Raw genomic sequence first — 70,887 nt, 5'->3', positions numbered from 1 at the left:
TGTTACCTTGAATTGTATTGATATGGATCCAATAACAAGAATTTGATATTCTTCTTTAGGCTCATATATAGGACAATCGATGGTTCCCACTTTGATAGTTCTCACATGAGAGATAGTATTAACTCCGCACGCTTTTTCAATCCTCTTGGGGAAATAGACGGTGTGTTCCTTATCATCAACATTGAAAGTAACCTTTCCTTTATTGCAATCAATAACAGCCCCTGCGGTGTTAAGAAAAGGTCTCCCAAGAATAATAGACATATTATCATCTTCAGGCATTTCCAACACAACAAAATCAGTTAATATCAAGCAGTTGGTAGTAACTTGAACAGGAACATTCTCACATATACCAACAGGAATAGCAGTAGATTTATCAGCCATTTGCAAAGATATATCAGTAGGTATCAACTTATCTAAGTAAAGTCTCTTATAAAGAGAAAAAGGCATAACACTAACACCGGCTCCCAAGTCACATAGAGCAGTTTTGACATAATTATCCTTAATAGAACAAGGAATAGTAGGTATACCGGGTCGCCCAACTTCTTTGGAATTTTGCCATTGAAAGAGTAATTAGCAAGCATAGTAGAAATTTCCTCATTGGGGATTTTCCTTTTGTTAGTAACAATATCTTTCATATACTTTGAATAAGGAGGCAATTTAATAGCATCGGTTAAAGGGATTTGCAAGAATAAAGGTTTCATCCAATCACAAAATTTATTATAGTGTTCCTCTTCCTTTGATTTTAGTTTCTTAGCAGGAAAAGGCATTGGCTTTTGCACCCAAGGTTCTCTTTCATTACCATGTTTCTCAGCAATAAAATCTTCTTTAGTATACTTTTTATTTTTAGCATGCTTTTCGGGTTCTTTTTCAACCTCTTCTTTATCGGGAGTATCATTCTTATCATTATCTTCACTATTATCATGTTCATTACCACTTTCAGTTTCAGCATCAGAAATAGAAATACTATTAGGATCATTAGCGGGTTCGAGAGGATTCTACAACATTTTTATGTTTCTTTTTCTTTTTCTTAGAATGAGCTCTAGGTTCAATGCGTTGAGAATCTTGTTCAATTCTTTTGGGATGCCCTTCGGGATATAGAGGATCCTGGGTAGAGACACCACCTCTAGTTGTTACTTCATAAGCATGTTTCTCTTTAGAATTATTCCCTAACAAGTCATTTTGCACTTTAGTGAGTTGATCAATTTGAGTCTGAATCATTTGAAAATGTTTGACAAGCATCTTAACATCATTGGAGGTTCTCTCCACAATATCATGCAATTGACTAATAGCTTGAGAATTTTCCATTAAATGATTCTCTACTCTCATATTAAAATTTTCTTGCTTAACAATATAATTATCAAACTCATCTAAGCATTGCGCGGGAGGTTTTGAATACGGAATATCTTCCCTAGTAAAGCGTTGAAGGGAGTTTACCTCAATCATGGATGAAGGGGGAATTATCTCACATATATCTTCTATAGGAGGTAGATTCTTCACATCTTCAGATTTAATACCTTTCTCCTTGAGAGACTTCTTGGCTTCCCTCATATCTTCATCATTCAATTTAATTAAACCCCTCTTCTTCACTATTGGCGTTGGAGTTGGTTCGGGCGTATTCCAATCATCATAATTCCGGCCTATTTTAGCCAATAATTCTTCGAGCGTCGTGCGGAGTTCTTTTCCTGAAAACACAACCAGCACAACTATCCGGGTATGCCCTAGACTCAATGGTTAGTCCACTATAAAATATATCAAGTAAATCATGCTTTTCTAAATCATGGTCAGGCAAAGCTCTAATAAGAGAGCAAAATCTCGCCCAAGCCTCAGGCAATTTCTCCTCATCTCCCTGATCAAAATTATAAACGCTCTGCAAAGCAGCATGTTGAGCACTAGCAGGGAAAGTATTTGCGGAAGAAAACATCAAGCAATTCTTTCGGACTTTTAATAGAACTAGGTGGCAAATTATTATACCAAGTTTTAGCGTCATCCTTCAATGAGAATGGAAATATTTTAGCAACAAAGTAAGTACGCTTCTTAACATCATCAGAAAACAAGCTACTCAAAGTAGATAACTCGGTCATGTGTTCAACGAGCACTTTCTTTTTCAGTACCACAAAATGGTGTTTTCTCAACAATAGCTATATGAGATAGATCAAGAGAAAAATCATAATCTTTATCCCTAATGTTTATAGGAGATGTGGCAAATTTAGGATCGGGAGACAGTTTATATCTAACGAGTATGTTACGCAAGCAACTTTTTAATTTTTCTTGCATCAGTAGTAGCATTGCATTTTTCAATAAAATCATCATCAAGTTCCACATAATCTTCCTCAAGATCATCACTAAAATAATCAAGTTCAGGTGAATTAACAGGTGTAGTAGCATCAGGAATTTCAGCATTTTCAGTTTGTCTAGACCTAGCAATGGAAGCATCTAGAAAAGTTCCCAATGAACCACTATCATCAAGCACAGCAGAAATATTATCAGTATTATGAGAGTGTTCAGATTCAGCGAGATGTACCCGCATGCGAAGCATGTGGCGGTGAAACAAGTTTATCAATCACAGATGGTGAATCAAGTGTAGCGGAGGTACTCAAAATTGTACCTTTTCTTGTAGTGGATGGTAATATGGCGATCTTAGTATCGCGAGGTTTACCCATGATGGAGAATTTGCAGCGAACAATATTAATCCAAGTGAACTTCCAAATAAAGCTATGCTCCCCGGCAACGGCGCCGGAAAATAGTCTTGATGACCCACAAGTATAGGGGATCGCAACGGTCTTCGAGGGAAGTATTACCCAATTTATTGATTCGAAACAAGGGGAGACAAAGAATACTTGAAAGCCTTAACAGCGGAGTTGTCAATTCAGCTGCACTGGAAACGAGACTTGCTCGCAAGAGTTTATCGATAGTAACAGTTTTATAGCAATAGCGGTAGTAAAATAACGACGAGCGAGTAACAAAGATAGCAGTAGTGATTTTAGTAAACAGCAGGATTAAAATACTGTAGGCACGGGGACGGATAACGGGCGTTGCATGGATGAGAGAAACTCATGTAACAATCATAGCAGGGCATTTGCGGATAATAATAAAACGGTGTCCAAGTACTAATCAATCAATAGGCATGTGTTCCAATTATAGTCGTACGTGCTCGCAATGAGAAACTTGCACAACATCTTTTGTCCTACCGGCCGGTGGCAGCCGGGCCTCAAGGGAAACTACTTGGATATTAAGGTACTCCTTTTAATAGAGTACCGGAGCAAAGCATTAACACTCCGTGAACACATGTGATCCTCACATCACTACCATTCCCTCCGGTTGTCCCGATTTACGTCACTTCGGGGCCATTGGTTCCGGACAGCGACATGTGTATACAACTTGCGGGTAAGATCATAAACAACGAATATCATGATGAAATAATAACATGTTCAGATCTGAGATCATGGCACTCGGGCCCTAGTGACAAGCATTAAGCATAACAAGTTGCAACAATATCATAAAAGTACCATCTACGGACACTAGGCACTATGCCCTAACAATCTTATGCTATTACATGACCAATCTCATCCAATCCCTACCATCCCCTTCGGCCTACAGCGGGGGAATTACTCACACATGGATGGGGGAAACATTGCTGGTTGATGGAGAGGCGTTGGCGGTGATGGCGGTGATGATCTCCTCCAATTCCCCGTCCGGCGGAGTGCCGAACGGAGACTTCGGCTCCCGCGACGGAGTTTCGCGATGTGGCGGCGTTCGGAGGGTTTACGGCGACTTCCACTTCCCTCCGGGCGTTTTTAGGTCGAGGCGAATAAGTAGTCCGAAGGGGGCGTCGGAGGCCGGCCGAGGGGGCCACACCACCTGGCCGCGCGGGCCCCCCCTGGGCCGCGCCGCCAGGTGGTGTGGGGCCCTCGGGCCTCCACTTCAATTGCCCTTCTAGCTCCGTTAGTTTCCTGGGAAAATAGGGCCTTCTGCATAAATTCCGAGGTTTTTCCCGAAAGTTGGATTTACGCACAAAAACGAGACACCGAGCAGGTTCTGCTGAAAACAGCGTTAGTCCGTGTTAGTTGCATCCAAAATACACAAATTAGAGGCCAAACAATAGCAAAAGTGTTCGGGAAAGTAGATACGTTTTGGACGTATCAGGAAGGCAAGTTGTCATGATGAAAAAATACTGCGACGGTTCTGCTCTGCCACGACATGACCCCTTGAAGAAAAAACAGAGTGGTTTTGAAATTATCATTACCAAAACCAGGGGGGCATGTGTTATCACCAGATTTTGGCTAAATCAGGAGATGGGCCGTAGGTGAGATGGGCTTAAAGGTTAAACGCGTGGAGGATCTCTGAAGCGGTCTGACACGAAGAAGTTGGGCTAAATTGCCCATGTATCTGTATTATAGTAGATCACACCTTAATTTAGAAGTTAGAGTTTTACCCGTGCACGGTTAGGTGCACGCCTGAATTAGAAAGTCCCCTGGACTATAAAAATGTATCTAGGGTTTATGGAAAAGACAACAACCAACGTTCAACACAATCAATCTCGGCGCATCGCCAACTCCTTCGTCTCGAGGGTTTCTCCTGGTAAGCACCATGCTGCCTAGATCGCATCTTGCGATCTAGGCAGCCAAGCTTATTACGTTGTTCATGCGTTGCTCGTGCTTGAAGCCTTTTTGATGGCGAGCAACGTAGTTATCTTAGATGTGTTAGGGTTAGCATTGTTCTTCGTATCATATGTTGTCGTAGTGCAACCCTTATACATCTAGCCGCCCTTACACCTATTTTAGGTGTAGGGGCGGCACCCCGCTTGATCATTGTTTAGTAGATCCGATCCGTTACGGTTGCTCCTTGTTCTTCAAGGATTAGTTTAATATCCGCAATAGTTAGGCCTTACAAAGGGTTGGAGGATCCAGCGGCGTGTAGGGTGTAGTTTGCTAGCCCTAGACAGGATGTTCCGGGGATCAACCTCGTGTTGGTTTTTAGGCCCTGTCTAGGATCGGCTTACGATCACCGTACGCGAGCGCGAGGCCCAATCGTGAGTAGGATGATCCGATTATGCGGTGAAAACCCTAAATCGTCGTAGATCGCTTTAGCTTTATCTTGATCAAGCGGGACCACCATATATTCGTGCACCTCGTACGAATCATGGGTGGATCGGCTCTTCGAGCCGATTCACGGGACAACCCGAGAGCCGATCGAGGCTCGAATTTAACGTTTACGTGTATGCCATGCAGGAAACTAAGCGAGGCATCATCCAACACCTTCCCGACCGGGTATAGGTCAGGTGGCACGCCCTTGCGACAGCATCGGACGTGTGACCAGAAGGCTTTGCGGGCCGTCGCTCTGAGGGACTGGGGCCAGCCGCAGCCCTAGTTGTTCCCGGCTCTACGGTGTTGCCAGTCGCTGCCCGCCGGTGGGTTTCTGACCGCAACAGATTGTAGCTTATGCTCCTTCACCTGTCGAAGGCGGAGAACCAGGTCACCTACCCTAAACGAGCGATTCCGAACTCGACGACTGTGGTAGCGTCGGAGTTTCTGCTGGTATATGGTGGAACGCTGGTCAGCTAAGTTCCGAGCTTCTTCAATCAGGTCCATAGAAAGCTGACTGGCCTCGTCAGCTGTATCGTCGTGGTAGGCGGAAACTCTCGGGGAATCGTGAATGATGTCGGAGGGGAGCACAGCTTCAGATCCGTATACTAGGAAGAAGGGGGTAAATCCTGTTGATCTGTTAGGGGTAGTTTGTAAACTCCACAGAACAACATCTAACTCCTCTGCCCAAGCTCCGGCTACACGACACAACGGTTCTTCAAGGCGAGGTTTAACTCTGGCTAGTATGAGGCCATTGGCTCGCTCGACCTACCCATTGGACTGTGGATGTGCCATAGATGCTAGGTCAACCCGGATCCCTACATCATTACAATAATCCTTCAATTCTCCCTGAGCAAAGTTCGTGCCATTGTCTGTGATTATGCCGTGCGGGATGCCATATTTCAATACGAGGCTCAAGCTCTTTGGCTTTGGATCCTCTCGACTCATCCTGCCAAAGCACTTTGGGCCAATGTAGTCAGATCTGTACTCGTTGAGGCGTTCCCTTGCGTCGTGTGAGCCATTGCGCGGGGATTTTGAGCGGGAGCGAGATCTCCGGCCTCCGCCTCCGCCACTGGGTGGTGGGGAGGGAGATCTGCGAGGGGGTCGATGCGATCTTTTGCTTCCACCTTCAGATTCCCCGCGTCCATCGCGTTGCTGACTCCGGCTTCGGAGGCTACCTTCACCTTGGTGACGATCGCCTCCGTCGTTACGGCTTCTGCGGGGTTCCGGCTCGCGCTCCTCGTTCCGGCTCCGACGAGGTTCCGGCGTGCGCTCCATGTTCCTGTTCCTCTGAGGTGCCATGTTGTCGCGGATGTTGATTCCACCAGGCCCGTGGGGCCTAGTGTTTCCGGCTGGACTACGACGTCGAGGTTGGGGAGGACGCGGGCACCCGTTGGGCGGAGGTGACGGGTTTCGGTACTTGTCTCTTCCAGTATACATCGGATCCTTTCCCTTCTTGGGGTCCGTCAGAGGTGTTTTCGAGGGAACCGGGATTGGATTTGGATGTTCTCTAGTTCTTCTTCTACGCTCTGACGATCTGGTGCGTGATTCGTCATCACGGTGAGGCCTTCCGGAGGCGTCCTTCTGCGTAGTGGACACACAGTGTTCCGGGTTGGATTCCAACCGGCGCGAAGTGTCTGCCTTGCTCTGTTGATTCATTACTGAAGCTACCAGTGTGCGGAGGTGTGTGGTGTCGATTTCATCGTCTTTTTTCGCCAAGATTTCCGCCGCCTTCTTCATATTGTCCTTGCGAGTGGCAAGCGGCAGCTGGTTTGAGGGGGTTGCGAAGTTGATCTTTCGGGGGCCGATGGCTTCCCTACGGATTATATCTGCCTCTTTATCATCGTCCTCCATCATGGTTTCCCATTTAGCTCGGAGTTTCTTAGCCTCTGCCAGACATGTTGTGGTTTCGCGTTCTCTCTTGAGGAAACTTTCCATTACTTCGGCAGATTCTTGCCTTTCCTCCAGCATTGCTGCTGTAGTGCTGGCAATGACGTTGGCGATGCTCAGCATCTCCTTTCTGGTTGTTTCTAAATCTTCAGGATCTGCCGCATCGTCCGGAGTTATTGGCTTGTTGAGGATTTCCTAGTGTGCTATAGCACCCCGGCCAGCCTTTTCGACGAGATCCTCCGCGGATAGGTACTCCTGGCTCCCGGAGACGTGTCCTTCTCTGGAATTCGGCACGGCGCGCCGGTGATGGCGCGTGGGAGGAGTCTCCGAGGTGGATGGTCCTAGGAACCCGACGTCAGTCGGTGTTTCTTCGTCCTCAGCGTCCTGGTCCATCCCAACTATGGTTGCTAAGACCTCTTTAGGCGGAGCGGATTCCGCTTCAGCTACCTCCTCATCTTCCAATTCCTTCAAGGCCTTGTTGTACTCTTCCGTGTTCATGGTTGAAACATCGTCTGAGGTCGGGCTAAGGTTGCCCAGGATTGACTCCTCTTTTTCTCCGGCATCCTCTTGTTGATCCGGGGCTTCGCTGTCTCCGGCAGCCTCTTGCTGATCCGGGGTGTTGCTGTCTCCGGTAGCTTCAACCTGCATGGGTCCAGCTCCTTCCTAAGGAAGTGCGGTTCCTGTGGTATGCGCGAGGAAGTGCACGAAGTGACACCTTTGCTTCTCTAACACCTGGGAGACCCAGGCGGATCTGCATTGGTCTTCCACCATAGTTTCCTGCTCAGGGACGGATTGGGTGGGTTTTGAATTTTCCAGATCTAAGGCGGAATCTTCTTTAGGAAGCACCTGCATCTCAGATTGGATCTTCGCGAATGCGTCCTGCTCAGCGGCGGTCGCGTCAGCGTTACTTACCAGGGCATTTCCGTCGGAATCTACGGTCTCGCCGATGAAGATGTGAATGCCGCCAATTGGGACGATGGAGAGCTTGCCGGAGTCGATCCTAGCCGGAATCCAACACTCGTCTCGTGGGACGATCGGAAAGTTCCTGGCGTAAAGAACACGCCCCACAACGATGGATTCGTCGTAGCTTCCTGATGACCCACAAGTATAGGGGATCGCAACAGTCTTCGAGGGAAGTATTACCCAATTTATTGATTCGACACAAGGGGAGACAAAGAATACTTGAAAGCCTTAACAGCGGAGTTGTCAATTCAGCTGCACTTGGAAACGAGACTTGCTCGCAAGAGTTTATCGGTAGTAACGGTTTTATAGCGATAGCGGTAGTAAAATAACGACAGCGAGTAACAAAGGCAGCAGTAGTGATTTTAGTAAACGGCGGGATTAAAATACGTAGGCACGGGGACGGATAACGGGCGTTGCATGGATGAGAGAAACTCATGTAACAATCATAGCAGGGCATTTGCGAGATAATAATAAAACGGTATCCAAGTACTAATCAATCAATAGGCATGTGCTCCAATTATAGTCGTACGTGCTCGCAATGAGAAACTTGCACAACATCTTTACGTCCTACCGGCCGGTGGCGGCCGGGCCTCAAGGAAACTCTCTGGATATTAAGGTACTCCTTTTAATAGAGTACCGGAGCAAAGCATTAACACTCCGTGAACACATGTGATCCTCACATCGCTACCATCCCCTCCGGTTGTCCCGATTTCTGTCACTTCGGGGCCATTGGTTCCGGACAGCGACATGTGTATACAACTTGCGGGTAAGATCATAAACAACGAATATCTTCATGAATCAATAACATGTTCAGATCTGAGATCATGGCACTCGGGCCCTAGTGACAAGCATTAAGCATAACAAGTTGCAACAATATCATAAAAGTACCATCTACGGACACTAGGCACTATGCCCTAACAATCTTATGCTATTACATGACCAATCTCATCCAATCCCTACCATCCCCTTCGGCCTACAGCGGGGGAATTACTCACACATGGATGGGGGAAACATTGCTGGTTGATGGAGAGGCGTTGGCGGTGATGGCGGTGATGATCTCCTCCAATTCCCCGTCCGGCGAGTGCCGGAACGGAGACTTCGGCTCCCGCGACGGAGTTTCGCGATGTGGCGGCGTTCCGGAGGGTTTACGGCGACTTCGACTTCTCCCGTGCGTTTTTAGGTCGAGGCGAATAAGTAGTCCGAAGGGGGCGTCGGAGGCCGGCCGAGGGGCCACACTACATGGCCGCGCGGGCCCCCACGGGCCGCGCCGCCATGTAGTGTGGGGCCCGCGGGCCTCCACTTCAATTGCCCTTCTGGCTCCGTCATTATTCTGGGAAAATAGGCCCTTTCGTCAAAATCCCGAGGGTTTTCCTGAAAGTTGGATTTCTGCACAAAAACGAGACACCAGAACAGTTCTGCTGAAAACAGCGTTAGTCCGTGTTAGTTGCATCCAAAATACACAAATTAGAGGCAAAACAATAGCAAAAGTGTTCGGGAAAGTAGATACGTTTTGGACGTATCAACTCCCCCAAGCTTAGCTTATTGCTTGTCCTCAAGCAATTCGATTAACAATCGAGCGATAAAAGGACTTTCACGAACACATTTGCTCATATGATGTATATATTCTCATGATATGGCTAATACTTGAGCGAGTTCATAATAAGGTACATGCAAATAAGATCATCTAACAGCTATGTCAATCATGAAGAGGTACCAACAATTAATAATAAGCATTATGAATCATGTATATAAGCAGGATTGTAATGTTCATAAGAGAGTATGATAAAGTGGTATCTCGCTTGCCTGTATTTGATTGGCAAAACATAAATGCCCGGGCACCTTTGAAGTTCATAGAAAGACTAGAAGTAGTGATTGTCAAAGATAAAAGCATCAAAGTTATACCACAATCAATCATATTTTGAGACAAGCATATTATACTAAGAATGACAGTTGTGCTCTCAAGAAAGTGCTCAAAGAAAGGATGGAGACACAACATAAAAGTAAAAGATTGACCCTTCGCGAGAGGAAGCGAGGGGATTAACATGCGCTAGAGCTTTTCATTTGTAAAGCGGGAGTAAAATTATTTTGAGAGGTGTTTGTTGTTGTCAACGAATGGTAATGGGTACACCAACTACCTCGCCAACCGGACTTTCAAGAGCGGCTCCCATGAATTATTTGCATTTTTATGTGGCACTCCTTCCAACCTTTCTTACACAAACCATGGCTAACCGAATCCTCGGGTGCACACCAATAGATCACATTCCATGAAGGAGTGCCTTTTTAATTTAGTTTTATAATGATGATGACACTCCCCCCAACCTTTGCTTACACAAGCCATGGCTAACCGAATCCTTCGGGTGCCGTCCAACAATCACAAACCATGGAGGAGTGTCTATTTAAGTTAATTAATTCGGGACTGGGAATCCCATTGCCGACTCTTTTTGCAAAATTATTGGATAAGCGGATGTGCCACTATTCCATATGAGAGTCCAGTCAAAAGTAAATGACAAGGTTGAAAGCTAAACACCACATACTTCCTCATGAGCTATGAAACATTAACACAAATTAAGAAACATTTTGAAGGTTTTAAAGGTAGCGCATGAGAATTTACTTGGAATGGTTTGAAATGCCATGCATAGGTATTTATGGTGGACACTCTGGAATAACTTGGTTTTCATGTGTTTGGAGGCACGAGCAGCGTTCCCGCTCAGTACAAGTGAAAGCTAGCAAAAAGACTAGGGAGCGACAAATCAAGAGAGCGATAAGCTTGTCATAATCATGCTTGCGGCAAAATAAATTAAGCTGAGGCATAAAAGTGATACAAGAACTGCGAAGCAATGTAAATCATTGAGGCTTAATTGACTCTTGTTCAGTCATATGCATGCGTGAGCATGTGCCAAGTCGATATAAATGAATTATTCAGAGGAGGATACCACAATGCCATACTTACTTATGAATAAAACAATGCAAGCAAACATCCACGACATGCTACTCATATTAATAGATTGGAGCTAATCATGAGAGATCATGAACTACTAGACTTTCTCAAATAACATATACCTCACATGAACCACTAAGAATGCTCACATGGATGAGTATATGTACAAAAATGAAAACAAATAGAGTTCATACCAGCCTCTCACCACAATCAGATTGTCGTAGATCGTCATTATTGCCTTTTCACTTGTGTAGCTTGGATAATATGAAATGAAAACCACGCTCCAGCCACCGAAGACCATTGAACTCATGATGAACTTTACAAACCAAAGAAGAACAGCAAATATTTTTGGTGTTTTCGAATTTGAGAACAAGAACAAAAGGAAACAAGCAAACAAAGCAAAATCTTTTTGGGTTTTCTTATAGCAAACTAGCAATAGCAAATAAAGCAAAACAAATGCAAAAACCAAGATAAACAAATGATGAAGAGAAACAACAGAAATATTTTTGGTCTTTTTGTGTTTTGGGAAAGAAACAAAGTGAAAACAAGAAATAGCAAACTAAAAGAGACACAGAAAAGCGAGATGGCGGAAATCTGCCAAAACCTGACAGCAGTACAAAAATCGATTTTTACAAAAATCTTACGTTGCTCAGTTCGAAAAGTGTTCAACTAATGAAAGTTAGATAACAACCTGGGGAACATGCACAAAAATTTGCAACTCAAAATAACGTTCTGGCTGTGCACACGAATTTTTACGGTAACAGCCCAGAATCTGTTTTCAGGCAGCACTTCCCCAAATATCATCTTCCTCTCATTAGAAAACCACTCAAACAAACTAAACAAGTATATACAAGTATCCAGCAATCATAATATGCAAAGAATGAGTGATGCCGGTATACCTCCCCCCAAGCTTAGGCTTTTGGCCTAAGTGGAGTTCAATCCCATCGAGGGCCTGGGTTCCACGCCGGTGGATCATATGTGGAGTAGTCATAATAAGGTACCGATGCAGAAGAAAAGCGTGGGGGTTCCTCATACCCAGCTTGTGGATGCGAAGAGCTTGCTGCATCGGATGACGAGTCGAGGTGTTCCTCGACCTCATCCGTGTTGTCTCGTGCACGATGGCTTCCTCCCTCAATGTATGCATTAACTGCACTTTCCGTGACTGACCAATCCCCCCGAAATCAAGGTTAAACGAGAGAAGGTGCGAGGCAATCCTACTAATTTTTCAACTTTCTTAGTCCTTGTCCAAGATTTCTTGTAAAATGTTATTCTATAAGATAGGTTCTCTAAATTAGACGAATTAGAAAGAAATTCATGCTTAATCATGGAAGCTATGTCAAGTTTCTCCATAGGGAGCGGAATATCAAGACTGTGAGGTCTCACATTATGCATAGCTAATAAACGAGAGGCGATGAGACCTCCACAAATTCCTCCCTTCTCACGATTAGTGGCAAGTCCGTTGGCTATCAAAGCTCCCAAGTTATAAGTCCTATTACCTTGTAATGTAGCGGCTAGAAAGGCTAGATCCGGGATAGTTATTTTACCTCCAATCTTTCTCGCTAGAACGCACTTGGTAATGAAATAGGCGAAATAACGAATAAGCTGGGAAATGAATACTACTGATTTTACCATCATCCCCTGAGAAACTCCTTCCATGACAAATCATCTCGAAGAGGTCCAAGAGCTCTTGCGGCGATCCTTTTATCTTCTCGCATGATCCCCATTGCGGCACTTTGATTGCTGCACAAAAATCACTGAATGGCAAGTTGACAGTTTTATTATAAATTTTGTACTGAACCATAGGGTTAGATCGTGACCAATTGAATTTAAAATCTTGCACTACTGACATAGTCAGCTTCACATATTGGCATGGTTCCCCATCAACAAAATCATCCAATCTCTGCACGAGAGATTAAATTTTGGACGTCCTGCAAAATCCCTGCACTTCTCATGAAATCCACACACGGATAATAAGTGGGATATACTCCTTCTTCCCGGTGAACTCTCATGACCTGTGGCACTTCCAACTCATGTTGGTTGAGTTGGTACCTACCTCCTTCCATTTTCTGAAATTTTTAACAAACAATATAAAACCTGATTTGGTGACATATAATTGAGGGAAACTACCATAGGAACTTGCTAGAGTACTAATCATGCATCAAAACTAATTTCTACCAATTAGAACAAGCATGCAAGCTCACCAAACATGTTACCTATAGCAGCAAAATATTCAAGATATACTCAACCAAACAAAATTCTACTTGGATGGGTGGAGGAGTCACATACCAAGGAGCAAATGTGCCAAATTTCAGCAGGAAATCTGAGCTGAGCAAAGAGATCGAGAAATCTGGAGTTCTTGAGCAAAAACACGAGTGAGAGGAAATGTGTTCGAGTTTTTTCGGGAGAGAGAAGGTGCTGGGAGGAAGAGATGGCAAAGTGGGGCAAGGAGGGGCCCACACCACATGGTGGCGCGGCCACCTCCTTGGCCGCGCCGGCTCGTGGTTTGGCGCCCTCCGGTGCCCCACGGGTCATCCTACGGGTGCTCCCAGTGCCTCGTCGAAAAATAGGACCAACGGTGTAATTTTCGCAAATTTTTGAAAACTTTGAAAAATGCACATTTTCTGGGTATTAAGTTTATTATTACTGGCCAGGAAATTTTTTGAAATCTCTAATCAACTAAGAAGCTTTGCAAATTAAAAGTGCTACAGCAACTAAAGCAAGTGGAGAAAGAAAGAGATGTTGTTTACCTCCTCTATGCATATAAAAGGTATTTGTTAACAAGGTTGATCAAGTCTTGCCACCAAATAAATTTTATATAGCATATGAAGAAATAAACCTCAAATCAATCATGTTACCTTGAATTGTATTGATATGGATCCAATCACAAGAGTTTGATATTCTTCTTTAGGCTCATATATAGGACAATCAATAGTTCCTACTTTGATAGTTCTCAAATGAGAGATAGTATTAACTCCGCATGCTTTTTCAATCCTCTTGGGGAAATAGACGGTGTGTTCCTTATCATCAACATTGAAAGTAACCTTTCCTTTATTGCAATCAATAACAGCCCCTGCGGTGTTAAGAAAAGGTCTCCCAAGAATAATAGACATATTATCATCTTCGGGCATTTCCAACACAACAAAATCAGTTAATATCAAGCGAGTTATTAGTAACTTGAACAGGAACATCCTCACATATACCAACATGAATAGCGGTAGATTTATCAGCCATTTGCAAAGATATATCGGTAGGTATCAACTTATCTAAGTAAAGTCTCTTATAAAGAGAAAAAGGCATAACACTAACACCGGCTCCCAAGTCACATAGAGCAGTTTTAACATAATTATTCTTAATAGAACAAGGAATAGTAGGTATACCGGGTCGCCCAACTTCTTTGGAACTTTGCCATTGAAAGAGTAATTAGCAAGCATAGTAGAAATTTCCTCATTGGGGATTTTCCTTTTGTTAGTAACAATATCTTTCATATACTTTGAATAAGGAGGCAATTTGATAGCATCAGTCAAAGGAATTTGCAAGAATAAAGGTTTCATCCAATCACAAAATTTATTATAGTGTTCCTCTTCCTTTGATTTTAGTTTCTTAGCAGGAAAAGGCATTGGCTTTTGCACCCAAGGTTCTCTTTCATTACCATGTTTCTCAGCAATAAAATCTTCTTTAGTATACTTTTTATTTTTAGCATGCTTTTCGGGTTCTTTTTCAACCTCTTCTTTATCGGGAGTATCATTCTTATCATTATCTTCACTATTATCATGTTCATTGCCACTTTCGGTTTCAGCATCAGAAATAGAAATACTATTAGGATCATTAACGAGGTTCGAGAGGATTCTACAACATTTTTATGTTTCTTCTTCTTTTTCCTAGAATGAGCTCTAGGTTCAATGCGTTGAGAATCTTGTTCAATTCTTTTGGGATGCCCTTCGGGATATAGAGGATCCTGGGTAGAGACACCACCTCTAGTTGTTACTTCATAAGCTTGTTTTTCTTTAGCATTATTTCCTAACAAGTCATTTTGCACTTTAGTGAGTTGATCAATTTGAGTTTGAATCATATGAAAATGTTTAACAAGCATCTTAACATCATTGGAGGTTCTCTCCACAATATCATGCAATTGACTAATAGCTTGATAATTTTCCATTAGATGATTCTCTACTCTCATATTAAAATTTTCTTGCTTAACAATATAATTATCAAACTCATCTAAGCATTGCGCAGGAGGTTTTGAATACGGAATATCTTCCCTAGTAAAGCGTTGAAGGGAATTTACCTCAATCATGGATGAAGGGGGAATTATCTCACATATATCTTCTATTGGAGGTAGATTCTTCACATCTTCAGATTTAATACCTTTCTCCTTGAGAGACTTCTTGGCTTCCCTCATATCTTCATCATTCAATTTAATTAAACCCCTCTTCTTCACTATTGGCGTTGGAGTTGGTTCGGGCGTATTCCAATCATCATAATTCCGGCCTATTTTAGCCAATAATTCTTCGAGCGTCGTACGGAGTTCTTTTCACGAAAACACGGCCAGCACAACTATCCGGGTATGCCCTAGACTCAATGGTTAGTCCACTATAAAATATATCAAGTAAATCATGCTTTTCCAAATCATGGTCGAGCAAAGCTCTAATAAGAGAGCAAAATCTTGCCCAAGCTTCGAGCAATTTCTCTTCATCTCCTTGATCAAAATTATAGACTCTGCTGCAAAGCGGCATGTTGAGCACTAGCGAGGAAAGTATTTCCGAAAGAAAACAGCAAGTAATTCTTTTGGACTTTTAATAGAACCAGGTGGCAAACTATTATACCAAGTTTTAGCGTCATCCTTTAATGAGAATGGAAAGATTTTAGCAACAAAGTAAGTACGCTTCTTAACATCATCGGAAAACAAGCTACTCGAAGTAGATAACTCGGTCATGTGTTCAACGGCACTTTCTTTTTTAGTACCACAAAAAGGTGTTTTCTCAACAATAGCTATATGAGATAGATCAAGAGAAAAATCATAATCTTTATCCTTAATGTTTATAGGAGATGTGGCAAATTTAGGATCAGGAGACGGTTTATATCTAACGGTATGTTACGCAAGCAACTTTTTAATTTTTCTTGCATCGGTAGTAGCATGGCATTTTTCAATAAAATCATCATCAAGTTCCACATAATCTTCATCAAGATCATCACTAGAGTATTCAAGTTCGGGTGCATTAACGAGGTGTAGTAACATCGGGAGTTTCGGCATTTTCAATTTGTCTAGACCTAGCAATTTTAGCATCTAGAAAAGTTCCCAATGAACCACTATCATCAAGCACAACGAGACATATTATCGGTATTATGAGAGTTTTCAGATTCAGCAGAAGTACCAGCATTTGAAGCATGTGGCGGTGAAACAAGTTTATCAATCACGGATGGTGAATCAAGAGCGACGAGAGGTACTCGAGTTGTACCTTTTCTTGTAGTGGATGGTAATATGGCGACCTTAGTATCGCGAGTTTTACCCATGATGGAGAATTTGCAGCGAACAATATTAATCCAAGTGAACTTCCAAATAAAGCTATGCTCCCCGGCAACGGCGCCGGAAAATAGTCTTGATGACCCACAAGTATAGGGGATCGCAACGGTCTTCGAGGAAGTATTACCCAATTTATTGATTCGACACAAGGGGAGACAAAGAATACTTGAAAGCCTTAACGGCGGAGTTGTCAATTCAGCTGCACCTGGAAACGAGACTTGCTCGCAAGAGTTTATCGATAGTAACGGTTTTATAGCAGTAGCAGTAGTAAAATAACGACGACGAGTAACAAAGGCAGCGAGTAGTGATTTTAGTAAACGGCGAGGATTAAAATACTGTAGGCACGGGGACGGATAACGGGCGTTGCATGGATGAGAGAAACTCATGTAACAATCATAGCGGGGCATTTGCGAGATAATAATAAAACGGTATCCAAGTACTAATCAATCAATAGGCATGTGCTCCAATTATAGTCGTACGTGCTCGCAATGAGAAACTTGCACAACATCTTCTGTCCTACCAGCCGGTGGCAGCCGGGCCTCAAGGGAAACTACTTGGATATTAAGGTACTCCTTTTAATAGAGTACCGGAGCAAAGCATTAACACTCCGTGAACACATGTGATCCTCACATCGCTACCATCCCCTCCGGTTGTCCCGATTTACGTCACTTCGGGGCCATTGGTTCCGGACAGCGACATGTGTATACAACTTGCGAGGTAAGATCATAAACAACGAATATCTTCATGAATCAATAACATGTTCAGATCTGAGATCATGGCACTCGGGCCCTAGTGACAAGCATTAAGCATAACAAGTTGCAACAATATCATAAAAGTACCATCTACGGACACTAGGCACTATGCCCTAACAATCTTATGCTATTACATGACCAATCTCATCCAATCCCTACCATCCCCTTCGGCCTACAGCGGGGGAATTACTCACACATGGATGGGGGAAACATTGCTGGTTGATGGAGAGGCGTTGGCGGTGATGGCGGTGATGATCTCCTCCAATTCCCCGTCCCGGCGGAGTGCCGAACGGAGACTTCGGCTCCCGCGACGGAGTTTCGCGATGTGGCGGCGTTCCGGAGGGTTTACGGCGACTTCGACTTCTCCCCGTGCGTTTTTAGGTCGAGGCGAATAAGTAGTCCGAAGGGGGCGTCGGAGGCCGACCGAGGGGGCCACACTACATGGCCGCGCGGGCCCCCACGGGACGCGCCGCCATGTAGTGTGGGGCCCTCGGGCCTCCACTTCAATTGCCCTTCGGCTCCGTCATTATTCGGGAAAATAGGCCCTTTCGTCAAAATCCCGAGGTTTTTCCCGAAAGTTGGATTTACGCACAAAAACGAGACACCGGAACAGATTCTGCTGAAAACAGCGTTAGTCCGTGTTAGTTGCATCCAAAATACACAAATTAGAGGCAAAACAATAGCAAAAGTGTTCGGGAAAGTAGATACGTTTTGGACGTATCACTTCCCATGGCGGAACCCTCCCGGTTCCGGCCTCCAGACGCCGCTGGCCCCACGATGGGCGCCAACTGTCGTTGCCTATTCAACGGTACCTCGGAGGAGGGATCCTCACGAGGGGGAGAAGCAGTAGGGGCCATAGGGCGGAGAGTCCTCGGGACGGTGGTACACGATTTACCCAGCTTCAGCACACCTGCTCAAAGACAGGGCCTACTAATGCTTGTCTGGAATTATCTGAGCGCTTTCGCGTTGTTACAATGAGTTGTGGTTGTGCCTCTAGGGCTCCCAGGATCCAGCTTATAAAGGCGCACGGATCTAGGGTTTACATGGAGAGTCCTAGCCGGAATACGAGTTGCCTAACTACGGTACAATATCTTGCCGTGTACGTCAAGGATCCGCCTTCCTTCATGGTCGTGCTAGATCCGGATACTTCATGGGCCCTCACGGATCCGGCCTCCTTCGTTGGTCGGTTGAGATCCGGCACCTTGCTCCTGGGCTGGACTTCATCCTTCACGATCTACAGCAACTGGACCGCCCGATGGGCCACATGCCACATCACCATCTGTGGGCCACCCGGGCTTGCCGGATCTAGGTCATGCTGTTGATATACCCATAAAGTATACCCACAACAGGTAGTGCTCGGCGAGTTCCCTTGGTACTCCGGATATGTCAGAAGGTTGCCATGCAAAGATATCCATGTTATCTCGGAGGAAGTCGACGAGCGCGCTTTCCTATTTGGGGTCCATATCGGCTCCGACCGACACCTGCTTGGAGCTGTCGCCTACCTTGAGGTCGACCTTCTTGGTGTCTATCATGGCCTTGAACGATGTCTTCTATTCGGAGATCTGCTTCTTGGTGGTATGCATCTCTTTTGGATTCACCGCGGCCCTGTAGCCTCGCAGCTCCTCTCCAGATATGACGGATTCTGCAAAGGCGGCTTCGCCCTCCTCGCAGTCTTGAGCTTTCTTGTAGTCTCCGGATACGGTGATCATGCCGTTAGGACCCGGAATCTTGAGCTTGTTGTATATGTAGCATGCCCTTGCGTGGAACTTGTGGTAGGTGGGCCTGCCAAAAATTATATGGTAGGAGCTTTTGAAAGGCACAACTTCAAACGTGATCATTTCTTTGCGGAAATTGTTGACATCGCCGAAGGCCACGGGAAGTTTGATGCTGCTGAGGGAGATTGCCTTTTTACCCGGAACCACACCATGAAACTCAGTGGTGCTGTGCTTGAGCTGTTCCTTGGTAAGGTTCATCCTCTCCAGAGTCTCCAGGTACATGATGTTTAGGCTAGCTCCGCCATCCATAAGGCACTTGGAGAAGTCATAACCGTCTATGCAGGGATTCACAACCAGGGTGTATCACTCTTTTGGGATGATGGCCGGGTGATCCACCCTGTCAAATGTGCAGGGTTTTTTCCGACCACTTGACATACTGAGGTACGGCCGGAACCGTCGCGTTGAGGATCCGGAGGGTCGATTTCTTGGCCCGAACCGTCGGAGTTCCGAGGAAGGTGTGATATGCACCAGCACTCTTTTTGACGAAGGGATTGGACTTGTTAGCTGCGGAACCCTCCTTGGGATCCGGCGAAGCATCGTCCTCGTCCATCGCCTCGGAACTGTCTTCCTCCTTGTCCTTGTTCTTGCCCTTGCCTCCTTTGCCGCGTGGGCGGTGCTTCCGGGCTCGCTTGTATCCTGCTTCTGGGTTAGTCTTGAGATCATTGACCCACTTGCAGTTGCGGTTGGTGTGAGAGGATTTGCCAGTAGCCGGAACTATGTGGGCTAAGCATGGCATATCCCTGTATTCCTCGTAGGTTTGGGGAGCGCGGGTTCTGGCAACGGTGACCTCATCAGCACGTTGCTGGCCCCTGCCGGCTCTGCCTCCACGACCGCGGCCTCTTCCGCCTCCTTGACCTCCGCGTTGGAACGCCATGGCTACCATGTCGGATCCGCCGCTCTTCTGGTCGTCGAGGGGATTTTTCCGCTTGTTGCTGCTGTTGCCGCCGTTGTCACGGTTCTTCTTTTGTTGATGCAGGGGTATGGCTGTGGCTGCGAGGTCTCCGCCTGCGTCGTCATCGGCGGCAGTGTGATTGCTGGCGATGTTGGTCATGTCATCCAAGGTCAACTTATTTTCATTGACCAAGCAAGTAAGCTTATGCCGAGCAGTCCTCCCCTCTGCAATCCACCTATGAAGGCGTGCATAGCTGTGCGATTGTCGACGTTTTCGCACTCATTCCTGGTTGCTAACCACCGGGTGAGGAAGTTCCTTGATGTTTCACCTTTCTTCTGGATACATGCCTGTAGGTCGCTTGTCGTGGCAGACCTTTTGTAGGTGCCTCTGAAGTGCTTCTCGAAGGCGTTCTTCAGGTCGAACCAGCAAAAGATGGAATTTTTATCGAGGTCACTGAGCCAGAAACGGGCTGGACCCACAAGGTACAACTGGAGCATGCAGCAGGCTATGTTGGGGTTCCTCCGGCGAAGGTCACTGCATTGTAGTAATCCTCGATCCAGTTATCCGGACTTTCACTGCCATCATAATGCTTCAGGTTTCCGGGTAGCTTGAGGTTCAAGCTCTTTGGCTTTGGTTCCTCTCGAATCATCCTGCCAAAGCACTTTGGGCCAATGTAGTCAGATTTGTATTCGTTGAGACGTTCCAGTGCATCCCGCGGGCCACTGCGAGGGGACTTTGAGCGGGAGCGAGATCTCCGGCCTCTGCCTCCACCGCCGCCACTAGGTGGTGGGGAGGGAGATCTGCGAGGGGGTCGATTTGCTTCTGCCTTCAGATTCCCCGCGTCCTTCGCGCTGCTGACTCCGGCTTCGGTGGCTACCTTCACCCTGGTGACGGTCGCCTCCGTCGTTCCGGCTTCTGCGAGGCTCCGATTCGCGCGCTTCGTTCCGACTCCGACGAGGCTCCGGCGTGCGCTCCGTGTTCCTGTTCCTCTGAGGTGCCACGTTGTCGCGGATGTTGATTCCACCAGGCCCGTGGGGCCTAGTGTTTCCGAATGGACTACGACGGCGAGGTGGGGGAGGACGCGGGTATCCATGGTGCGGAGGTGACGGGTTCCGGTACTTGTCTCTTCCAGTATACATCGGATCCTTTCCCTTCCTAGGGTCCGTCAGAGGTGTTTTCGAGGGAACAAGGATTGGATTTGGATGTTCTTTGGTTCTTCTTCTGCGCTCTCATGATCCAGTGCGCGATTCATCTTCACGGTGATGCCTTCCGGAGGCGTCCTTCTGCGCTGTGGACACACAATGTTCCGGGTTGGATTCCAATCGGCGCGAAGTACCTGCCTTGCTCTGTTGCTTCATTGCTGAAGCTACTAGTGTGCGGAGGTGTGCGATGTCAATTTCGTCACCTTGTTTCGCCAAGATTTCCGCAGCCTTCTTCATATTGTCCTTGGGAGTGGCAAGTGGCTGCTGGTTTGAGGGGGTTGCGAAGTTGATATTTCCGGGGCCTATGGCTTCTCGGCGGATCCTATCTGCCTTTTTATCAGCGCCCTCCATCATGGTTTCCCATTGAGCTCAGAGTTTCTTAGCCTCGGCCAAACATGTTGCGGCTTCGCGTTCTCTCTTGATGAAATTTTCCATTACTTCGCCTGCTTCTTGCCTTTCCTCCAACATTGCTGCCGCATTGCTGGCAATTACCTTAGCGGTGCTTAGCATCTCCTTTCTTGTCGCTTCTAGAACTTCAGGATTTGCGGCGTCATCCGGAGTTATTGGCTTGTTGAGGATTTCCGAGTGTGCGATAGCACCCCGGCCTGCCTGTTCAACGAGCTCTTCCGCGGATAGGTATTCCTGGCTCCCGGAAACGTGTCCTTCTCTGGAATCTGGCACGACGCGATAGCGAGGACGTGTGGGAGGAGTCTCTGAAGTGTACGGTCCTAGGAGCCCGACGTCGGTCGGCGTCCTGCTCCAGCCCAACTATGGTCGCAAGGACCTGCTTAGGCGGAGCGGATTCCGCTTCGGCTGCCTCCTCATCTTCCAACTCCTTCAGAGCTTTATTGTATTCCTCCGTGTTCATGGTTGAAACATCGTCTGAGGTTGGGCTAAGATTGCCCAGGATTGATTCCTCTTTGTCACCGGCATCCTCTTTGTCGCCTGGAGCTTCGCTATCTCCGGCAGCCTCCTGCTGATCCGGGGCATCGCTATCTCCGGTAGCCTCAACCTGCATGGGTCCAACTCCTTCCCGAGGAGGGGTGGTTCCTGCAATATGTGCGAGGAAGTGCACGAAATGGCACCTTTGCTTCTCTAACACCTGGGAGACCCAGGCGGATCTGCATTGGTCTTCCACCGTAATTTCCCTCTCAGGGGCGGATTGGGTGGGCGTTGAAATTTCCAAATCTAAGGCGGAATCTTCCTTAGGAAGTTCCTGCACCTCAGATCCAATCTTCGCGATTGCGTCCTGCTCAGCGGCGGTCGCGTCAGCGTGACTTACCAGGGCTTTTCCGTCGGAATCGACAGTCTCGCCGATGAAGATGTGAATGCCGCCAATTGGGACGATGGAGAGCTTGAAGGGGTCGGTCCTAGCCGGAATCCAGCACTCGTCCTGAGGGACGATCGGAAAATTCCCGGCGTAAAGAACACGCCCCACAGCGATGGATTCGTCGTAGCTTCCCATGGTGGAACTCTCCCGGTTCCGGTCTCCAGACGTCGCAAGGCCCCACGGTCAGCACCAACTGTCATTGCCTAATCGACGGTACCTCGGAGGAGGGATCCTCACGAGGGGGAGAAGAAGTAGGGACCATTGGGCAGAGAGTCCTCAGAACGGTGGTACGCGATTTACCCAGCTTCGGAACACCTGCACGATGATAGGGCCTACTGCTGCTTGTCTGGAATTATCTAGGCGCTTTCGCCTTGTTACAATGAGTTGTGGTTGTGCCTCTAGGGCTCCCAGGATCCGACTTATAAAGGTGCCCGGATCTAGGGTTTACAAGCAGAGTCCTAGCCGGAATACAAGTTGCCTATCTACGAAATATTACATTGCCGTGCACGTCAAGGATCCGCCTTCCATCAATGTCGTATTGGATCGGGATACTTTATGGGCCTCCACGGATCCGGCCTCCTTCGTAGGTCGGTTAGGATCCGGCTCCCTGCTCCTGGGCTGGACTTCATCCATCACGATCTACAACAACTGGGCCGCCTGTTGGGCCACATGCCACACCACCATCTGTGGACCACCCGGGCTTGCCGGATCTAGGCCATGTCGTTGATATATCCATATAGTATACCCACAACAGTGGAGCTTGAGGCCAAGGACACGGCGTTGTGGAGTAAGAGCGGGAGAGAAAGAGAGGAAGAGGGAGGAGAGGAGAAGAGGGGGGGAATGAGGAAGGCGAAGAGGAGGACCCGCGGTTTCAACCTATATACCTAAGGTTACTGCCGGCGCACCTAGTAGGGTGGTGCGTCGGGGGTAATTTTATATATTTTTTCACCAAAATATAAAACCTGAAAAAGTCCTGTTTCTGTTTTGAATTTGACGAATCCAATTTTTGTCCACGACCGTAGGTGTTGAATTCGAATAGGAAATTTCAGGTAGATACTTTTTGATATAAAAAAGTTTATTATCAGAGGTCGTATGCAACTAGAATTCCCGTTTTACCGAAAAATGACGCCATTTTGCATAATATATCAAAATTCATGTTTCTAAATTTTCATTAAAACTAGATGGCATAACTATTGGTCATCTCGAAGGATTTAATTTTTTGAAATTTCTATCATTTTCCTTTATTTTTTCCAAAACGGAAAAGGCGGTTCGGGGTGGGGGGGGGGGGGGGTTTGGAGAGAAAAATCTGTTCACCCTTACCCCCGGTGCACCTCTATGGTGGTGCGCCGGTGGTAAATAGTCTACCACCGACGCACCACCATAGAGGCGCGCCGGGGGTAAGGGTGCACAGATTTTTTGATCCGGCCCAGACCTCTTCGAATTTTATCCCTGGCGCACTAAATTTTTTGTGCGCCGGCAGTATCATTCTTCGCCGGCGCGGCCCTAATATGGCGCGCCAGCGGTATTTGTCACCGGCGCGCGTCAATGATGATGGCGTGCCGGCACTATTCCCTGCAGCTATAGCCCTTTTCCTAGTAGTGACGAGGAGAAGAATAGTTTGACAACAAAGGGGGCTCAGGGAGTCTATTTGAGATTATGCATGCGCATCTATGTTTGAGACCTTAACTGTTCATTCTAGATCCTTTTTCGTCTCTAAAATTGGCTAGAATTTTAAGGCATTTGTTAGGGTTTCTCTAAGCACAGGAAAACATGTAGTTGTGTTGCTTCTATTGCAATGTTTCTTTCAACCGTCGATGGTGTTGCATTAAAACTTAAAAGGATCGAATGTAGATCCGTATTCCGAAAACGTAAAGTGGTAACGATTTTATGCTATTAACTAGTTTAGTAACTAAACGAGTGTGATGGTGGATTGCGTGGCAACGATAGCGTTGAAGTGTGATGGTTTGGTCATGTCAAGACCTTGTTCGTCGGCTGTGCTCCGGCGTGTCCGAGTTTCTTAATGTTGGTCCTCCCTTGTTGTGAAGTTGGAGCTGCTATGTCCTTCGAGCATCTCCATGTATATGAGCGGTGTACGATGACCTGCAAGGCACGGTCGGGTGAACTTCTTCTTCAACACGGGTCTTGCGCATCTTCTCTCCGGAGCTCGTCATCAGATGCATGTCCCTTCGCGAGGAGCCACCTGTTTGGCATTTGCCGGCTTGAGTTTCATGGGGCCAATTCGGTGAGGTTTTCTTTTTGGTCGCTTCTTGAAGAGTGACGATGATGACGCTGGTGGGCAACCTTGACGACAATCTTCAATTCGGTGGTATTTGTGCAGCTTCGGTGGGTAGCCAAGGTAGTTGTGTGTGCCCTTGCGTCCAACGAGGGTGTTTGTACAATTTTTGGCTGATTTCCCGTTAATAAACTAGCCACCCATTCTTCTTTATTAATGAAAATGACAAATCTTGTCTTAGATTCAAAAAAGAAACAGTGCAGATTTCAATGCGCAACTGACAAGACAAACAATAGTAATCGCTCCCAAAGCAGCACATGACATGAATACACCTTAAGATGAGGAGTGAGGACGATACAAGTGCAATACAGGACGGTCGATGAGATGTGGTAGCTAGATGGCGACGACGTTGGCGGCGGATGGGCCTTGGGCGCCGTTTTCAATGGTGTACTCGTCATTCTGGCCCTCGGCCAGAGTTTTGAAGCCGTCGTCACTGATGGCGGAGAAGTGCACGAAGATGTCCTTGCTGCCGTCGGCGGGGGTGATGAAGCCGAAGCCCCTGGATTCGTTGAACCACTTCACCTGGCCCTTGAGCTTCGTTGTCACCATTGCCTCTCGCTCTCTCTTCTCTAGATATTTGTTCTTCTATTTGCCTGGGGATGCTTGGACTTTTCCGGGACCGAGGAAGCTATAGATAGCCGGCGGCGAGGAATGGGCAGGTGGAGAAGGCGCGTTAGAGCATGTCTAACAGGCCCCGTATAACCCGCCCACCCCGTAAAATTCCGGCGACATACGGGGCAGGCGCGGTTTGGGCCGTCTAGCAGGCCCCGTATTCGGGCCGCCCCGTTTCGGCGGAATACGGGGCCCAGGAAATCGGCCCCGTCGCCCCGTACATATAGTGGGCGCAGGTGCGAGTGAGGGGTTAACCCCTCACTCGCAACCCTAGTTCCGCCGCGCGCTGCCGCCTCCTCCTCCTGCTCCGGCGAGCAATTAGCCGCTCCCCCGCGCCGCATTCCACCCCCAAGTTAGGATGGACTCCCGCCGCCGCAGTAGGGCCTCGCCGGCGAGCGGATCAAAGCGATTCCGCTCGCCGGACACCGTAGAGGAAGCGTGGCGGCTGAAGTGCAAGCTTTCCGCCGCCGGGAGCCGTCGCGCGGCCTGCAAGTACGCCGGCGCGCTGTACGTGCCGGAGGCGCTCCGGGAGTACGCCGCGGGTGGGCGGTGGTACAAGCAGGACACGCCGCTCAAGCCGATGAGCGGCGAAGCGTTCGAGAAATGGCGCGCGCAGTGGCAGCGCGACCGCGCGGCGTTGGCGGCATGGAGGGCGACCATCGGCAGCAGCAGCGGCGGAGGAAGCGGAGGCGGCGAGGAGGAAGAGGAGGCGGCGGAAGAGGAGGCGGCCTACCGCCGTGCGGTCGCCTTATCCGAGGCGGATGCCGCCGAGCAAGCTCGGGCGGAGGCAGAGGAGGAGGCGGCGGCCATCACCGCCGTCCAGGAGTTCGAGGCGCGGCAGGCGCGGGAGGCGCGGGAGGAGGCGGCGAGGATCGCCTTCATCCCCTACGTCATCCTTGACGAGTAGACGTAGGTTAGATGTAGTATGATCCGTAGTATGATCAATATGTATGTATGATCTCTAGTATGATCAATGAAGATGAACTTCCCGGGGTTTTTATTTTTGAAAATACGGGGCGAAATACGGGATCTGCTAGACGGAATGGCTCGAAATGGAGCAGTTTTTCGATACGGGGCGAAATAAGAGACTTATACGGGGCAGCGAAATACGGGGCTTGTTAGACATGCTCTTAGGGAGTCAGCTCCTGCTCATGCTGATTCCTCGATAACGTGGAGCACGAATGCACTTTGATTTGATCAGATTTGGTCCGATAATTAATTAACTGAGACAGAGAATTTGTGAGAGGTTTATTCGCAATATAATGAACTTAGATATGGGATATCAACTCTTCTAACATTTAAAAATGCATCACCGCGGCAGAGGTAGTAATAATATCTTAATCAGTTGTCAAGTTATATCAATGCCTTCGAATATTTTGCAGGTACGAGAAGCGAAATTTCAATCTTTGGAATTTTTCGGTGCTATTTTTTTTCAAATGAACTGAATATTCATCTTGCTAAGCACAAGCATATGCATGCATGATTAGCTGAAAACATATATCATCTAGTAGCAGTATTAATAATGAATAAACTCAAGCAATTAAATAAGGCATGATTATGGATCGCGTGGCCACTATAGTACTGTATGAGATTTTGTCACCGACGGATCATCTCAAGACTAATTTATTGGATCATTTTGGATCCGCCACGCATGCGTGTGGCAGGGCGGAAAAGTTATACTCCTCCGTCTCGCCAAACATGTCGGAGCCCTCCTTCCCCACAGCATCCGTGTCAATTTCCATAATTTTTTCAACACTGCTAGTTCCCTATACAAGGCAATTTTTGTGATATTTTGCCACAGGAGTATATCTCATCCTGTGGCTGGCTTGTCAGATGTACAAGCTACAATCCATTATAAATCTACCTTGTAATCTGTACACGTGGTCAGGTACATTTGACGGTGCACACATCAGGTACACTTGACGGTGTACGTCGTAAGGGCATGTAGAATGCTAGGGAAAACACGCTTTCTCTTAGCAATCTACGCTATGTAGAGAAGGCACTAAATGGTTGAGTATCTTTTATTATCATCCCTAGCAATAAATATAAATTAATTAAATTTTAAAAAATTAAATTGCTAAGGAAAGATAAATTGTACAATAAAAAAAATAGCCTTCTTTTATTTCATAAGAAATCATCCCTTAGCTAAGGGAAGACAACCTTCTCTTCAATCTCTTTTCGCCAACTAAGTAAAAATCCTACGTGACAACTATAAGAGAAGGCTAACGCCACCTTATTATACATGCCCTAACAACGATGGCTACCCGCCATCAAACACCATCACATGGCAAATCAAGCACAACAATCACATAGCAAATCAAGCACAACAATCCGATTGCAATTTCTGTGTTGCGAACATGATGATCCAGACTCCAAAGTGTAAATGAAATGAACCGGTGTATCGAATCCCTCCACCGCTCCATGTCACCATGTCACCGCGCTGTTGTTTCGCCGATCAGCTCTGCTTCAAGCGCACCAACAGAGTCGCCGTCAGCAAACGCCGAGCTGCCTGTCCTGATGGAGCTGGACCTCATGGAGCGCGACGACATCTCCAGCTGCAAGCTCTCGCCGATTCCCTCCACCACCTCCCCCATTGTTGGCCGGTCCAGCGCCCTGCGCTCCGTGCACCGCAGGGCCAGCTCTGCCACCTTCCACACGGAGTTGATGTCACAGTCTTCTCTTATCGCCGGGTCGGTCACGCTGTCGATGTCACCTTCAGAGAGCCTGTTTCGCGCCCAAAGCGCGATGTTGGTATTCTCTGTGGCGCTGATGGCGATAATCGCCGGCTGGCCTGTGATGAGCACCAGGAGAACGACGCCAAAGCTGTACACATCACTCTTTTCGCTCAGATGACAGGTGATGTAGTACCTGTTTACGATCAACATTGACATCAGACTCCTCAGAACTTAGTTTTTTCTACCAGAAATGCAGAAATGTATAACTTGGTTATCCTACGGAGTACTATAAATGTGAAACTAGGGTCAGTACATCCGTACTCTGGGTCCAGGAATCCCAAGGTAGCAGCAGGTCGGGTGGTCATGTGTGTCATTGCTTCACTGCTGAAAGCCCTTGTCAGTCCAAAATCTGATAACTTTGCCTCAAGATTTGCGGTAAGGAGGATATTCTCGGTTTTCACATCTCTGTGGATCAATGGCGGTCTGCAAGATTTGTGCAGGTACTCCAGTCCTGTACGCAGTGCATGAATAATTTAAGTCGGAATGCACAGATGATAGCTATATTGATCAAAGCTTGAATATTTAAAGTGTCAAAGAGAACTGTTTGGATATGCATATGGACACAACAGCCCACATTTGCAAATTCAGAACTTGCTGCGTACCGTACGCAGAGTCCAATGCAATCTTAAGACGCTGCAGCCAGTTAAGGGGTTCTTGACCTGTGAACAAAATAAAGAATAAATAAATAAATAAAGGGATTCCAGTTAGACAATTAGAGGGTTGATCTAGTGACCTGATAAATTACTACTAGTAGATCACATGCAAATATGCAACCCATTTCAAGTATGCCTGGCCATATATACGTGGTATTCTCCAGACTGGGCTTTTGATTTAAGTAGTTGGTGCAACCAACCAAGTTCAGTGGATGTGTTATAGTAAAAAATCATGCATTTCCTATTTTGCCAAACTAAAATTTCAGTATATAATTTTTATGGTGGCCAAAGAGTCCTGTATGTAAATGGGGTCCATTCCTTTCCAGGTTTGATCACACCAGAAAACATAAGTATATGCCTTTTAAGCGTTTGGAATGTTCGCAGGAGCATAAACTCAACCACTAGTGTTTGTTTTCTCAGAGTTTCTACACTATACAATTAACTCTCTATTTTCGTCATGAATACCCTGGAGCCTGTATGAATCTGTTGAATACGAAATGCAATGATATCAGAGCAGCAAAAATTTACTTGAGTATACCATGCTCCACAATTATACCAAACTTAATTTGACAATTCGTTTCAAAAAGTCAGAAACTCAATTTGGCTCCCGGGTGCGTATGATCCCTCTACCATAAAAACATATTTCCAAGTATTAAAAAATTTTAACAAAAAAATTACATGTACATCTCCATAATATATGTGTATTCGTCAAGTTTCACGAAAAAATGATATTTTTTGTAGTCTAAGCGAAAAAGAGAAAATTTATCTTGTGACAAGTCTTTGTTTCAGCACCGAATTTTGTCTTTTTTACACACTCCACATAACATGTCGATTTTTCATGAAACGACTTTGTGAGCGCGTAGCACATGAAGATGTACGTGCGAAATTTTTGTTTCAATTTTTTTGATATTTTAAAATGTGTCTAACATGTATTTCAAAATAAAGGGAGCATACGCTCCCATGTGCCAAAACATCACTCCCTCAAAAAGTGAATTTTATAATCACGCACCATGATGTACGTGGGGCAAAGTTTACCAACCTATGAGACGGTCCTGTAGGTTTCCCCCATCCATGCACTCGTAGACAAGGCTTAGATGTTTCTTGTCCTTGCAATAGCCAATCAAGGAGACCAAGTTTCTGTGATGAATCCTGGCCAGGTGCTGAGCCTGCAATGTGAATATGATAATTCATAAGCCTGCAATACTTTTTAGTACACAGCTACTAATTTGATGAAACAGAAAAATAATTTACATGTACCTCAGCCAAAAACTCGGTATTCCCTTGTAAAGATTTTTCTGACCTCATCTTCACAGCAACAGAAACTCCATTCTCCAAACGACCAGCATAGACGAAGCCAAACCCTCCCTTTCCAATTTTAGTGTTGAAGTTATTAGTGATGCGCTTGAGTTCCTTGTAACTAAATCTCCGGTTCTCCAACGGATTAGCTGAATAAGATACATCTGGAGGCAGCATAAGCATGAACCATATTACAGCAGACATGCAAGATGAATGCCAAGCAAGCACGCTAATTCCTTTAGCAATGTATCTGTTTATGAAGTATTGTCAACTACGGTACCTGGTCTGCTTTTTATTCTGCGCCAAATGACATGCACAAATACAGCCACAAGTAGTAGAACTACTACAGCTGCAGCAATTACTGGAATAACAATCTGTAGCAGTTTTGCCTTGTTCTTCTTTTTGTTCTGAGTTGGATTGCAGATATTATTTCCACAAAGACTTGGGTTATTGTCAAGCCTGAAAAACAGAATGCTAATAGGTGAAAAATTGCAGCGTACTTGAAAGTGGAAGTAAATTAGGGACACAATCAATCTCTTGAATACTGTTGGGAGCTAAACTACTAGATCTCTTTCATCAAAATAGTGCATCCATTTTGTTTGACAACGGCAGAAAAACAGGCATGTTGAACTTATTGCAAGTACTATTCAAATAGTTTGATGAACACGGAATGACTCAGTTCAGTAACTTACAGAGATGCTATACAAAAATATATGGGAGACATGTGCAGACCTTAATGTGAAGGACCCTTGCTGAGATTTTTCTAACAGGCTCCAAGGAATCGATCCACTTAGGTTGTTGCTCGACAAGTCCCTATGAGAGACAAAGAAACTAAAGATTGGAAGGGATTTGTACTACGAAGTTTACAAAAAGGAAGTCCGATTGGCAGGAATACAGCAACACATACAGAAATTTAAGTGATGACAATCGACCCAGAAAATCAGGTATTGATCCAGACAGACTGTTGTGAGATAGATCCCTGGAAATAGTGGCATGATACATAAGAAAAGTCAAGTATAGAATATATGACATGTTTTAAGATTTAAACTTTTGGAGTAAGATATGATACTTGAAAGTCAAGATTTAGAAGTACTGAACTCGAGATTTAGATACTATGTTCAAAATGGTCAGATCAATACAGTTTAATAGTAAAAATCGAACGAAAAGATGATAGTTTTACAAGCATGTAGCTTCTAGGTATCAGAAGGTGATTTTTTACTGAAATTTATTGGAAGGCACGGAGCATTGAGGGGTCAATGGCCATACATGTGCAAATCTACAAGCATTCCTAATTCAAGGACTAGCTAGACACACATACGCGTCCTCCTGATGAAACCTGAAAATGCACCACAGGCTAACAAAAGTTAGCCCTGCATAGTTCATTTTTTTCGCTTTCTTTCACTTTTTTTCTTCTGTTTTTACCTTGTAGCCTTGCTACACGTTGTTTTCTACCCGCTTTCTTTGCGGTTTTCTTCTAATATACAAAGACACACACTTTGGCGTGTCTTCGAGAAAAATATCTGAGGTAGTCTGAATTGTAATAATCTATTGAAGACGTACAAGTGTTGGAGCAGTGTTAGCTGACCAAAAGAAGCATCAATTTCACCAACCAATCCATTGTATGACAAGTTTCTGCAAGGAAAAACAATCACCATACATTAGAACTTAGGAGTGTAACTCCTTGTCTCCAGTTTCTGCTTTAAAAGAAAAATGAGAGCATAAATATATAGAGATTTTGTACGTTCAGAACTCACAAGCCTGTTATTCTTGGAGGACTGCTGGAAGTATAACTACAGTTCAAGCCATCCCATGCAAAAGATATAGGGGCACATGGATCACCCACCCAATTTCTTTTCACAGAGAACTTCGTTTGGATGGTCATCATAGCATTTGCTGAAGATACCAAGTGTAAGTGGAGAAAATGCCAGTTTAGTCAGAGTTACCAAGATGAACAAACAGTCATGCATACTGAAACGAAATGCAGCAGGACCAATGGTCATGTATTGTGGTAAACATGACCATTATCCTTAAGTGACATATTTAAGCTGTATGGATTAATAACTTCTAGCGGACATGGTTTTTCTGCTCCCAAGCTCATATGCTCCGCTCCAATAAAAAATTCGAAAAATGTAGCAAATAAGATCAAATAAATCTGAAATTCTTGTACAATGAACATGAACATGTTTTCTAATAGCATGCCAAAACTACGAGAAAGGATGCATGTAGTAGTCTGTGTAAAAAATACAAATCTGAGTGTTGTAAACAACAAATCTAAATGCTCTAAACAGCACCAAATTTTGTTAATTTTTGCATAGACCACCATAAATGCCATTTCTCACCACAATGTTGCTTGCAGTTAGAACACTTTCTCCTGTTTGTTGTCAACAAAATTCAGATTTGTTTGATTTTGCTTGCTATTTTTTGCATACAATTTATTGGAGCAGGAGCATAGAGCTCGGGTTCAAATGTGAATTTTGAACAAGAACAAAAGGAATGTCTAATTGTACAACTCTGATCATAACATCGCTACCAAATACCAACTCCAAGCTTTATGCCACTAGCAAATATGTACAAATGTTTTTACCGCGTTCTCTAAACAGCAGATATAGGAATTAGCATATATTGATATGAGCCTGGTCAGCATTATCATCAAAACCCTGCCCAGCTATATTTGTCACACATACAGTGACCATTAATGGCATCTATTACGTACCAGAATCATTAATGCTATTAAAAAAATACAGAAGCCTGGATTTGCATGAGATAAAATGAAGAAAGAATGAAAATTAACGCATTTCAATAGTAAAACTAGAAGTATAAATCAAGGATCAAATGCAAACTTTAGAAAATTATGCTACTCTAGTGTAATGTACTAAAATTGAATAACACATTAACTTTTTCCTATCAAGCCAAGTTGACTTAGTAGCATACATTAAAAGTTACTTCTGGAAGTTGTAGCACATACCATCTAAAGAGTCAGTGGTAGATTCATTCACTGGCCGCACCATGTATATCTCCATCGCACTGATCACAGGCTGAAGTGCTGAGTTTGATGTTGCCACGAGGGATACGCTATGATCATCTGAGCCCTGCACAATCCTTGAGAGAACGGTAGACAGCAAGAACTTTGGACTGAATGCAGAGGCTAATTGGTTATTATCCACAGAGACATCAAATTGCCTCAACTCTTGGATGACCTCCACCTCAGCAAAGTAAAGTACAAGAAAGAACGTGGGGTCAACACCAACACTCATTGATGAATCTGAACTCCAAGATATGTCCATCCTTGAGGCGTTCACGGGAGTGGATGCACTCCTCAGAACTGCAGATGGTGCATCATAAGTGTCATTCGGGGAGTTATGGATTGCCCCGTCGGATTTGTTGGGTACATCTGTCCAGCTGGGAACATCTTCATATCTTTGCCACACACGGTCAAAGGGGTCATCTGGGAACCTTGAATTGAATATAACATGTAGCACACTTAGTTTTATATAAAGAAAGAGCAAAGGAAACATTACATGATCAAACATTTCTTGGTCAGCTCACCTAATATGCTGATAGTTCGTTCCAAAGTGGTAACGGTTGGGCCCAAAACCAACTGTGTCGCGGAAATAGCTGAGCAAAACCAGGGACTGTGTCACATTAGCCTCCGGATAAAGATCTGATGAGAGTGACCTCAAGTCAAGCCCTGAGATGAAAGGAGTCCCAGATTCTATGTTCACCAAGCAAATTTGCAGGAAGTCGGCAGGGGACACAGCAATTATTTCAAACAAATATGCTGTACTCGAATTAACAATGGTCACTGTCGTCCAGTAGTTGACCCCAAAATAGAGATCAAAGGTAGGAAGGCTGTTTAGTTTGTCATAGTCACCATAGCCGAATGCAGCCCTAACAAGGTACTTTCCACCTGGTGTTAGGTACCGCAACGTGTAGCAGTTGCGTTCCCCACTGGGAAAGTAACGGATGTTAAGATATCGGTCTGCAAGGTCGCCTTGCAAATTCCCTTTGTCAACAGGGTGGATCAGTCCTGCATCAGTGAAGCCCTCATCGCTTGAATATGTTATACCTGTATTGCGATCTGTGTACGACGGGGTTGTGATATATCCACAGTCAATGCTTATGAAACCTGCCAGAAGGACAGGAACATCATATAAGAATGGTAATAAAAAAAAAACGAGACCCATGAGCACTAGCACCCAGGGCTTATTCTTATAGAAGAAGCTCAATGAGCTGCAAATCCGCGTCCGAGGAGATTCGAACCCGGGTTGCGGGGTAACCATCAACTCGAGCTACCATCTGACCCTCTGGTCATTCTCATATAAGAATGGTAATGAATGTTATGGTCTGAATATAGCTGCGCCGCACATTCTCAGACCCTAAACAGCCATCATTCCCCTGCTATCCAAGTGCAACCAACTTGACATGCCTAAAACAGAGATCCAATATGGTTTTTATCGGGAAACATGGTCGATTTCTTTCCTTCACATAATCTGTCTTCTCGGAGACGAAGACATATAATCACCGACCAAATGTAATATAAGAACTTATTTTTCGCTAAACATCCCTGCTGCTAGAACAAAGGGCAGCAACACTGTGAAGTGGAGACAAACTAAAGGCAACACACTGATTTCTTTTGCAAAATCTTGTATAAATTAGATGACCTCCGACGAGCTGCTTTAATCTAGTTTGAATTTCTGGCGCGAATAACGACTACTTCCTATTTGCGGTTCGAGATTATGGTTTCTGTTCGATTGCTCGCCCGCATCCAGCGATTTTCGCGGATGCAGCCCTACCCATGGGGGATCTGCTAGAGTTGCTCTTACATTTTTCTTTATACCAGAAATCAGTCGATGTTACGTTGCCCCTTAAATCGGAAATGCCAAATCGCTGATCAAACTATAAGAACGTGGCATTTATATATCACTATTGCATCCACCACAAGCCCAAAACTGGATTCCGCGCTGGATTGCAGTCTCTACAGGAAAACGGGAGTGAGGAGACGAGACGGGACGTACAGTGGGGAAGAAGTATGCGTGCCTCCTGGGGCGCGGTGCGCGCAGGCGTGCGGGACGACGGCGCAATCTAGGGTTTCATCCCGTGTTGTCATGGCGCGGAGGCCGGCGTGAATCCCGAGAATCTCGGCGGCGCGGCCCAGATTGCTATGAGTAGCGCGATGCCGACCGCCGACCCGCGTTTCCGTCGCGGAGAAGGGGACGGCGCGACGTTGGGCGTCTCTTCACCGGCGCAGGGCAGCGGTGGGATGCGGCGGAGTGAATAACACCGGCGAGTTCGTCGCAGGGTGTGATCGATGCTGAGGTGGGCAGGACGACTCTCTAAGGTTTGGTGACATGTAGTCCACGTCATGGTTAGATTTTGCTTGTGTTCCTGTAGGTCTAAAACGAGTGACCGTTGATTTTGTTCCATCATTACAAATTTTTAAAACGCAAGCTACACAAAAATAGCTGCACATGTTCTACTCGTAAAAGAAGCCCTTTCGTGGTACCCTGGGCCTGTTCGGTTCGGATGGGGATTGAGGAGGATGTGGGGGGGGGGGGGGATTTCTAGATATAGTATTCAAAAGAATCGCCACAATACACCCGGACAATTAGAATTCAAATTTTTTTGTCGTTATTGTCGCAAACATACCACTCATCACGAAATAAAGAAATAGCAACATCATGTATTCTATTTTTACAAAGAACAAAAAGAGTAAGAACTTCATATTTAATATATAAATAAATAAAAATTATAGTATAAAATACAAATCAACTCATCTGATTTTCAGTAAATATTATTTCATATGTATAGAGAGTATTCATATACTATAATATGAATTAAATAAGATATGGATCAAAGAAAGACTATTGACGTGATTCCCTGTCATTCCATGTCAAACCCCCCAGGTAGGGTGTAACCGAATGAGGTCTAAATAAACTAGAGCTATCCATTTTGATGGATACAAACACCTAGATCGTCAACCCAAAGCCTGTGTGTTGGACATGGGATTCATGCTTCCCTTGCTCGAGCAAGGAGGGAACCATAGGTTCGGCTTGCCTCTCTAGAGGCATGACATAGGTTGCTCGTGTAGTCCCCTTGTTCTGTAGGAAAATTTGTGTTGGCTGATGCCTAGCACATGGGCCACCGGAGCGCAATGTACATCATCGATGATTATTCCTATATGTTGCCTTACACAGGTCATAGATCCGGGGTACCTAGTTATGGTCATGCTACTAATCGGTCCAATATCGGTATTGATATCCTTTGCCCGCCTCCTTACAATTCATGGCTAGAGGTTGGGCAAGGTAAGCTTTTGGTACGCCATGGAGTGTGTTGTAAACTAGAAGGCGATGTGTGAGTGAGTGTGGTGGATCTGTTGCTTGGCATCTCGGATGCGACATGTAGTGCACCTTCAAGGATGTTATAGTAGAACAAGATGTTCTTAAATTTCTGACATCCAAGACAAAGATCCTTAACTAACCTACGATGAATCAACGTTTTTTGTTTTCCGTGTAAGGGGTGGGGGAAGAAGGTAACAGATCAACACTATCGATAGACATATTTATAGGAGTAAATATATATAATATGGCAAGAAATTGTACCAAAAAAAGTGCCCCCCTTGAGAATATTTAGCTGGTATTTGGACTGCTTTTTGAATACACGTCACCCTACCTATTTTAATTTCTTCGGATTTGTTTGATCCCAAGGACCAAGTGCAAATGTCAACACTTAATTTCGTGCCATGTAAAGATCATGGACTCTGCATTTGCATGCCATCCACACAGTTATTTATGCATACTTATAGCTTAAGAGAGAAGAGATGGCAAGTAGTTACCATGACTGTCTAGCTGACCATGGATGCCTATTAAGCTTAAAGCCAGCAAATAGAGCAAAATAACCATCACCCACCGATGCAGCACACGATCCATATTGTCAAGTCCTTACACGTCGACGATGGCCTGTCTGAACTCACTGTTTATAGCGAAAGAGCAAGAGTACACGACAAGCAAGGATACCGATCAGGGATGCTCCAAAGAAGCTAAGGCCACCAGTGTCATCGTAGTCTTCTCCATCAAACAAGAAGGTGCCAAAGAACAACTAGTTCAGGCAATACGACACAGCAATGGCTAAGAAACACTTCAGTTCACGGTTTAAAAGATATCTTGTTTCATGTCTGTACTAGATCAATATCTAGCTAGTACGTACGTAGGGAGTGATGTCACAACTAATAACCTTGCTGGCTCAAGCACAAGCACAACAGGACATAGGATGATCAGCGTCCGTGTTTCATACTAAAACATATCATGCTAGGGGCATCATTTTATTGGAGATATGCTCAAGAGGTAATAATAAAGCTAATGGCTGGCCAGTGTAAAATCTACCATTAGAGCAACTCGAATAGTGCCCACAAATGCCGTCGGAATTGAATTTTTCTGACAGCTTTACGGGTTTGGGCCGATATCCGCGTAGAGTAGCGCCTGAATCGGTGGTCCGTCCCGAAAGACTTTCTCGGGGGCCCGAGAAAGTGATGCGCGTGGCCCCTATTTATACAGGCCGCGGAGGGGAGCTCAGTTCCAAAACTCTAATCCCCTCCGCCGCTCTGCCATCTGCCGCTTCCACTTTCGGCGAGAAATCCGAGCCAAGCCGCCACCGCAACCGCTCTTCCGCGAGCTCCACCGCGACCGCATGGCTGGCGCCGGCAGTTGCGGGAGGGGAGGCGGCTGGATTGGCGACAGCAACTCGCCGCCACCTCCTCCCCCGCCCCCTGCCCCTGTCTTCCGCTTGGAGGCGGAGCGGCGGAAGTGGAACCGCTCCGAGGGCGCGCGCGCCGGTGGACCAATTGGGACCTGGCGACGCCGAGGAAGCTCGCCCGCTACGCCAATAGCGGCGAGGGCTCTTCCTTCGGCTCATCGGGTCGTGCCCTTTCGTTGCCCATTGACGACAACAACGACAACGAGGAGGAGGAGTAGGAGGCGGCGCCGCGCACTGTATTCAACTCCGGGACTACGTCCTCAATGACGAGGAGGAGGCGACGGTGATCCAGCAGGTTGTCGTCATTTCGGAGGCCGAGGCGTGCACGCTTCCTCCGCGAGGAGGCGGACGCCGTTCGTCAGGTGTGCGCGTACGAGGCAGCGCAGAGGGAGGCCGCCGTCCGCCGCGTGAAGAAGGAGGTCATCGACCTCGACACCGAGTAGGTCGCCGTCGCCGTCGTCCGCCGCGCGTACCCCGGTAGGGCCGAATTTTAGTCTAAGTTAGGTCGCGAGGCGAAGGAACATCTACATGTAATGTCTATTTTGCGATCACAATGTCGACTATGCAACTATGAAGTTTCAATTTCAGTTTACGACACCACTCAAAAAATATTTTTCGGGAATCTGAACTCATGTTTTTCTGTTCGTCCGTTTACGAGTTCGGTTAAAGATGCTCTTACTTAGTTCGTAATTTGTACACGTGACCACATGAAGTTGAGCACGCATCAGGCGAACTTGATCAAGTTAGCTCACGCGATCATGGGCGTTGTACACGTCGCCATCAATATCATCACATGCCAAGGCAAGCACAACAATTCAAGTGCAAATTTCTATATAATGGAATAATTCAGACCCCCAAGTAAATGAAACGAACCGGTGTAATCGAATCCCTCCATGGCTTCATGTCACCGCGCCGATGTTTCTCCGACCAGTTCTGCCGCCTCAAGCGTACCACCAGGCTCGCTGTCAGCAAACGCCGAGCTGCCTGTCCTGATGGAGCTGCACCTCATGGAGCGCGACAAGGTCTCCAGCTGCAAGCTCTCGCCGATCCCCTCCACGACCTCTCCCATTGTTGGCCGGTCCCGCACCTCGCGCTCCGTGCACTGCAGGGCTACCTCCACCACCTTCCACACCGAGTTGATGTCGCAGTCTTCTCTTATCGTCGGGTCGGTCACGCTGTCGATGTCGCCTTCAGAGAGCATGCGGCGCGCCCAAAGCGGAACATTGGTTCTCTCTGTGTCGCTGATATTGATAATCGCCGGCTGGCCTGTGATGAGCACCAGGAGAACGACACCAAAGCTGTACACATCACTCTTCTCGCTCAGATGATAGGTGGCATAGTACCTGCTCAGGGTCAACTCTTATATCACTCCTTAGAACTCAGTTTATTCTAACGGAAATGTGGGAAATAGGGTAAGAACGCGTACTCTGGATCCAGGTATCCAAGGGTACCAGCAGGTTGGGTGGTCGTGTGTGTCATCGTTTCGCTGCTGAATGCCCTTGTCAGCCCAAAATCTGATAACTTTGCCTCAAGATTTGCTGTAAGGAGGATGTTTCCAGTTTTCACATCTCTGTGGATCAATGGCGGGCTGCAGGATTTGTGCAGGTACTCCAGTCCTACATGCACTGCATAGATATTTTTTAAGTTGGAATGCACAGATATATAACAGCTATATGCATGATAACAACTCGAATATTTGAAGTATCAAACAGAAATGTTAGGATATAGAACCCAAATTTCCAGCATACCGTAGGCAGAGTCCAGTGCGATCTTAAGGCGCTGCAGCCAATTAAGAGGTTCTTGACCTGTGAACCGAAAAAAGAAGGGTATCCCGTTATACTAAAAGAATTGCGTTGGTAACTAGATGCAGTACCAGACCACACTCAGTTCAAGTATGCTTAGCTTTTGAACTGATGACTACTGTGTGCAGGAAACCAAATTAACTTGATGTTAAGAAACCAATAAGCTAGCATTAGGTAAATCATTTGCTTGTTGGTGGAAGAGGCCAGTATGCGAGCAGTATCTAACTGTCTATTACATATTGCAAGTCTGCTCATATAAGCTGAAGTATAAATGTTGCGTTTCTCCTATCTTAGGACTCTGGATTGTTCCCAGAAGAATGTCAGTAAACTATCAGATTTATGCACTTCTTCAGTACATGTTACTTATGGACCCAGGACCAGATGCTAGTGAGGCAAGGAGTGGCATATCCTGAACACCTGTCCGTTGTTTACTGCTACGATACCAGGCCCACGAAGACGCCGCAAGCGTGACATCAGGCGGGCCTTGGGCCGTCAGCCCAGCGACTCGACGACCCAAGCCAAGGGAGACAACACACCGGTACTTACAGAGCTAGGCAAGGGTTAGAGAGGCATCGATGAACATTGTACTGGATAATCCCTAATCCTCTCATTCTTCCTCCTCTCTCGCTTCGGCGCAACTCTGTATCATCTCTGGTTTATCGAGGACTAGATCCCGCTGCCTGTGCGTGACGCGAGGACTGAGATCAAGGTCGTGGCATTTACCAGAAAACACAGTGAATTTGGAGTAGCTGAGATTTACTTGAGCGGAACATACTCCGCAACTATGTTGACCTTAATTTCACACTCATGTAGCATGGGATGGGACAAAGTCTACCAACCTGTCAGCCGGTCCTGTAGGTTTCCCCCCTCCATGTACTCATATACAAGGCTTAGATGTTTATTATCCTTGCAATAGCCAATTAATGATACCAAATTCTTGTGATGAACCCTGGCCAGATGCTGAGCCTGAAATATGTATATGATAATTCAAGAGTCTGAAATATGTATATGATATGCATTAAGTAGCACAGAGACACACTAATTTGTAAGATTCTGTCCCTTATCTTTCTTTCATAAAAAGGAATGAATGGTTCCGCTAGATGGAATAACCGAGGCAGAACAGAAAAAATAAAACATTAGAACAGGTATAAATAAGAAAATATTAGTTAAGAGGGTTCATGTAAAGAACAGGTTCCAAATCACGATCGATTCCTTTTCAAAACCTGCTGCAGCAGCTCGGGCTCTTCCTGCATGCCACAAATGGCCCACAAAAAAGAAAAATCCTAGAACAAAATGAGAAGTTGATAACCAACTTCTAGGAGAGACTTATTTTTTTTGCTGACCATCCTCAGCAAAAAAAGTTTGTTGGACTGAATGACTAATGCACATGTACCTCAGCCAGAAACTCGGTATTCCCTTGAGAAGATGTCTCTGATCTCATCTTGACAGCAACATGAGTTCCATTTTCCAAACTGCCAAGATAGACAGGTCCAAAACCACCCTTCCCAACCACAGTTCTGAAGTTATTCGTGATGCGCTTGAGTTCTTTGTAACTGAACCTCCGGTTCTCTAATGGGTTAGATGAATGAGCCACATCTGGACGCAGCATAAGCACTAACAATATTATAGCACACATGCTGGTAGAAGGCCAAGCAAGAATTCTGAATTTTCTTAGCAATACCACCGATCATGACGAACTGTAAATTTAGTTACCTGGTCTTTTCTTACTTCTGGGCAACACGACAAGCACAAGTACAGCCACAAACAGTAGAACTATTGCAGCAACTACTGGAAGCACAATCTCGAGCAGAAGTTTGAAGTTCTTGTTTTCTAGGCCATTATTGCAGATTTTATCTCCACGAAGATTTGGGTTGTCATCGACCCTACAAAAGGAACGCTAATAGGTGAAAGATTGCAGCGTACTGTTGGGAGCTAAGCTAATAAAATTGCCTCTTTTGTCAAAACAGTCCGTCCACTCGTATTGTATATTAACTTACTGTAAGTATTATTCAAATAGTTTGGTGAACAAACAATGGTTCTATTCAGTAATTCAGAGATGTGTTACAAAAGATACACAGAAACCAGGTGCAAACCTTAGTGTCAATGACCCTCCCTGAGATTGTACTAGAAGATTACAAGGAATAGGTCCACTGAGGTTGTTGCTCGAAAAATCCCTATTTGAGATGAAGAAACTAAAGATTCAAAGGGTTATGTGTTATAAAGCATTAAAAAAGAAGTTGCATTGGCAGGAATACATACATAAATGCAAATGTTGGATCTAGACTCATAGAAGGTATTGATCCGGATAGATTATTGTGAGATAGATCCCTGGAAAATGTAAAGTAGCATGATACTCAAAAGTCAAAACATCCCTATTTGAGATGAAGAAACTAAAGATTCGCAGGGTTATGTTCTATAAGGCATGCAAAAAAGATGTCGCATTGGCAGGAATACATACAGAAATGTAAATGGTGACCCTTGACCCCAATCAGGTATTGATCCTGACAGATTGTTGTGCGATAGATCCCTGGAAATGTAAAGTACTTAAATTTTTTGGAATATGGTATAAAGTTTGCAAAGAAGTCGCACTGGCAGGCACACATACAGAAATTTAAGTGTAATTTGATCACCCCGAGAATAAGGTATTGATCCCGACAGGCTATTGTGAGATAGAAATGCAAAGTAACATGATATACTCATATAAAAAAAATCAAAATATAGTCTAATAAATATCCACAGTTTACCAGTCAAACCTTTGGAGCTAGATATTTTAACCCAAGAACAAAATGTGCCGAACGCGAGATTTTGCATGGTTACTACTTTCAGAAAGGTAAGACCAATACAGCTTAAAAAAAGGACGTACCCAGTGTTTAAAGCTCCCACATATTGTGGGATCTTGGGAAGGGTATTTATAGGCAGCATTTCCCTTGTTTTTTATTGTGCAAGGAGTCTGATTCAAGCCCAAGACCTCCAGGACACAAGTGGACATACTCTACCAACCGCCCTTCATATCAATACAGTTTGATAATGAAATTTTAAAATGGTATAATGATATTTTTACAAGTATGACTCTTAGTTTTCAAAATGTAATTTTTTACTGAAATTTACTTCTAGAGAAAGCCATGAGCCGGCTAATGGCTGCGCATGTTTAAATCTGCAAGCGCTACAGCTCACAGACCAGCTATGAACATGAGAGCTATTTCTGTACTCTGAGGAAGTCTGAAATTGTACACTACTGAACGTACAGGAGTTGATAATCTAAGCGACCAAATAAATCAATTTCACCGACCAATCCACTGGATGACATGTTTCTGCAAAGAAAACAAACAATCACCACCATAAGTTAGACCTACTTTTCATCTACCTTCTGAGGTAACTAACATTAAAAAAAAACACAAATTTACAGCGATTCTGTTAAGTCAATACTCACAAGCCTATTATTCTTGGAGGACTTCTGGGAATATAGCTGCAATTCAAGCCATTCCATGCAAAAGATTTAGGCACACATGGATCACCAACCCAATTTCTTTTAACAGAGAACTCCGTCTGGATGGTCATCATGCTGTCGACTGAAGATACCAAATGTCAGCGGAGGATACACACAGGTTTAGTCAAAGACTTGATGAGTAACTATTTTTCTTCTATAATTGATGGTCAGTGCACATGCCCCTTTTGCGAAAATAACTAACCCTGCCAGACTAAACTATTTGCCACACACAATGGCTATCAATGACGTTGACAGATGCCCGAAACATTAATGCCATGTAAAATTACAGAAGCATGGATGAGACAAACTGAAGAAATAATGGAATTGGACAAAATCCTACAGCTAAAAGTAGAATTATAAATCAAGCATCAACTTCAACCTTTGGTAAATTACGCTAGGATGGCATGCATTAAAATCAAGTACCACATTAACTTTTTTCCCTACATGACCATGTTAGACAGCTTAATAGCACATAATAATGGCTTGTTTAAGCACAATACCATCTGAAGCATAAGTCATAGATTCATTCACTGGCTGCACTATGTATATCTCCATCGCGCTGATGAGAGGCGGAAGCGCCGAGTTTGACGTGGCCACAAGCGAGATGTTATGAATATGCTCGGTTGAGCCTTGCACAAACTCCGAGAGAACAGTAGCCAGCATGTATTTTGGGCTGAATGCAGAGGCTATTTGGTAGTTATCCACATAAACATCAAATTGCCTTAACCCTGGCAAGGTGTTCAGTTCAGCAAAGTAGAGTACAAGAAAGTAGTTGGGGTCAGCACCAACACTCATGGATGAATCCGAGCTCCATGATAGATCCATCCTTGAGGCGTTAACTGGAGTGGATGCACTACTCATCACTGCAGATGGTGCATCGTAAGTGTCATTTGGATAGTTCTGGATTGTCCCATTAGATTTGTTGGGTAGGTCTGTCCAGCTGGGAACGTTTTCATACCTCTGCCACACACGGTCATAAGGATCATCTGGAAACCTATAATTGCATATAAACATTGAGCAGGATTAATTTGATTAAACTCAAGAGCTAAAGAAACATTACGTAATCAAATTAATATTTATTCGTCAGCTCACCTAGTAGGCTGACCGTTCGTTCCGAAGTGGTAGCGATTGGGCCCAAAACCAACCGTGTCACGGAAATAACTGAGCAAAACCAGGGATTGTGTCACATTAGCCTCCTGATAAAGATCTGATCTGAGTGACCTCAAGTCAAGCCCTGAGATGAAAGGAGTTCCCGATTCTATGTTCACCAAGCAAATTTGCACAAATTCGGCAGGGGCCACAGCAATTATTTCAAACAGATATGCTCTACTCGAATTAACAATCGTTACTGTCGTCCAGTAGTTGACCCCAAAATAGATATCAAAGGTAGGAAGACTGTTTAGTTTGTCATAATCACCATAGCCAAATGCAGCCCTAACAAGGTACTTGCCACCGGGTATTACGAACCGCAACGTGTAGCAGTTGCGTTCTCCACTGGGAAAGTAGCGAAGGTTAAGGTATCGGTCTTCGAGGTCGCCTTGCAAATTCCCTTTGTCAACGGGGTGGTTTAGTCCTGCATCAATGAAACCCTCATCTCTTACATATGTTATACCTGTCTTGGGATCTGTGTACTTAGGGTTTGTGGTATATCCACAGTCGATGCTTATGAAACCTGCAAAAAGAACATGCACAACATATGAACAAATAATGTAGCTGTGTTACAACTTACAACTTCTCAGACCCTAACACAAAGATCATAGCCTTGCCACAAGTACAAAAAACTCAGCATGTCTGAAAGGCTGAAACAGTGGTAGTGTGGCACAATATGGTTTTCATAGGGAAAACATTGGTATGATTTTTTAACTGAATGAATGGATTTTTCTCTCCAAATTCTGTGTTTGTGCTCTCAGCGAGGAAGAAATATGACCAGCTACAAAAGTAGCAGTCAAACTCATTTTTCGACAAACACGTGTGCTGCTCGGACAGAAGAGCAGCAACATGAACTTTGCCTAAAGCTCCATGATTCCAATTCAGTGCCAGCTAATTGACACAGAGGCATTATCGATGGCATTCCAGTGCCATCTTCAGGAATTCCCTGCACCTATCTAGGCATGCCTCTCTCTGACCGAAGACTAAGAGAGGTGGATCTGCAACCCGCACTTGACAAGCTCGCTGGCAGGGTTAAGGGTTGGAACAAGGTTTTTTCTCGCTGGATGCCAGGCTGCTGTTCCTCAAGCATTTGCTCTCAGCTATGCCTGTTTGACCCACCAATCTGGCTTATAAAAGCGATCGATCTTCGCAGGGGCTTCTTGTGGAACAATGATGAGATCGCAAGGAGAGGCCGGTGTTTGGTTCGTTGGGCAGCAATTTGCAGACCCCTGGAGTATGGTGGGTTGGGAATACCAGACCTACAGGCCCCTGCGGGTACTCTAGCTATGGCAGAGTTGGACCAGGTACGCTGGCCGTGTGCGGGCAAATGACCTCTTACGGAGACCAAGAGAGCCAAATTAAGTACACACTTCAGTTTCTATCGGTGGCTGGAGAAAATCCCCAGATCTTACAGTTCAGTTTTTTTTCTCTTTAACTTGTTATTGTAAGCTGATTTTGGGCGTGTCACGCATTGCACATCTTGTACCTTTTTTTAAAAAAAATCAATAAAAAGCAGGCCAGTCTGTTTTTTCGTAAAAAAAAAAGAAGAGAAGCAACACTGTGCAGTGGAGTCTATTAAGAGCATCTCCACTAGAGTCCTTAAATTGCCTCCCAAAGCCTAAAAACCGCCAACTCCTAAAAGAAAAACTCACAATTTTGTTGCTCCAGCAGGAAGCCCAACCGCCCCCGCAGAAATTTCCCGCCCCAGCTGAAGGAAAGAAAAGGAGGCAGAAGAGGGCAACCGGCCGCACAGGAGCACCGGCCAGCTGTCTCCTTCCATTTCCAACACACCTCTCTGCCATTGGGGATATGGTCCCCATCAGCCCAGGCCGACACCAATCTTGACATGTGCAACATGTTCAATGCCGGCGAGGTAAAAATCAATGTTTCCCCCTTTTTTTGTACTATTTTCAAATAGCACATATGTGTTAGTTTAGATATTGATGTTATATGGAATTCATGTGCATTAACCGAGGTGAAATTGTATTTTTTTTGTCTACATTATACATATTTTAAAGTTGAACAACGATAGTTTTCTATTGAGCACCATGGACCATTCATTGGTGCCGAGGGTGGTGATATTGGTGGCGAGGGTGGTGCTGACGCCGATGATGATGTCGATGCCAATGGTGGTGATAAAAAAAGGGAGAGGATTTGTTCAACCGGCGAGAGCAAGTAGCAAACAAAGACAAGAAAATTATACGAGCAATGAGGATGAGGCTATATGTTGGGCACGCCTGCATGGGAGGCCATTTGCCTAGATACTATATGTGGAGTAGAACAAAACGGCTCTACATATTGGTCACGTATCCATGAACATTTTCACAAGAACAAGAGTGGAGAAAACCGGAATGAAAACTCACTCTCACATAGGTCGCACATAATTTCGGAGCTATGCACAAAATGGTCCGCAAAATGAGAATGAGTCCAATGTCTCAATCCAAGTGGGGAAAATGACCAAGGTAAGGTAAAACTTGTGTTCTAGGCATGTGCACTTGTCTAATTGTCTTGCATTGCACTTTTTTTTTGCATTCTAAATTTGTTTGTTTCATTCTTTCTTATTGTAGCTCCTACTCTCTCAACAATATTATAGGAAAATGACCAAGCGCAAGGGTGGCAATTTAGGAAGACCATTTGTTTTGCGCCATTGCTGGAAAAAATTGGAGTATGCCAAGAAGTGGAAGGCTAGGGGTGATGATACTTTTAGTATTAAAAAGAGTAAGTCTAGCAACGCGTGCTGTCCAATGGTTGGCAATGTGGCACTTTACTCCGATGATACTGATGACAACGATGATGGTAAAAGAAGCACTACTCCAACCACCAAGAAGGGGCCACTGGGGAGAAAGGCGGATAATGACTAGTTGAAGAAAGGAGGTATACAAGGATGAAAATTTGGTGTCAACAAGGAAGGTTCTTGCGGCGGAGAAGAACACAAAGCTATGACGGATGGCGCTTAATGAAACGGAAGAGCGCCGAGTTGCCTCCAAGGAGTGTAGGGCGGCCATGTCTGAACGTTGAGTCGTGATGGACGAGAGCGCCAGATTGCCACTCATGAGAGGATGTTGAAGAAAAAGCAAGAAAATCAAGACCAAAAGCTCATGTTCATGAATCCAACCGTGTTTGATCAAAAGGAAAAACAATACTCCAAGAGTTCGAGTACATGCGTGATAAAGTGCTACCATCGAAGACAATGGGAGGATTCATGGGCATCAGTGGTGCATTCGGCGGTGGCTATACATATGGTGATGGTGGTGCTGCCGGCTTTGGTGGTGGGGAGATGGTGGTGGTTCTGGTGTCCACGGTGATGATGTTGGCATGAGTGGCGGCTATGGTGATGGTGGTGCACATGAAGATGGTGCCGGCGGTGGTGATGATGGTACCATTGAAGACAACGAGGATAACGATGGCTCGGTTGCTTGGACATGTTGATTTGGTTTCATTCAAACTATGCACTTTTGTTTCGTTAAATTATAGTATTTGAACTATGCAATACTCGGTTTGTGATGTTGAACTATGCCCTTCAATTTAAATTGTGTGACCATGTTCAAACGTTGACCAACAGGGGAAGATTCCCTCCCTTGGCTATTCGTTGTAAGATAGATGATGAGACCTCTCCAGCAGCGGATTTCTACGCGCTAGATAACACCCCGTTTAATTCTGTACCCTTGGGACTCGAACCCAGGTAGGCTGGCTACGCACTGGCAAACCTTGCCACTGAGCTAGCACTCAGTTCTCATTGTGACCGTGTTCATGTGATGATGGTATTTGTTTCAGTTATGTGTGCAAAGTTGTTCAATCATATGTTCTCAATGTTTAAATAGCACAAACTGGATTTAGGGATCCATTTGAGGTACTCTGCTAGAGATCAACTTTTTTTTCATTTCAAGATTCTTCTCTCTCCTCTTCCTAGATGTCTTTTAGGGACTGAAAATTTAGACTCTATTGGAGATGCTCTAAAAGGCTAGGAAGTTGGAACAAACTAAGACAAACACTGGCCGCTTAAAATTGTCAAGCTCAAATGGTTTGCAAAGACCTAGATACCGGCAGTACCGAGCACTGATCTAGTGATCTTGGTTCATCCTAGACATACTTAAATAGAATACAAATGCAGTCTGCCCATGGTGTGCAAGTATAATCACTGTTGCATTTATTTTCTTCATCCATGTGGGGAAACAATCGATGATGCTGCCTTGTCCCCCCTAAACTCAAATCTGATGTACCCAATTCACTGATATGTAGCTATCAAACGGAAAGAATCGAGACATGCATCCATCGGAAGCCCGAAATTGGCGTCGTTAGTTCTTTCAGATTTGCTCGCCCTCTATAGGAAAAAGGGGTGAGGATAGGGGACGGACCATGGCAAAGAAGTATGCGTCATGGCGCGCAGGGCACATGGTTGGCGGCGCTCCCTCCGGTGCGCGGCGGAAGCGTCTTCATGGCGCGGAGGCCGGCGTGGCTCTCGAGCATCTCGCCACCGTCGGAACATCCTGCGCGGAGACCCAGATTGACAGCAAGCAGAGTGACGGCGGCCATCGAGGTTTTCTCCTCGGGGCCGCTAGCTTCTCGGCCAGCACTGAAGGGTACGGCGCACGCACCGTCGGGAACTCTCTCCACCGGCACAAGTGGGAGCGGCGGAGGTGGGGAACCACCGCCGGTGGCGAGTTCGGGGGAGATGCGCTTGGTGATGCTTTAGGATTGGTGTCATTTGATAGATGTAGTTCACGTCATGACTCTGTTTAAGCGATCATTGATATTTCTGTTATCATTTCAAAGATCTGAAAATGCCACCTACATTTTTCAAGGAACAAAAATCGATCCATAACATCTAAGTGAGTATATCTGGCCATCATTTTTTAAATTTTTTTTACTCCCTCCGACCTATATTATTTACCACTAAAATAGATGTATCTACAATTAAAATATATTTAGATACATCTATATTAGTGTTAAGTAATATGAATCGGATGGGTTATTTGGCCATCATTATTAGCTAGATTTTCATGTCCGCCTAGTTTATAATCTTCGTATATTTGTTTGTTCCTTGTTTGTTTTGTCAAGGTAGAAAATGTATGTGTGGAAACTTGGGCGCAAATACGGAATATTCTCTCAGTGAGAGGCGACTTTTCCGTCGATAGCGAGACGTTTGTAGTGATTTTGTCAATTTCAAGATCCGATCCACCGGCCAGTGGTGGAGCGTGGCACAAAACACAGGGAGGGCCAATTTCCTATAAAGCCAAAAAAACATGCAATTCTTGCAGAAAAGAAAAACGAATTAACATAGAATTGCGATGCCAATGGTTCTCTTCATAAGCACCTTCGGCAGCTGCAGTTGCAGTTTGCTTTCGTTTGAACTTGATTTGACTAGTGAGAGAAAACATAGAGTTAGACAGCTAGTCCATAAGGACTAGAGGAAAGAAGACAAGAAAAGAAATTTTTTGGGACGAGAGAAGTGGAGCTGAGCGAGAGGAACACAACCATATACAAGCGGTAGCTAGGAGGAGCTGAGCGAGAGGAACACAACCATATACAAGCGGTAGCTAGGAGGAGCTGAGCGAGAGGAACACAACCATATACAAGCAGTAGCTAGGACTAGGAGAGTACGAGGACGAAAGAATCGATCCATCACAGTCCTGGCCGGATGGACCTATGATCTTGGACCATATGCAGTACTAAAGAAATTGGACTTTGGAAAGACTGGGCCGGAGCCCGGTATGGCCTCCGTTACCCTCCGCCAGTGCCACCGGCTCGGTCTTTTGGAGATGCTCACACGGGTAGATTGTGTGTGCGTTTTCATAGGATGAGTGTATGCGGGTGTATACGAACGTCTGCGTTTATACTGTGTTTTCTCAAGCAAAACAAAACCAAAAGAGTAACAAAGACATGTTAACTGATGGGAACAAATTAAGAGAGAAGTTGAGTTTGTTACCGTGGCTGTCTAGCTGACCATGGATGCTAACGAAGCTTAAAGCCATCAGCACCAACGAAGTAATCATCCAACAAACTAGCCACGAAGAGAGGTGCACATGACCCATTGCGATAGCAGAGATTTCTTTCTCTCTTTAATCCATGAAGATCTCACTGTTTTAAAACAAGAGAAGCACGGCTACAGGACATGAAGCAAGACGGAGTGTACAATCATTTGTGGAATGGGTCAAAGGGAGAATAGATTGCAACAGAGCGGGACCAGGCTCACATGCACGTATGCGAGTTAGTGTCGTGAAAAGAAACAAATCAAAAGTGTCACCGGAGGTCCTCTCCGTCAGATAATAAGGTGCCAAAGAAGAACAGCTAGTGCTGGTAATAGTACAACAGAACAGTAGCAGAGAAACATCATGTAGGCCCCTTCTTTTGGGTTTCTACTTCTAGAAAAGCTAGTTTTTGGAAAACTTTGGAAAAAATCTGTGGTGGGGAAAAGCTCATAGAAGCCACTTCTTACTATTCTTTTTGGCTTCTGAAAATTTGGCTTGTATGATCTGCTGAGTTGTGAAATGTATGTAACATCCCTAAATTTTATATGTGATCTATATTGCCCTTAAATCTCCAAAAATCATTTTCAAGCATTACATAGAACCAACCTATGCCATTTTCATCAGCGGCCTGTAGCAGATCGTGATTCTGAGCAAGTAGATAGACGAGACCTCCTTTTTGCACCACGATTTCTCCGTTTTACATAAATCAATGAAAATTGAGAATGGACATCAACAACAAGAGGACATATATGAGGATGCGGCTGGCAGGTGGGAGGTGGAGCTCGGGGAGGACTAGGGAATGGAGGTGGCAAGCAGAGGGGAACTCGAGGATGTATTCCGAGGTGGAGCTGGCCGACGGCGGGGCTGGATGTGGCGGCAGCGGCCATGCCCTCATGCGAGAGGACGAGGTTGCAGCGATGGCGGGCGCGGCATGAAGCGGGTGGCGGCGGTGCGGGCGTCGGGGTGGTGGGAGCGCGCGACAACGGCGGGCGCGACTGCAGAGGGTGTGGGCGGTGTGGACGTCGGGGTGGCGGGAGGGCGCGGCGGCGGCAAGAGGAACCCTAGGGGTTCATCGGGAGAGACTGGGGTGCGGGGCAAGTCTACTATTCTCTGCTCTTTTTTCGTTTTTTTTCACTTCTCAAACTATCCCACTGCGGTGACAATTCTTTGAAAATACAGTCAATGAGAGGGGCAGGTGTGGGTACCGGTTCGTTTTCATCCAGAGAAGCTCGGGAAACTAGCCAGAAGTACCTCCGCGCCCAATTCTGGTTTTACTCACGATTTGGGATTCGCGGTGGAAATAAGCTGTCTGGAAGCTATACCCTTCTTTTGGGCTTGTGCTACGGTGGACCGTGAAGCTGCTCCAGAAGCCCAAAAGAAGGGGGGGTGTAGCCAGGGGTATCTAAGTATAGACTACCATCTTATGATGTCACAGTCTCACACACCATCAGGTGGTCATATCCAAACCTCCCTTAACAGCCCCTTTCCCCTCCTCCCCCACCGTCGTCGCCGCTAGGCAAAGCCCACGCGGTGCCGGCAGCGATGTACCTAGTTCGACAATGGTGCCGATGGTGGTGTGCCTTCCTGGATGGCACAACTCCGGGTGGTGTGGCGTCTATGACGCGGCCGCTTGGTTGCGGGGTGGAGAAGTGGTCGGTAGCGGTGCACTCCTTGCCTACATCTGGGCCCTTCAACTCCATCTAGGTTTGGGCCGGCTAGGCCCAGGCTTGATTGCGTCATCTTCGGCGGATGGAAGAGCGGTGACGGCGTGCGTCGACTGCAGCGCAATGACGGGAGCTTCATGAGCCTGCCTTGGGCTCGGCTGGGCCAGGTGGTTTTCTCCTGTTGCTATGTCCAGACGGTTACCGCCAATGGCAGTGGAGGTTGTTCTCTCCCGTGTGGCTGTTGTTTCGCCGCTCCTCACTCTCGGTTTTCTCTTCTCGTTCCGGCGGTTTCGCTTCGTTCGCCACAATGATATGGTGTTAATGATTGCAAGATCGTGGTGGCGCGTGTTGGTAGGCTGCGAGTTTGGTGGAGCACGATGGAACATCAAGGGCGTGGTTTTGTGGGGGTCGGGACAAATCCATGTCGGTTTTGCTGGTACCGACGATGTGTATCCCTCGGGCGCCACCCTTCCTTCCTAAAGGGTGTCGGGTGTACCCCTTATCCTTGCCCCTACGTGTATCGGGGGAAACCCTAGGACTAGTTCGGGAAAGTTCGTTGTAGCATTCCTTCTTGATATACACACATACAGTCACCCCTATGAACGCACACACACCCTACCCCTATGAGCATCTCCGAGAGACTGAGTCCAAGATACTTCATCCGACGGGTCCTAAGATTGACGAAGTCACCACAGATGTCTCACTATCGACGGAAACATCACCTCCCACTGAAGAAATATAACGCCTTTTAATGAGACACCAAAGTGTCAAATCTGAGGTTTGAACTCTGGTGGTCTACGGGTGCCACTGACCTCCTAACCCACCCAAGACCCAACCACAGGTTGGTTCTCTTGTTTGGCCTTGCTCGTGTGGATGCTATATCAACACCAAAAGCCTGTTTCAAGGAGCTTATGATGTCACAGCTAAGCTTGCTGGCTCAAGCACGCAGCATAGCCAGAGATGATCAGCGCCTGTTTCAAGGAGCTTATGATGTCACAGCTAAGCTTGCTGGCTCAAGCACGCAGCATAGCCAGAGATGATCAGCTTATCGCTATTTCCTCCACTGTTCATCATAAAGAACTACAGCATGAGCTTACTAATCACACGTTTCGAGCCAAATGAGCATCTGAACCAACAATGGCAGCATCATACTGCTTAATTACTATTCACTAGTATCGATCCATCCACATGTCTAGATCATGGCCACAAGGTGATCTTCTCCTCGCTAATGGTGGCGTACGTCGACGATAAGATGACATCCACTAAGCCCTATGGCATGACAGGTGCCCCCAAGTCCCATCAATCCATAACCCCATCATGTGTTATTAAACCTCGAAGGCTAAAAGCATATATCCTTAATTTTCCATCATCCACTGGACGTTGCTTTTGCTCCAACTTTGAGAGGTGTGGAGACCAAATCAGACGAATTGGGTGCGCTTTCGCTCAATCTGCATTGCAGTCACCGTCGTCGCTGTCGTCACCTACAAAATCAAGATAAAAGGAGTGGAAATTCGGTGTTTCTTATCAACCCCGCGGGCATCGACATCGTAACCGAGATTAGTGCATCACAGGGAGCCAAGATTCACATCATCAGTCACAAGCCCTGGGTTTTTCTACCATTCCCAGATAAATCAGTCCGGGTGTGACAGCTCTGAATACTTACATCGCATTTTTTTTCGAAACGAACAAGATGATATGTCATCTTGTGGTTGTGGTGGTCAACATCATCATAGGAAGAGAGTTATCTCCCGGCAACTGATGTGCACCACAAGAAATGAAGAATTAAAACTGACAGCCAAACAGACATTTCACCATTCTTCTCAAGCGAAAAGAATGAATATTCTAATCTGATAGCATTTCACCATCTTATCCTACCAAAGGCAGCTACCAAATGCAATGGAACACTTGCCACTCACTTCAGGATGAATTTCACCATCCTGCAAGAATTCATATATGGACTTTTTTAGATAAAAGGCATCACTACCTGATTTTAATTAATAAAGCATGTAGAGATTCGACATAGTTTTACACTTGCTGCGGCGTACAGCTTAGCCAACGCATAGAGAAACAACAAGCACAATATCCAAACGACACGATACAAAAACTAGCAGACGACCACCAGGGACCGCCAAGGAGAGGCAGTAGCACCGGCACCCGAGCAGGAACTTGACGATGATGGCTTCAGGTCAGAGGGATCTCCCTCGAGGCGGAATAAAGCTCGCGCAAAGAGTTGATCATCCAACATATTCCCTCATTGTTTCTAGTCTTGGAGTTGATACTCCACAGCTGCAGAAACACCATAGATTTATTTCAAAAAAAAACACCATAGATTTAAAAATAACACCAGAGAAATGGTTAATAACTTTCTTTTTGATAGAAAGCTTGTTGCGGACTTGCCACGTTGCCTAGGACTGTGCAAGAAACAACAGCCAAAGTAATCTACGCGGCCGCCCCGCCAAATTAGAGAGTATGTGATGAAATTGCGCAAAGTTTGCAGGTCCCCAATTGCGCCCTAGCAACTGGCGAAGAACACTCCACGCAAACACAGCTAACGGATAGGTGAAGAAAATGTGCGCCGCATCCTCAAGCATGCCGCACAGAGCGCAAGCACCGTTGGAGGGCCCCTGTCTAACGGCAATCTGAATCGCAGAAGGGAGTTTGTCCAGCGCCAATTGCCAAGCAAAAAAAATTAATCTTGAGGGGAACCGCCGCCTTCCAAATGTCAGTAAAGTGCGTTACCGTCGCCCCCTGCGATAGCTTGGCATACATGGACTTCGCCGAGTATTTCCCGGCCTCCTCTAAGTGTCATACCACCTTGTCCTGCTTCTCGCTAAGCCGCACCTGAGACATCTGTACGCAGAGTTGGTTCCACTGTGCAACACTCCCTCGTGATCCAGCGAGCGTCTCAGCCTAATCGAAACCTCCCCTTCAGTCAAGGCCTGAGCCACGGACACCTCCGGCAGATCGCAAACCGAGAACAACAAAGGGAAGCGGTCTTTGAGAGGAGCATCTCCACACCACCAGTCCAACCAGAATCTTGTCCTAGTACCGTTTAATACCACAAACTTCGCACCCAAAGCGAAGTAGTGTTTGATTTTGTTCAAGCTCTTCCAGAACTGGGACTCCCCTTGTCCCGAGCCCTCCCACAGGTTATTGGTATTCCTATATTTGGCGCGAATGATGTTTGCCCAGATGGTATCCTCATCCCTCTTATACAGCCTCCACACCCATTTAAGTAGCAGTGCGATGTTCATCTTCTTCGTGTTAACCAATGTTTTAATTTCAACAACTATTGCTCAGAGTAGCGGTAAGATGCAACTTTTCATTAGATTGTAGTAGTGTGTTGGCATCGTACAAGGTCTTAGAATGACCGGCAAATGCAAGATTTGATGGAAAACATGTGCAGGTACAAAGAAATTTTGTATAGTTCTGCCCTTCGCAGTAATATTTAAGTGAGCTTTTATGTTGTAGCCAAAGCAATAAGGAGCCAAAGCATTTACTTCCAGAAAATATTATGGCCTTGTTCCCTAAGGAGAACCGTGTAAACATACATATCTGAGAAAATGACCTGACTTAAGTGATCCATTCAATGGGCATGAGAACATGAACTAATTTCCACCACACTGATCATGACTGATCAGTGTTGCAATTAAGAGAGTGAGCATCCTGCTCCAGTCGTACAAGCAACCAAGAATAACTCGTGTATTGAGATCCTCCGAAAGTAAGATGCCTAAGATAAAAAATAAAAAAGGAGACGAGAGGGCACATAGTGGGCTGCAAGATTGCAGGTTGGTGGCATCCACATCAGTGTTGCTTCCATGCCTTCCTGGCTTGCTCCTGGTCATGAAGAAATTGCATTTATATTTTTGTGCTGAAGGAACCTCCAGTAACAAAAAGGCAACCAATTCAATCGCAATGGAGAAGTTAGGCCATGCGGATAAAATACTGCTCAGGACCATACTGTCCACATGCCTGTCTGACCTTTCACAACTTTCGTCTCTAGCAGATATGGTATATAGTAAATGAGACAGTTGGGATCTATAAAGATCCAGCATTTTGTTACATCATCTCGGTTACTTATTAATCAACAACGGCGTAGGAGATATAACACATATCGTACAAGCAAATACTATATTAATCAAATCTGACAAAGGAAATTTGCAATCAACTATTGAAAGAAAAACAGCATCAGTACAGTGTGTATCAACCACAAAGTTCATCCTAGTAGGCCGCATAGATGCACAAAAGCTTGCTCGTATGGCGTGTTTGGTGGTAGAATCTGCAATTGCATACCCTTTGTAATGGAGGTACGTATAGTCCGAGATATTTTTCTGTGTCTCGGATTAGAGGCTGAAAAGAAAGGAGGGATAAAGTCCCCTGTGCCAATGATAATGGCTGACAGAAAGGAAAAATGCTTTTCACAACCAGGAAATAAACTACAGAAGAATCCAGAGAATACTATGTGACCCTACAGATGTGGCATGTGAATCTATGAATATATGTCCATAGAAAACAAGTAGTCACACTCATAGAGTAGCATAAAACAATTCTCTAGTAGTAAGAAATAGCCAAGATAAGCTATGCAAGAAACAGCCAACATCAGAACATAGTTCTGGACTTCCATCACAAAAACACAGTATCGGATTTTCCTATTTGCGTAAAGGTCTGTCAAAATCCATTCGTAAATGCATATGAATCATGTAGGGACAAAAAGATTGAAATGGATAATACTAGCATGTTTAAACTGATGTATATGTTACATACAAATTATGAGTTCCTTATGAAAGAAAGCATGCACCGGTAACAGTCTATTTCAGATTTGGAGCTTCCTATTTGATTTGCCAAAGAATAAGATGCTAAAGGCAGGAGCAGGAAATGTATTATGGAAGTATAAGAAAAAAAAGCAAGGATAGAACTTCCCTATTTTCTTTTTTGAGAAAGATAAAAAAAACCCCTGCTCGTCTTGCCTTCTGGCTAATTTATCTGAATGTAATGTAGATCTCTGTCCATGAAGTTGACTACTGATTTTTTTTAAAAAAAAATTACAAACGAAATAACCATATACGTACTCAGCTAACAATTAAGAAAATACATCACCTTACAGTTTGCTTCATTTATTTGCATTTCATCTAACAAAACTGCATGATTTGCCCTCACTTCAAAAGCGATATCTGTGAAATAAGCCCACACACGCAAAGTATTGAACAAAAACGTACATGCACAAATTGCTATACCATTTTCTGAGATCATGAGTGTGCTATAGTATCTTAAGACTTACCTGACCCAATTACCATTAAAGCATGAAATGGCCAAATAGATTACAGCATACATAGTAGTGCAGCGGAGTTAACTCACAGAGCAAACATGCAAGGAATAAGAGTTAGATGCATTCTGAATCCAGTATACAAGTACATTTGACTTGACTATTCCATTCTATAATTTATAACACAAAGCGAGAGAGGAGAAGACAATTTTAATATGAGGACAACCTGAGTGATGACTCTCTAAATCACATGCACCACATCATGAGACCCGCAAGAGCTGTCTTGTCCTGCCTATAAATGAGAAGCAAGAGCCACCAAACCAGTGCACAACTAAGACAAAGTGGCGTCCTCTCCCTAATACATACCAAACTTCTTCCCATCAGGCTGGAGTTCATCAAGGATCTAAACCTGAAACTGGAGCCCAGAAGCACACAGTGGAGGAAGAACAACAAGACTGGTTCCCAGCCCATCCAAGGTAGAAGCGAACAACGCTAGAGATGGTGACTGTGCAAGATGAGATGCGCAAGGGGCCATGGACAGAGCAGGAGGACCTGCAACTGGTATGCACTGTCCGCCTGTTCGGTGATCGCCGCTGGGATTTCGTTGCCAAAGTCTCAGGTTTGAGGGGTGGGAGACCTTCAAATTAGGTAGCCATTTTTTGTAATCCTTGCCACATAGATGCAAACATCATGCAATCTCATAGTCTCTAACCAACTATGATGTTGCATCACCTTATCTATGGCCATGTAGGCCTCAACAGGACAGGCAAGAGCTGCCGCCTCCGGTGGGTCAACTACCTCCACCCTGGCCTCAAGCATGGGCGCATGTCACCACAAGAGGAACACCTTATTATTGAACTCCATGCTCGATGGGGTAACAGGTTCGATCCAGAAGAAGACCTTACTAAAGCAGCTTTGCTCAGCTATTACAGGTGAAACACACTGACTCCTCTCTGTGTGCAGGTGGTCTAGGATTGCACGAAGACTGCCAGGGCGCACGGATAATGAGATCAAGAACTACTGGAGGACACACATGAGGAAGAAAGCACAGGAGAGGACGACGGACATGTCACCTTCTTCCTCATCATCGTCGTTCATCACATACCAATCCTGCCTGGTTGAGACTGCGCCAATCATCAGGATGGATGGAGGGCGCACTCATATTGGCAGCACCTGCATCTCAAGCGTACTTAAGAGCAACCAGAGTGTCATGGATGGATATTCCATGGACCAGATATGGAAGGAGATCGAGGCACCTGCCATTCTGACTCCTAATGATAAAATATACTGCAATCTCCCATGTCCTCTGGTGCCATCTCCTCCTATGGGAGATCGCTATTGTCCCGAGGTAGTCTGGAAGATGGATGATGATGAGACCAAGATGTTAGCCCCACAATTTGGTTATGGTAATGGAGGAGATCCCTGCTATTGAAGGCTCAAGCCGTCAGGATTGAGCTCAGGTTACTAAGATACATATATATATGCTTAAAAGAAATGTCAGTACCTATGTAGCTATGTCTGCATATACATATATATATGCTTGCAAGAATTGCCAGTAGCTATGTTTGCATTAGTATGCGGGTGGTCTAAATATCCACATATGTACTGTTACAATGTAGATTTTCAGGTGTGCTCACGATGTGTGTGCCTATGTAGCGTGTAAAATAGATTGTCACTTGCCATTATAGAATGGAATATGAGAGCAGTTTATATGAATAACAAAGCTGTCAGTCTCCACTCTCCAGTGACATTCTGGTACCAATGTTAGATTGACAGAAATGAGCATTGTAATTTCTACACCATTACACTATAGGAATATTAATATCCTCCCCACATGCTTCTGAGGCTAAAAAGGGACCACAAGACTCTTTAGTCACATCTCAAAGTGCAAAAAGAAAAGGTGGAAATGGATTATTTCACCATGACTGAGCACAGGTTTATGGACACAGAATCAGAAATATTTATTATACTCTGATGATTTCCTTCCTCAGATTGTCGAGTTTCAAAAACCGGGCTCTTGATGAAATGGCTTCTGGAATCTAAGAAATGAAAAAGAGAACAAGTGCTTCTCCCATAAGCATGCAGGCCATGGAAACACATACTTTTAATATTAAATATGAGACTGCTCCACAAGCATCTGTATGCATGTTTGATCTAAGTGGAATTGACAGGTCACATAATTAGTGCAGAGTGAGTGGTGTATCATTTTAATCATCTTAAAAAGGATGAGCATTAGACTTTGATATAATTGAAGAGTGTTACACTGTATTCAACATGTAAGATTAGCTAGAAGTTGCAGATCCTCGATTTAACAAATAGGAAACTCGGCACTGTGGTAAGGTAAGTAAAAGGTGGTGGTAAGTGATGGGCACTTCAGAGTTTTTATGTCCATCTATTTTGCTGAAAGCTTGAAAGTAGAAATTGATCCTGCAACTAATTAGCATGGATTTTCTTCTGATTGGGTGAATATCTGCTTGGACCACCTAGGCAAAACCATCACTATGTGTTTCTCCACAAGATTTCTAACTGGAGGTGTTAGATAGGTAAGATTTTGAAGTTTTTATTTATTTTAGAAATAAATTATCAAAATAAAGCACTTTCACTTTGCTTTAAGTGGAGCAAAAGCTAGCCTTGAAGAGTAGCAGATAACCACCATCATATTTATAATTATGAAGAGAGAGGAAATGCCAAGTACCACCAGGACGTGAGATTTGGTTGTGCAGCAACAGGTCACAAGTGAGAATTCTCAATGTAACTCAATCATTAAATGAGATGGGAATCACAGGATAAGATCCAGAAATAGAACAATATACAAAAGGGAAAACTCCCCCAGCACTGGGTTTAATGGAAAATCTTCACAAGACCAACAGCATAACATCCAGGGCAGATACTCGTACTACAATTGATGTAAATCCTCAACACCCACTTTCAATCATTGAAGCTGAAAACTCAATCAAGGATTTGGTGCATAACGCAAACCTTAGTACCAGACTAGACTCTAGGCCATTTCTGATAGGAAAATGTGTTGGATTTCTACATCAGACGATCAAATAGAAAAAAATACAGCTGCCTAGCTGATTCGTCGGTCGACCATTACATTTTCTTAAGTTCCTACAGCGGGAATACATTAACCAAGTCCCCAGCACACTCGACTTGAGAATTTCACTTCTGGAAAAGCGTGTCTCTAGTTACCACAGATGGTTAGGGGAAGAACCAGGTGATCCTTTCGCAGGTGAAAGCAGATTCGCGGGATGGGATTTTGGATCCAGCTGCCCGTGCGGCTGGGATTACCAGCTGTGATTCAGACAACCACCCCCAAAAATATATAGAAGTACCAACCACTAATCTACAGCAAATACAGCCGCATCAGTGAGGGAGGTGGCAGTAGTTCTTCTCACCTCACTGTATATCGACGTTGCGGACGCCGAGAAAGAACGGGGGCGCCCCTCACCGCCGGCGGCGACGAGGAGTTTATTTTCTGAGCGAACCGCCGACGACGAGGTGTGCAGGGATTGGTGACTTGAGTTCTTTTTTGGATGCGGGTGCGGGACGACTGGCCCATGGGCTGGATTACCAAAGAAGACGGAGTCTTAGAGCATCTCCGGTCGCATCCCGCAAACCGTTATCCAAAGGAATTTGGGCGCGCTGAACAAAAAAAACATTCTTAGCCATGTTCCCCAAAGCTGATTTTTGTTCGGCGTGATCCGATACGGTGTCCGGCGCCCTGAGCCTGTCCCCGCTACACAGGGCGCTCCGAAGACGTCGGACACACAGAAAAGCGTGGCGAAGCGACGCGGGCCCGATGCGTTAGCGGCACAGAGAAAATTCGTCGGCCGCTCCTGCCAAATCGCGCCTCTTCTCGCCACATCGCTCCTCTCCCGCCGCGCATTTTTTCCATCCCAACACATTTGATCTGTCCCGCCCGCCGATTAATTTCTCCCTCCCGCCGTCACTACCCTGTTCCTCCCGCCGCCACCCTCTCCCCATCCATGGCGCCACTGACTGCCCCCAAAAAAATAGCCAACAAAGGGACCAAGAAGCCGCCGGGCAATGGGACGAAAGGGGCGAAGGCGCCCTTCACGAAGCCGCGGAAGGCGTCGGCTCCGAAAAAGAAGCCGGAAGGCTGGACCGATGATCAGTGGCATCAAGACTGTCTGCGCCGGAAGTTGTCGACGGCGGAGCGGAAAGGGCGGAGGGCGGCGCAGTTGGAGAAGAAGGCGTCGGTGGCTCGCGCGCACCCGCACATTATGGCCGGGTGCATCCCTGCCACGAACGCGAGCCCATGGAGTACGAATATGCCGTCGTACATTCCCGGAGTGTTGTCCTCGTCGACATCTGGGTTCTACAACGACGGCCCCTCCGCCACTCCCGTGTGCTTGACGCCAAACTTGTTGCCGCGGTACGAGGATGCGTTGTCTCATGGCGGCTTGAACCCCAACGCTATGTTCTACTCCCCGACGTATGAGCCAGGACCCGGTTCGGAGGGCGCCCCTTTCAATGGCCGCAAGGGCCCACTCGAATTCGACGGCGTCGGTGCTGAGGAGGAGGAGGTGGTGGAGGAGGAGGTGGAGGAGGAGGGGGAGGGGGACGGGGTGGAGGAGGGGGTGGAGGACTATGAGGACGACGAGGACGAAGAGGGTGGCGACAAAGAGGACGACGAGGGCACCGGTGACGATGCCGATGATCTCGTGGAGGTTGACGCAGACGGCGTGAGGAAGAAGAAGAAGAAGAAGAAGAAGAAGTAGAAGAAGAAGGCGTCGGGCACACGAGGCCCCAAGTGGACGCCTCTAGAGGATCAAAGTCTGTGCGAGTCATGGGCGACGGTGAGCCATGACTCCATCATCGGCGCCAACCAAACATACGGGAAGTATAGAGCGAGGATCAAGGCCGAGTTCGATGAGCGCAAGCTCATCAACAGAGACTACAACAAAGTGACAATGAAGAGGAGCCAAAAGGCAATGTCGACGCGATGGGCCATCATCCACGCGTCGGTTAACATGTTCCATGGATTCCATCAAGACTTAGAGATCAGAGGCGACAGCAGCGCCGGCGTCGCCCAACCGGTACGACTCTTTCTTACATAATCTGTAGCGCCTACAATGTGTTCGACGAAATGATTGCGCTTCCTTTTGATTAGTTTGACAAGGCCATGGATTTGTAATGGAAGAACTCGGATGGGCATAAGTCGTTCGTGCTAATGCATTGCTATACCAAGCTCAAGATGAACCACAAATGGAGGTTGACGCGCGTTTCGTTGTTGAAGGGGAAAGACGCCATTGATCTGGATGCGCCGCTGGCAACATCGACAGGGCGCCCTATCGGCAACAAGGCTGCCAAGGCCGCCTTGGCCGACGCTACGTCGGCTGAGAAGAAGCAGGCGTCGCTCACGCAGTGCCTCGTCGAGGTCTCCTCGACCTTGCTCTCCCGTGACAAAAAGGCCGAGGAAAGGTGAGCGGCGCTGCTCAAGAGGCAAGAGCAGAAGATGCAGTTGAAGAAACGCAGGGACGACATGTCCTGCTGAGACAGTCGACAGAAGGAAAGCCTCCCCGGACGCGGGCAGCACACAACTTCTTCAAAGGATAGATCCTCGACGACATCGAAGCCAAAATGGCGGCGGCCAAGCCGGAGTCCGAGGCGGCGGCCTAGGCAGCTGCAGCAGCAGCTGCAGCGGTAGCGGCAACGACACCAACCCTGGAGCAAGAGCCGGCAGACGCATCCGCTACTACACCTGCGTCGGCCTCTACCTCAACGTCGGCGACGGAGCATGTACACCGGGCAGATCACGATGATTTCATCGTGATCAACGGGCCAACGTCGACTCAGGATAAGCCGTCCGCGTCCGCGTCGGCATCGCCCTACGACAACCCCTTCTTTTAATTCTATCGACGGCCTGTAATATGATCGCGCGCCCAGTACTTTAATTGCCGCTACTCTGATCACGACGACTAAAGCGGGAACGATCTCTTTTGATTGAATGCAAACTATTTGAATTCCTATTTGGGGACGGCGTTTGGGGGACGCGACTGGGGAGCGACGTACCCCAAATGCGGCACGAACAAAACACGTCCCCCAAACGCTCGATCCGGTGCAGTTTGGGGGACGCGACTGGAGATGCTCTTATACAATCGGACTCAAATTACTTGTCACTGATAAATTTTAGGCTTCACTAAATAGTTAAATTTTAGAAAACATTTTATCTAAATACATGACAAGTAATTTACATTAAAATAAGCACTAGTCTTTCTATTTAAAGATGGTATATTGTACTATTTAAAAAGTACTTTATAGGAAAATACAAAACCGTCCCGTGTCGACCCCCATGGCGACACCGGGCGAAACCCTAGCGCTGCCTACAACCAAATCCCGGCAGCCTCCACAGCTCCTGCCACGGGCGAGGGCTGCGGTGGCGGCGGGCCTGGCGTCGGGGGTTGCTTCGTGGTGGAAGACCTCTGGCGGCGACCGGGGATGGCGCTAGGTTTCGGCTGCGTGCGGTGGCTGGGGCAGCGCCCCTGGCCATGCGCGCGACGACGTGTTCCCTCGAGTGTGACGCCCGTGCCGGATGGATGCTTGCGGTGGGAGGGTGATGCCCTGTTGCAGCGGTGACTTCCTTTGGGCATCTACACATGGGGAGGAGGTTGCGGTCGCAGGTCTAGGCTCTCGCCTCGATCCGCCATCGGTGCAGCTGCCGGTTGCCCAGAGGTGCGTCAGGAGGCGGCACAGTGCACTATGTCAGCCCTGGGCTGGAGAGTGTGCGTGGTTCGTGCTTACGCTTGTCTCCTCTTCCGTCGGAGGGGGTCGGCGGGCGGCGGCGTGGGGGCCTGCTCGTCTCCTTTGGAATAATGGCGGAGGATAGTCCTTGGATCCCTCTCACACCATGGTGATGAACTACCTGGCGCTTGTCTTCATTGATCTTGATCTTGGACAGACTATCCAAATGGACGACATGCCTGCATTTTACCAGAGCAGAAGGGTTTCAGTTGCGCTAAACCATGTTTTTCTGACCATTTGGTTTCTGCCGTTGTGTAATATATATTAGTTCCACGGTGAATTAGATGCGGGGAATGGCATCGAGCCAAGAACTGAGGACTAGTGATGCAGGTTTGTGTTCCGGTGGTGACGAGATTCTGGCTTGGTGATTCCTGACTTGGAGCAGCAGCACTGGCAAGTGGGGGTGACATCATTGGAGAAATTCAGTGACTAAACTTGCAGGGAGAAAATCTAAAGGCGACCTTAATTGGTTGTGCCTTGCAATAGTCTTGTTGAAAGTATTATTTTGTGAGTGCAGACTTTCGTTGGGTGAAAACCTATGATCTTTGTTCCCAGTACATAATTTCTTCTTAGTTTTGTAATTCTTTGTTATAAAAGTTATCAAAGGGCTGAGGGGGTTTCCCCTCGGTAGAAAAGCTTAAAAATATTGATTAGGGTGATGATAGCGTTTGTGCAATATTTCTTTCTTAGAGACGTTGCTTTTGGAGATGATGGATTTTTTGTGCCATCTTGATGGTGTTCGTCTGCTGTTACAAGGAATAGGTCACTGTAGCGAGACTTTTCTTTCCTATTATTTTTCTTTCTTTTCTTGATTGTGTGCATCCGTATCGCTAATAGGACACTTTATTGTTGCAGCGACTAGATGTAATTAGTACACTGGTGGAAAAACAGGCTTCGGGTGAGCCCCATAAGTCGCGACGCTGCAGGAACCGCGACTAATGGTACCTTTAGTCGCGGTTCGGGAGGCGAACCGCGACCAAAGGCCTGGGCCCAGGGCGCTCGGTGGCCAGCCGGTGCACGTGGGGGCTTTAGTCGCGGTTGGCCGGGCAAACCGCGACTAAAGGTGCCCGAAGGCCTTTAGTCGCGGTTGGCTGGGCCAACCGGGACTAAAGCCCCTCCCCTATATATACCCACCCAGCAGCCAACACTTAGCCATTTGGTGCCATTCTCTTCACAAGCTTCACAAGTGGGTGTTAGGTTTGCTTTTGGTTCCTCTTATGCACATAAGGTGTTTGATGAAATGCCCCAAGAGCATGAAACAAACATGATATGAAGTGTTGGAGCCACACTTGAGCTTTCTCATTTATTTTTTCCTCCTCGATCGCGGTTAGCAACTTGAACCTTTGATGTGTCGTTGATAAAATGTGCATGTGTGTGTAGTTCATTGTTTAATTTATATTGTTTGTAGCTAGTTAGTTTAACAAATGCATGATGGTTAATTATATATTTTATATTATAATAATGCGGATGAATCGACAATGGATGTACGGTAACCGACTCTCCGGCGAGTTCGGTGCGGGTTTGAAAGATTTCCTCGTAGTGGCCAATGCGAACAAGCGGGGGTTTTGTTATCTGTCCATGTGTTAAATGTAAGAATCGGAATGGTTACTCTTCCTCAAGAGATGTTCACATGCACACTGCTTCGGCACGGTTTCATGCCAAGCTATAATTGTTGGACCAAGCATGGAGAAAGAGGGGTTATAATGGAAGAAGATGAAGAAGGGGATGATTTCAATGATGAAAGCTATCTTGCTCATTTCGGTGATACTTTCATGGAGGATGCTGAAGGTGAAGGGGAAGGTGAAGGGGAAGGTGAAGAAGAGGCACGTGATGATCCCGTTGATGATCTTGGTCGGACCATTGCTGATGCACGGAGACGGCTGCGAAACTGAAAAAGAGAGGGAGAATTTGGATCGCATGTTAGAGGATCACGGGAAGGCGCTGTACCCCGGATGCGATGATGGTCTGAAAAAGCCGGGCTGCACACTGGATTTGCTTGAGATGGAAGGCACATGCAGGTGTAGGCTGACTCGGCATTTGAAAACTTGCTGAAAATGTTGAAGAATATGTTTCCAAAGAATAACGAGTTGCCCGCCACTACGTACGAAGCAAAGAAGGTTGTCTCGCCCTCTAGGTTTAGAGGTTACGAAGATACATGCATGCATCAACGATCGCATCCTCTACCGCGGTGAATACGAGAATTTGAATGAATGCCCGGTATGCACTCGCATTGCGTTATAAGATCGGAGGCGATGACCACCGGTGACGATGTTGAGGGCCCGAAACCCGGGAAGAGGGTTCCCGCCAAGGTGATGTGGTATGCTCCTATAATACCACGGTTGAAACGTACGTTCGGGAACAAAGAGCATGCCAAGTTGTTGCGATGGCACAAAGAGGACCGTAAGTCGGACGGGGAGTTGAGACACCCCGCGGATGGAACGCAATGGAGAAAGATCGACGAGAGAGTTCAAAGATTTTGCGGCTGACGCAAGGAACATAAGATTTGGTCTAAGTACGGATGGCATGAATCCTTTTGGCGAGCGAGCTCCAGCCATAGCACACGGCCCGTGACTCTATGCATCTACAACCTTCCTCCTTGGTTGTGCATGAAGCGGAAGTTCATTATGATGCCGGTGCTCATCCAAGGTCCGAAGCAACCCGGCAACGACATCGATGTGTACCTAAGGCCATTAGTTGATGAACTTTTACAGTACTGTGGGGCAGACCCGGTGTCCGTGTGTGGGATGAGCACAAAGAAGAGGAATTTGACCTACGAGCGTTGCTTTTCGTAACCATCAACGATTGGCTCTGCTCTTAGTAACCTTTCGGGACTTGTCAAATAAGGGATACAATGCATGCACGCACTGCTTACATGAGGCCGAAAGTGTACATTTGCCAAATTGTAAGAAGAACGTGTACCTTGGGCATCGTCGATTTCTTCCGAAAGGTCATCCGATAAGAAAGAAAGGCAAGCATTACAACGGCAAGGCGGATCACCGGCCGAAGCTCGCGGAACACTGCTCGGTGTCTGAGGTATTTGATATGGTCAAGGGTTTGAAAGTCATCTTTGGAAAGGGTCCTGGCGGACAATCGGTTCCGAAGGGAGGCGACGGGCACGTAGCCATGTGGAAGAAGAAATCTATATTATGGGAGCTAGAATATTGGAAAGTCCTAGAAGTCCGCTCTGCAATCGACGTGATGCACGTTACGAAGAATATTTGCGTGAACATCCTAAGCTTCTTGGGCGTGTATGGGAAGTCAAATGATACAAAGGAAGCACGGCGGGACCAGCAAAGTTTGAAAGACCACGATGACCCGCATCCGGAACGGTTTCAAGGTCGTGCCGGCTACGCTACGACCAAAGAAGAGAAGGTCATCTTTTTTGAATGCCTGAGCGAGTATGAAGGTCCCGTCGGGATTCTCGTCCAATATAAAGGGAATAATAAACATGGCGGAGAAAAAGTTCCAAAACACTGAAGTCTCACGATCGCCACGTGATTATGACGCAATTGCTTCCGATTGCTTTGAGGGGCTCTGCCGGAAAATGTTCGAGTAGCCATTGTGAAGCTATGTGCATTCCTCAATGCAATCTCTCGGAAGGTAATCAATCCGGAAGTTCTACCACGGTTACGAACGATGTGATCCAATGTCTTGTCAGTTTCGAGTTGGTGTTCCCGCCATCCTTCTTCAATATTATGACGCACCTCATGGTTCACCTAGTCGATGAGATTTCCATTCTCGGTCCTGTATTTCTACACAATATGTTCCCCTTCGAGAGGTTCATGGGAGTATTAAAGAAATATGTTCGTAACCGTGCTAGGCCAGAAGGAAGCATCGCCAAGGGCTATGGAAATGAGGAGGTAATTGAGTTTTGTGTTGACTTTGTTCATGGCCTTAAGCCGATTGGTCTTCCTCAATCGCGGCACGAGGGGAGACTAAGTGGAAAAGGCACGATCGGAAGGAAATCAATGATATGTATGGACGGCCATTCTCCGACTGAAGCACACCACACGGTTCGACCAATTCCAGCTTGGTGGCTCCGTACTTTGAGAAACACAAGAATATTTTACGCTCGGACAACCCCGGGAAGCCTGAATCCTGGATTAGGAAGGCCCACATGGAGACTTTCGGCGGTTGGTTGAGAAAACATTTAATGAGTGACAATAAGGTTGTAGATCAGATTTGTACATGTTGGCCAAGACACCATCTTCGACTATAACGACTTTCCAAGGGTACGAGATAAATGGGAATACATTTTACACGATCGCCCAAGATAAAAGAGCACCAACCAAAACGAGTGGTGTCCGCTTTGATGCAGCAACCGAGAATGGGCAAAAGGTCACATATTATGGTTACATAGAGGAGATATGGGAACTTGACTATGGACCCTCCTTTAGGGTCCCTTTGTTCCGGTGCAAATGGTTCAAGCTAACGGGAGGTGGGGTAAAGGTGGACCAGCAATACGGAATGACAATGGTGGATTTCAACAATCTTGGTTACCTTGACGAACCATTCGTCCTAGCGAAAGATGTCGCTCGGGTTTTCTATGTGAAGGACATGAGTAGCAAACCGAGGAAACGGAAAGATAAGAAAACGATCAGTACATCATGCGATGATCCAAAGCGCCACATTGTTCTTTCAGGGAAAAGAAACATCGTGGGAGTGGAGGACAAGACAGACATGAGCCAAAGAAGGCACGTGTTGGTTTCACTTTTGTCGATAAGAGAGAAAAAAAAGATTGCTTCAACAAGCTTATGGAACATTTCGTTCTACCTCCGGAATACCGCAAATACGATGAGGAGGGTAACAAGATTGCGGAAAACAAGAAGAGGCGCAAGCTAGTCAAACGATTCGCTCTTTCTAGGATGGCCAACGCATTCGGAAATACAAGCAAAATCTAGCCCATGACTTTGTCAACCGGGGCAAGACTCCGGATTTCAAAGGACAATATGAGAAGCTGCAACATGATTGGCCAGAATTTGTGAAGCAAAAGAAATCGGAGCGAGTTCCTTGAACTATCGAAAAAAAATAAGGAAAATGCGGCCAAGAAGGAGTACAATCATAAAATGGGGCCAGGAGGGTATCGCTTTTGGCAGCCTAGGTGGGAGAAGATGGAGAACGAGCTGAGGGCGCGAGGAATCCGTCTAGGTACGGAGGGATGGGACCCAAGGGCCAAAAGGCTGGTGGTACGGGCATGGGGGATCGCTGAACCCGGAGACGAGGGGAGTGTGTTTACCGGGGCAAAATAATTACACCCACCAAAAAGCTTATTGAGGCAATGAGGGATGCTCAAGAGGGGAAGATCAAGTTCAACGAGAGAGAACGACGCCACGACAAAAGCCCTCGGGAATCTCGAACGCGGAGGACGTGTACGAGGCATGGGGCCCATTCCGTGGAAAATAGGGTTCCCCCGAACGATGACCCGTACGGTTACAGAAGCCGTAAGAGAAAGATGGATCGGGAAAAAGATGTTGTGGCGCGGTTGGTAACGGAAATGGATGTGATGATGAAGAAAACCGTGAGTGTACTAGTAGCCGAAGAGAGGCAGCTCGGGCGCAGCATGAAGATCATCCAATGGATCTCGGAAGCCAGCGGCGGAGAAGAAGCAGCGTGGCTTCCACGGAGGCCTCACCGGGCTGGTGCACCGACGATAGAAATTACTTGCACCGGAGCGTGCGGTGGTCGAAATTACTGCACCGGAGCCTCCTCGCTACCCCGTGGACGATATAAAGGAGATGAAAGCATGTCATCTGTATTATCCTATCGGGAACATGTCCATGAAGGTAGCCATCGGCGGTGCTTTACCACTGGAGCACTCCACCACAACAACCCCATTCAAGATGGCTATGCTCGTGTGACGGTGGAGGAGATAGTCCAAGGGTTTGAGGACACTGGACATTGACATTGCTACACACGAAGGGGTGAAAAGACTTGGAGATGTCAAGCGCCGGTTCATTCTATGGCGAAGAAATTTATCAAGTTTCCGGGCGAGGCGCCAACAAGTCCACCCCGTACGGTGGTGGTGGTGGCGGTGGCGGTGACGGTGGCGGTGGTGGTGGCGGTGACGGTGGCGGTGGCGGTGACGGTGGCGGTGGTGCTTCACCTAATACACCTCATTCACGTCGGCCGACGCCGCCCCCGATCCTCGTCCGGCGGGTGATCGGACACCGGTACCGCCCCCAATCCACCTCCGGCGAAGAAGCGAGAAGCGGTCCTGGGTTATTAACCCGGACCCTTACGTACCTAAGAAAACAAAGGTACCGGAGGTATCACTGAAGCCTCTCCCCACGAGGCCTTGGGAAAGTAGTGCCGAGGAAGTCGAGGCGGGCGCGGGCTGCTGATTTAGAGAAATGGAAGGCGGCGTCAAGAAGAAAATAGAGGGCGAGCCCAAGCCGGTATATTCGACAAGGAAAAGCGATGGGCTAAGTCATTTTTGAACACACCGTCCCAAGCCGCGAAGAATCTGCTCGACGACTATTTACGTGAACTTCGTAGGCAAGCACTCGCGTTCAAGAGGAACCAAGAGGCGGAGAAGAAAGCCTTGGAGGACGAGGCCGAGACAAAATTAGAAAGGGGAAAGAAGTTGCCCAGCTCGGGGAACAAAGTAAACAATCGATCGCCCCGCTCATAGTGCAAGCCGCCGGTCCGGATGCCCCCGATATCATAGCAGCTGCGGCAGCTTATGGATTGATCGTAACGAGTGCCGGAGAACAAGCGGCCGACTTAGGTATCACTCTTCGTGCCTTTGTTAGGCCTTGATGAGGCGCCAATGAAGGACGTAGTATTTACATATGTGAAGAATGGCCCTCTCATCGAGCCTGCGCGGAGAAGAGGATCTACCTCGACAAATGAAAGGTCTGCTAAATTGGTACAAGGGTTACATAAAACATGAAGACGCCAAAGACTATATCTATGCGGAAGTTAAATATGAGCATCACTTCAAACGTTACTGGGTACAAATTCCTCGCGAGTGAATTGTTCCAGCTGTTCAATCTGCGCGACCTCGACAAATCTATCATCGGTTGCTACGTTACGTAAGTGATTTATTAATTTCTACCCCATCTCGTTCATTGCTCGCACTATATATATATATATATTGTCCT

At 46.2% G+C, this 70,887-nt stretch overlaps 4 protein-coding genes across 6 annotated transcripts; 1 reads left to right on the top strand and 3 right to left on the bottom strand.

Moving 5' to 3' along the window:
* Positions 1-27,396: 27,396 nt before the first annotated feature.
* On the bottom strand, positions 27,397-37,841 carry LOC124696186 (probable LRR receptor-like serine/threonine-protein kinase At1g05700). The gene is made up of 14 exons (XM_047228948.1): positions 37,482-37,841; positions 36,947-37,028; positions 33,480-34,059; positions 32,899-33,386; positions 31,688-31,826; positions 31,494-31,565; positions 30,841-30,912; positions 30,666-30,746; positions 30,214-30,392; positions 29,895-30,169; positions 29,677-29,803; positions 28,587-28,643; positions 28,246-28,435; positions 27,397-28,117 (listed from the first exon to the last, which is right to left on the bottom strand). The coding sequence occupies exons 1-14, from the start codon at positions 37,839-37,841 to the stop codon at positions 27,682-27,684; spliced, it is 3,138 nt and encodes a 1,045-aa protein (XP_047084904.1). The 3' UTR covers positions 27,397-27,681.
* A 707-nt stretch (positions 37,842-38,548) lies between these two features.
* Positions 38,549-41,886, bottom strand: LOC124703139 (senescence-induced receptor-like serine/threonine-protein kinase). 2 transcript variants are annotated; one of them, XM_047235353.1, is made up of 8 exons: positions 41,744-41,886; positions 41,578-41,658; positions 41,198-41,367; positions 40,878-41,098; positions 40,324-40,450; positions 39,431-39,487; positions 39,109-39,298; positions 38,549-39,025 (listed from the first exon to the last, which is right to left on the bottom strand). In XM_047235353.1, the coding sequence occupies exons 1-8, from the start codon at positions 41,770-41,772 to the stop codon at positions 38,587-38,589; spliced, it is 1,314 nt and encodes a 437-aa protein (XP_047091309.1). In that variant the 5' UTR covers positions 41,773-41,886; the 3' UTR covers positions 38,549-38,586. The 2 variants fall into 2 exon arrangements, with proteins under 2 accessions (XP_047091309.1, XP_047091310.1); XM_047235354.1 differs by having other exon boundaries at positions 40,878-41,080.
* On the bottom strand, positions 41,773-44,760 carry LOC124696185 (probable LRR receptor-like serine/threonine-protein kinase At1g05700; the record flags this gene model as incomplete). Its single annotated transcript, XM_047228947.1, has 7 exons — positions 44,754-44,760; positions 44,064-44,643; positions 43,472-43,965; positions 42,915-43,053; positions 42,730-42,795; positions 41,943-42,011; positions 41,773-41,812 (listed from the first exon to the last, which is right to left on the bottom strand). Coding segments are annotated over exons 1-7 (1,395 nt in total), but the record flags the coding sequence as incomplete, so codon positions are not given.
* Positions 44,761-57,359: 12,599 nt separating this feature from the next.
* On the top strand, positions 57,360-58,753 carry LOC124699113 (myb-related protein MYBAS1-like). Of its 2 annotated transcripts, none has more exons than XM_047231471.1 (3): positions 57,360-57,577; positions 57,768-57,897; positions 57,980-58,753. In XM_047231471.1, the coding sequence occupies exons 1-3, from the start codon at positions 57,550-57,552 to the stop codon at positions 58,446-58,448; spliced, it is 627 nt and encodes a 208-aa protein (XP_047087427.1). In that variant the 5' UTR covers positions 57,360-57,549; the 3' UTR covers positions 58,449-58,753. The 2 variants fall into 2 exon arrangements, with proteins under 2 accessions (XP_047087427.1, XP_047087426.1); XM_047231470.1 differs by having other exon boundaries at positions 57,360-57,635.
* Positions 58,754-70,887: the final 12,134 nt, after the last annotated feature.

This window comes from Lolium rigidum, chromosome 3 (assembly GCF_022539505.1).
Source record: "Lolium rigidum isolate FL_2022 chromosome 3, APGP_CSIRO_Lrig_0.1, whole genome shotgun sequence".
Classification (NCBI taxonomy): domain Eukaryota; kingdom Viridiplantae; phylum Streptophyta; class Magnoliopsida; order Poales; family Poaceae; genus Lolium; species Lolium rigidum.
This window is presented reverse-complemented; position numbering and strand designations above follow the sequence as displayed.

What these genes read in the sequence shown, in the direction of transcription:
- LOC124696186 (XM_047228948.1), bottom strand. Translation starts at nt 37,841, where the DNA reads ATGAGCCGAAGGAAGAGCCCTCGCCGCTATTGGCGTAGCGGGCGAGCT. An exon ending in CTTTGGAGCATCCCTGATCG is followed by an intron (nt 34,060 to 36,946) that starts GTATCCTTGCTT and finishes TCCTTCTGGCAG; the next exon opens with GTTTCATAAGCATTGACTGT. An exon ending in CTAACACTGCTCCAACACTT is followed by an intron (nt 30,913 to 31,493) that starts GTACGTCTTCAA and finishes CACTATTTCCAG; the next exon opens with GGATCTATCTCACAACAGTC.
- LOC124703139 (XM_047235353.1), bottom strand. Translation starts at nt 41,772, where the DNA reads ATGAGTCTAGATCCAACATTTGCATTTAT. An exon ending in ATACCGAGTTTCTGGCTGAG is followed by an intron (nt 40,451 to 40,877) that starts GTACATGTGCAT and finishes TACATATTTCAG; the next exon opens with GCTCAGCATCTGGCCAGGGT. An exon ending in CCTACAGGACCGGCTGACAG is followed by an intron (nt 39,488 to 40,323) that starts GTTGGTAGACTT and finishes TTCGGTTCACAG; the next exon opens with GTCAAGAACCTCTTAATTGG.
- LOC124699113 (XM_047231470.1), top strand. Translation starts at nt 57,515, where the DNA reads ATGGTGACTGTGCAAGATGAGATGCGCAAGGGGCCATGGACAGAGCAG. An exon ending in TTTCGTTGCCAAAGTCTCAG is followed by an intron (nt 57,636 to 57,767) that starts GTTTGAGGGGTG and finishes ATGGCCATGTAG; the next exon opens with GCCTCAACAGGACAGGCAAG. An exon ending in CATGCTCGATGGGGTAACAG is followed by an intron (nt 57,898 to 57,979) that starts GTTCGATCCAGA and finishes CTCTGTGTGCAG; the next exon opens with GTGGTCTAGGATTGCACGAA.